We start from the raw sequence: 68,780 nt of genomic DNA, 5'->3' as shown, positions 1-68,780 counted from the left end.
CCGTCTAGTTCAAAAAAAAGTATTTCTGGTCTAAAGTGATACCAGAAACCTACAGCCCTCACCCATGATCTCTAGTGCAATGAACATATTAGTGGCCCACAAAACCAATGTAGGGTGCAACAATATTTCAAAAGTAGAGTGCATCAAGTCAGTATAAGACAAAGTTAATAATAAAGTTGAGGTTAGTAATATATATACAGTGTATATATATATATATATATATGTAGGGGCGCACGGAGGATTGTCGGGGGGGGGGGGGTTTTCTCCCCGCCGACCGAAAAATAAAAAAACACGAGAGAGAGCTGCTGCGCATGCGCCCACGCTGTCCTATACAGCAGCCGCGGCGCTGTCTAAGAGGCATCTGCGGCGGTGCTGTATACAATACAGCACCGCCGCGGACACTTCTTTGACAGCGCCGCAGCTGCTGTATAGGACAGTGGCCACTTAGTTAGCGCAGGGGGGTTTCTAGAGACTCAGAAACCCCCCCTGCGTGCACCACTGATATGCATGTATGTATGTATGTATATATTTCATAATTATTATTTATTTATTTTCTTTCCTTTTTTTTAACAGTAAATGGTTTTTATTAAAATTTACAAATTTTACTGGCACAAAATGCAAAAAACATAAGGCTGGGTACACACTACAGGAAAATTCTAATGATGCGATACTTTTAGCGATTTTACCAATGATGGGGGGGGGGGGTTAATTCATAGTCAGCATGCGATTCATGTGTACACACTATACACAATTTACCTTCAAATCTGTGCTACGAGTATCTGTCATCTGTCATAGCCATCGGCTGAAAAGTTTGGGACTCTGTTAATACCAACAGGTGGAAAATAATTGTAAGAAATTAAGAACCCACCAACCATTCATTAAAGTGCTAAATGTTTTTTTTTTAGGGGGATGGAATACTTGGCTGTTCTGAGAAGCAGAACCCATTATTGCTGCAGTACTCCATTCTCCTCATAAAGATGAAAGCTCTGCTGTGTGGCTAATGTTGGCTAGCTCTGGGTTACTGGAAAGCTGCTGCCTGAGATCTTGCGGTTGTGTCATTGCTGAGCTGTCTCCAGGAACCGTTATGTGAGACAGAGTTTTGTGCCCTTCTCCATTCCCACTTGAAGGGAGGGAATAAGCTGAGAAGAAGAGACCTGCTTCCCTGGCACTTACTCTGATATCCCCAACTCTCCACAAAGACACACAAGAGGCGTACGGCCAGGCACCCTCTCCAAGGCACATGGGGAAGGGGTTTCTCCGCAGTCCTTACCATTTTCCTCCTTGGGGCCCTCCGCCATGATTGCCTGCTTCATTGATAAGAGTGGATCAGACGCCACTTCCTATGGACTAGACAGTGTATCAGCAGCACGCAGACTCTAACAACCAAACACAGCACAGTGTGGACATTGGTAGATCCCATTCAAAAATGGGGTGTCAAATAATGCCCCAAATATTCCACAGTCCCCTCTCTTCCCATTCCTGGCTTGTTTTCTTTGCTAGAGTCCAAGTGATCTGCCTGTCACTTTTCTATCAGCTGCCTGCAGTTTGTATGCAAGACATTCATGGGTGGATACATGCTGCAGCATTGGAACAACATCGTTCCATCGTTGAATGAGATTTTTAGTTCAGTTTAAAAATCTCATCCAATGATACAATGTGCTTGGAACAATCATTGTTCCTCGTTGCAGGGTACACACTACTGTGATATTGGGCCAACCTGTAGTGTGTACCCAGCCTAAGTTCAACAAACGGGGAAGAAGGTAGGGAGGGAAGCAAATAACACTGTATTAGTTAAATATAACAAGAATACAAAAAGTAGACAGTATAAAATAATATATAATCCTTTATTTCTGTCAGACAATTATTATTATTAATCTTTATAAAGCACCACAAGGTTTCTGTAGCGCTGAACATATTACAAACAATAGACCGCACAGGATAAACAGCACAGAACAATAAACAAGTACTACTAAGACTCCAAAGGCTCCAAGCAAGAACCAGTATCAGTGTAGCTGGAGCAAAGGTAATAAGTATTGAGACAGGGGGAAAGAGGGTCCTGCTCCTAAGAGCTTACATACTAAATGGAGGGGAAACAGACACCAGGCACACGAGGGAGTCAGTGGAGGGGACCAGGTGCAAGAGGGGCGCGTACAGGGGAAGAAGGAGGTGAGAAGAACAAGCATGGAGAAGGTTAGGTGGATAGCTGGTAGGCTTTGAAGAACAGATGAGTTTTAAGTGTTTGAATGTGCACAGGCTAAAGGACAGTTGGAGAGAGCGAGGGAGGTCATTCCAGTGAAGGGGAGCAGCCCAGGAGAAATCTTGAATTCTGGTGTGGGAGGAGGTGATCAGAGTGGGAGAGTGGCAATGGTCATTGGCCGATTACAGGGAACAGACAGGAGTGTGAATGGAGAGGAGAGTGGAGATATAAGGGGCAGTGGAGTGGGAGAGGGCCTTGTAGACCAGGGTGAGGAGTTTGAAAAGGATTCTGTAGGGTAAAGGAAGCCAGTGTAAGGCAAGGCAGAGAGGGGAGGCAGAGTAAAAGCTTTGTGAAAGGTAGATAAGTCTCACAGCCACATTGAGTATAGAACGAGGGGGGTGAGGTGGAAGCAGGGAAGGCCAGTGAGGAGGCGGTTACAATATTCAAGAGGGGAAATGATGAGTGCATGGATAATGGTTTTGTAGACAAGACAAAGAACCAGGAATACAATAGCACAGTTGCACCACAGGAGTGGAAATGGACCATTTTACAACAAAATCAGTGGAACTTAGTAATATAGCAAAAGTGCAGTCTCTGTAGCTCCCCAGATGAGATAGAAGAGAGGAGTTCCTAACAGATGGATATATTGGAAAATAAAGGATTTAGGTTGATGGGAGAGACTGAAGGGAATGGGTTATTGTGATGAGTCAGGGTGGCGGATGAAGAGGAATAGGATTGGGACTAGGGTGCCTTTATGGCTGCAGTTTCTCAGTCATGTGAGGCAATAGGTAATATCCTACTGAGTTGCACCATTGTACAGTATCACCTATAGTACATCTTGTGTAATGTCTTCTTAATCCTGGTTGAAATGGGGGTTTTAGCAGTCCCCCCCCCCCCTCTCATGTCCACACAAGCCTCCTCATCTGGAGGGGGTCCAAGGTCCCTCTCCCATTCCACTTCATGATAGTTCTGTGTAGGTAGGAGAAACTTAGGCAAAATGCCATATACTGTATATTTGAAAGCAAAGTTAATAATATATTTCATTTGTTCTATGTGAAATTAGGATCACATTTGTCTATCCAAGCAAATAATTTGAAAGTGTATATGCCCCTCTTTGAAACATGGACTCTCTTGTGTTAACACAAATAAAAAGACAACAGAATAGCACCCATAAGTCCTCAATTTTCTATCTAGTTTCGCTGACACTGTCCTTTTTTGCCACTCATTCTGATTGTTTTGCTTTTTGTCAATCTTTTGGCTAACTTGTTAAATTAGATTTTGTAATATCTTACAATAAATGATAGGTGTATAAAAATAAAATTACAACATGATCTACTTCGTTATACCTACATAACTACTGTAAAAGTTTGGATTCTGCTTGAATATACTCTATATATTTCTCATGGTTGTATATTTATTCCCCTGGACTGTCCTCCTAGGTCTCCCCATTTTGAGTTTCTGGTGGTTTATTTATTTAGTACATTATGCGAAATGATATCTGATTGGTTGCTATAGGCAACATCTCTGCTTTTAAAACTCACCGGATACTCACACTTTGATAAACTTACCCCTTGGTGTCAGTTCCTAACCTTTTTCTACATCCCTCAAGTTTTACAGCCACATATTTTTAATTTATTCAGTCTCACTGCTCTTCCAAGTTCCTTTGTAGCATTGTATAAGTTCCGTAAAATCAAGATAATATAGAAATAATACACATTGTTTGCACTGTGTTAAACTGTTTTTTAATTTGTTTGCATTGACTTGAAATATAAGTATTGTTAAAAAATTATGCACTTTAGTTATAAATGTTTACGTTGATGCAATATACTTCTCACTTTCTTCATGAATTAGCACAATAAGTACTAGTTAAATATTCCCTTTGCCTCGCAAGTTTATTTTACAAAAATCCTCTTAGAATAGATTAATGCTTTCTAAAGACTGTCTGAACAGCTGTTCTAGCCAAGCCTAATTTCCCTGTGTCTAGAAAATTGTGCGACACTTGTGCTAGATAAAACATCATCAAACACATTTTAAGGGTCATAGCTTAAAGATCATCTGTAGCCTATATGCAGCGGGGGGAGACCATTTTGTTGGCTCCACAAATATTTCTCAGAAAGCAGTCTTATACATTCACTAGACACCAATTACATCATATACTTTAAGGCTAACTTTAAAAAGCCATGATCAGTATTTATGAGTCCTAATTATTAGTAATTCTGCATGGTTTTATCATGATATTTAATATAAATAATATTTATTTATTCAGCCCTTTATACAGCTCCCCGATGATGTATGCACTAAAAGTCCACTAATATGCAGACAAAGCGTATATGCACTCTTCAGTAGTTTATGTAAAAGGGAAGCAGACATGTTTGCTAAAATAAGTATATAAACAAAATGGCCGCTACAAATACTACTCAAGTAAATAGTGTTATATCTGTACTGCAGCTCTCAATACGGGGGTCTGATACCTGCAAGCAGGGACGCACACAGGGGGGGTTTCTGGGTCCGCTAACGAAGTGCCCACATAGCGGCACTGTACTATAAAGCAGCCACGGTGCTGCCAAAGAAGCGTCCGCGGCGGTGCTGTATTGTATACAGCACCGCCGCGGACGCTTCTTTGATAGCGCCGCAGCTGCTATACAGTACAGTGCTGCCAAAACGGACTTGCTGCGCATTCGTAGCAGCTTTCTCGCTGTGTTTTTTTGGGGGGGGGGTTTTGGGTGGGGGGGAACCCCTAAAAATCCTGCGTGCGCCCCTGGCAAGATTCATAACAAATCATTAGAAAGAACAGAGAACAGTGAGAATCATTTCTCCTAGATGGTTCCATACAGTTTGTTTTGAATTTGTGATATTTATAACAATATATCTATTTTATTTTTTAATAAATTTGAGATACATATCTGTATACAGCTCTCTCTATTATTTCTCATGTTTGCTTAAACACAGCAAACAACAAATTTGCAGCCAGAAGTGCATCCAGTATGTAGCATTACTGTCATTACAGATAACCTCCAGACACCCTCTGGCTGGTTGAAAGAGAAATTTTGAAAAAGGGGCATGGACACGGGATGCTTTTATCCATGACAAAGGTCGAACATATTACGGGTTCTTATGATTTGTGTAACTGGATACTGGAAAAGCTGCATGTAAACATCACATATTATTCATAGTAACTATTCCTGGGATTACAAACACTCATTCTGCAAATAGAAGCTACAGGCTTCCTAAATACTGAACATAACAAGTACATTGTCTCATAACGACCCGCATCAGTCAGAAGATGAATGGACACAGAAGAGAAACAAAAACATTGTATAATAAAAAATCATCTGTAAGTGTTCTTTGGTAGTACAGTACAAACACAAGTCTTCCTGACTCCATGATTTATCCTCTAAAATTCAAGAATGACCAATGTAGCATTCTGTGAGAGCAGACAATAGAGGATTGTGAATATTTGGAACTAAGCAAGGACAGACCTCTATATGAAATTTCTTGAACTATTTGTCTACATTATTGCATAAATAAATCAAGTGTCTTTGGGAGATCCAGTCCAGTGAGTTCATCCTTGAGTCGATTAAACTTTCCAAAAAACTGCTGCTACAAATGCCTCATTATTCAAGCTGTTTTGAAGGCTAAGGTGTGGAAAGGAATGAGATATTGACTGAAAGTACAATTACACTGCTCGGAGGCCAGGAGAGTCTGAGGATATTCTTCCAGATTCATCAAAAACATTTCTGAATCAACAATAAAAGTATTGGACATGAGATGATGTCTTCCCAAAGTGGTCAAGCCCTAGGAAATGCTCAGAAATGAACTGATGTATTTGGTCTGAATAGCATCCTTTTGGCAGCCTGGTTTCACATAAACTGATCTGATACTCTTTCACTTCTTGTTTTTCAACTTACAGGGTTAGATCTTGCTGAGCAAAGGTTAACAGAGGAATGTCAGTGGGTTTAGGACAATATATAAAGATCCAAGTGAGGAAATGGACCCTTTGTGCAATTGGCAGTTGATAGTCTCTTTTATGCTTAGAACATAAAGCCCTTTGCATCTCTTTTTTTTTTTTTTTGAAGGTCAGCAACTAAGAAATGGGTAGGGGGGAACGATGTGGCTAGATTATTAAAGAACCAGGAGGGGTGAATAAAATTGAGCCAGAAGGACTAGTTCTTTGGAAGGGAGTTCATTCAAATGGAGATCATGATTGAATGAGGAACAACCACCCCATGATTGATCATGATTAAAAGAGAAACAACCACCCCATATCTTATCAAAGGATTTGGCAGATGACTGCCGATATAATCTGTCTTTTTAGTTAATTTTAATGATAAGTTGCTGTTGGCACTCCGAGGGGGAGAGGAAGAACTTGGATACCTGAGGGATATTTATTTGGAGAATATCAACGATTAGGTTCTTAATATCTACCCAGAGACTTGAGAGTTTTGGATAACACTGTTACGGCTAGCGGCTATTATAAGCTTGCAGAACTGGGAATAGAGATCTTCGCCTGTAGCAGCCATCTTTCCCATAGAGCTTATTGCGGTTACAGGTACTCAGATGCCCCACAGTCTTAATAGTGTAAGCTTATAAGTAATACCACAGCAAGAAATAGGAGGTGTTGACAGAATGGTAGCGGTAGTCAGGAGCAGGCCAAGGTTAGGCATCAGTAGGGGACAGCATGGTCAGGAGAAAAGGGTCACAGCTGGCAGCGAGCAGGGATGGCCAAGTAACAAGCCAGAGGTCAGGGCAATCGGCAATCAGACGAAGTCCAGATCAGGCCAAGAGTCAGAAACAGTGAGATAATCAGAAGTCAGCAGACTAAACAGCAGCAGGTCAGCAAACACAGAAATGAACGCTATAACCGGCAGGGAAGCTAAGCCTAAGCCTTATGTACAGAAAGGGACCAATCAGAGTGTAGGCAATCTATGACAGAAAACAGCCTCATCAGGCTGATAATTAACTATGCACTACAGTACACGCGTGACCGGCCATCTGACAGCTTACTAGACGAGACTTCAGGGCAGAGAGAACATCCCGGCCGTTGCCTGGGTGACTGGGACGCTCTGAGTGGAAGTGACATGACCCGATCAGAGAGGCAAGCCGAGCCATTGCAAGTAGAGCGGCAGCTCGTGACAAACACCACCAGATGTGAAGGACCCTTTACAGAACTCACAAGATTACCTGGTATCTGCAGCGATATGGCTACAGACTGAAACCAACTGGTAGTGATCTTGTTGGATGTTGCTAACAACTTTAGTGTGCTACAATACAGTATTTGACGGGCAACAACCTAATCCAAATACAATCCAAAAGATGCATGTTCGCTTAAGGAAATTTACAGTGTATAAAATGGGAGACTGCATCCTTCTGAATAGCTGCACAGCTTCCAAATAAGCAGATATGGGTCCAAAAGTGCAGCCGGTATTACTATTATATTATAATAATAATGACAACTTTTTCTACAGTGCTACGAAAGCTGATTTTTTTTATCTGTGTAAATCAAGCTTACAACAAACAAACCAAGGGCAATTTATTCAGTCATGTAATAGATTGCTAGTCACTCATTATGTTAACTAGGTGGCTAATTTTGGCAGCACCAGCTTAATATCTCATTATAGAAGATAGTCCAAAAATTGTCTGTTCCGCTTATATGTTTTTATTATTATTATTATTATTTATTTAAATGGTGGAACAATGTTTTGCAGCACCGTACAGTGAGGAAGTAGAGGAAATATTATATATTACAAGGACATAGAGAACTCACAAACAAAATACAGAACATGCAAAAGCATAAATACGTCAATATCAAGAAACTAGGTAAGGTAACATACAAGGACTCACAGGTGGACAAGGTGGGAGCAGAAAAGAAAACAGAGGGAGAGAGGGCCCTGTTTTTGGGAGCTTTTAATCTAATTTTACAAATTTTCTATTGTATAACTTTTATACTATAATATATACTATAAAAAAGATGTGTGCTAATATAATTATGTATTTAAAATATTAATAAACAGTGAAGTGATGACTGCAGATGTCACTTTTTGTTAATGATGACCATATCCTTCCCCTACTTTACTCCCATTGCCCATGTTTGGTGTGAAGCCTCTTGTTATGAGCCGCCATGCTAAATTGGACAGCTCACGCTAACTCTTCCTGTCCAGCTGACAGTCCATTTTTCTGCTCAGTAGGAGAACCCCAGAACTACCCAAGCTCCCAGAAGTCCAGTGGTGGAGCCTAAATTGAACCTCACTGACTGTTTTCTTCTGGATCTGAACAACAAAAAGTGTGAATTGTTATGTAACACCCTATAAGAACGCACAGCTTCGCCCTTTCCAGCAATCTTTGTCGGTGGCTGGCAGAGAAGTGTACCGAAAGAAACAGACAGGTCCCACACAAAGTAAACAACAACAGCATATGGGGCAATATCCTACCTGCTGTGATCACCTCACCAATGATCACAGGTTAACGCCACCTGGGCTGCACCTACTGTACGGACCACCTGTATCTGCCGAGACTCAGCTGCTCAGCAGGCCTACACCCACCACCTGAACCCTGAATGTTAAGCCCGCCTATCTTGGGGTTAAAGACTTTAGGTGCCCTTCCAGACAGCTAGAGGGGCCTTGTATCCCACTCTCTACAACTTCACCTACTTACTTGGGCCTAATGCCCTCTTACACTCATCAGAGTCTAGCACCCTTCTACCCAACTATAAGGGCCCACTGCTCAGCTATCAACAGGGTCCTAATATCCCCCTAAACACTATTGTCTAATTCCCTCTAAAAACCTAGCAGGGACCTGGCACCCCACTACACAATGGGCCTAATGCCCTACTACCTTATGAGCCTGGTGCTCTCTAAACAAACTAAGGGCCTGGTGCCCTCTCTAACTAAGGGCCTTGCGCTGTCGACACCCTAACTGCACCTGGGTCTTGTGCCCGCTACTTGCTCCACGGGCCTAGTGCATGAATTCCCCACAGGCCTTGTGCCCGAATGGTGAACAAATAAATAGACAGAGGTGTGGGCTGAGGCCCGGGAGAGGTACCAGAAGGGCCTTACCTGCTTCCGTCATCTTCATGGCTTTCTTCCTGTGTTTCCCCCTCCTGTCCTTTTGCTGGTCTGTCTTCTTTTCTTGATCCCGTCGGGTCTTCATGGGGCAGAGTAGCTCTCAGCCCTGACAATGGCTCTCTGCCTTCGTCATCTCCTCTCGCCGATCCGCCATCTTCATTCCTCCCTTCTTGATTGCGGCATCTTCTCTTCCTCGTCTTCTCTTCATTCCTGTTGACCACATCATCTTCTTTTTCCTATCTCATGCCATCTGTTCCCCGGCGTCTTCTCTCGTCAAGCACTGCTGTCAAACTGCCAAGATGACAGTGCACGTGCAGGCTTATATGGCCTGTATTGTACTCACGTGGTGAACCCAGATTGGTCACCTCACCTACCCGGTCCAATAGGGACACCGACGTGGTGAAGCTCACCGGACGCCGGAGCTTCCCATTGGGCTCTTTACATTTATCTCCCAACTCCAAGGAGACCTGCAAACATAGGTTTTTGGTCTCAGCCCTAACCATCCAGAACTACTTTCTGTTTATGCAATTTTTGAAGGACATGGTTTTTTATATGAAGATCCCAACAGGGTAGCCTCCACTGAAAGTCATCTGCGTTCTCTAAAACAAGGTCGCAGGACAGCAGAGAAATATTGTGTAGAATTCAAACGCTGGTCTACAGACAGGACATAGAATCATCCAGCTTTGCACTGTCAATTCCTTTCAGGACTATCGGAACAGCTTAAAAATTCCCTGGTCCAAGACCCAGTTTCAAATACTTTGCCAAAATAAATGCAATTAGCGATTTAAATCAACAGATGCATTAAAAAAAGAAAAATAGAGAAGAAGTCATTATCCTTTTTCCGCCACCAATATCTTCATCTACCGTGGCTATGCAAATTGGGGCCTACAGACTTTCTCTGGAGGAGAAGATCTTTGGGAAACACTTTCTCTAGAGGAGACTATCTTTCTGACTTTGTATTGTGGTGCCAAACGTCACATGGCCCGCGCCTGCCCCAATAACTCAGGAAAAACAAGCCTAGTGGATTTGGAAGAGGTCCACCTAGGCTTGCAATTAATCTCTTCTAAAAACTCTCTTCTTATTTCTGCTCATATCTCTTTTGACGTCTCTGCCTTCCTGGATAGTGGATCTTCTGGAAACTTCTTGGATATTGGGTTCGCTGAAACCATAAAAATACCTTTCTGCAATATGGTCCCTCTCATTACTGTATGTGGTCTTGCTGGTAATCCCCTAGTCAGGGCTAAAAAAATTGTACAAAAGTCCACTTATACATTTATCCATTGGGGTTCTCCATTCGGAACAATTATCGCTGCATTTGATTAGTTGTCCCACGGTTCCTATCATTGTGGGCCACCCGATTATTGGTGAGATTATTTGTTGGGGCTCTTCTTGCACCACTTCTTGTTTGACCTTACCCTTACAGATGCTCCAGTCTGTTCCTCCAAGTCTACCTCACCCTTACCATGAATTGCTTGATGTCTTCTCAAGGATAAGAGCTGATACATTAACCGCATCAGAGTTATGACTTCATTATTTAATTATTTCCGGAGCCAGATTGTCTAAAGGGAGACTCTATCCTTTATCTTGTCCTGGAACTAAGGCCATGGATGAGTATATCGAGGAGAACCTTAGTAAAAGCTTCATATGTCCTTCCAAGTCACTGGCTGAAGCAGGATTATTTTTTGTTTCTAAAAATGGTGGGAGTCTTACTTACCTGTTACTATAGAATGGAAGACCGCATTCAATACTCAATCTGCAAATTATGAATATCTTGTCATGCTATTTGTTTTTTGCAATGCTCCTGCAGTCTTCCAAGAATTAATAAATGATGTGTTTCATGAGTTCCTGGGCAAAGTTGTTGTATATCTGGACAATAAACTTGTTTTCCCCATCATTAGATTTGCATTGGCTTCAGGTTAAGAAAGTTCTTCAGAGAATCCTGGGAACTTCAGCTGTTTGCTAAATTAGAAAAAGGAGAATTTGAAGTTGCTAAGGTTTCCTCCCTTGGATACATTATCTTTTTCTGATTTCTGATTATCTGATTTTTCCATGGATCCCAATAAACTTCAAGCCATCTTAAATTGGATTTAGCCCACCAACCTTAAAGCCATCCAAAGACTCCTAGGATTTGCCAACTACTATAGAAGATTTCTTTGCTAATTTTCTGTGTTGGCTGCTCCCATTATTGGTCTTAGCAAAAAGGGGTCTGACACAGCAGTTTGGTCTGGAAGTTTTCGCTTCCTTGAAAAAAGCATTTATCTCTGCTCCAGTACTGCGTCATCCTGGAATCGCCTTTCATCATCTAAGTTGACTCTTCTGATATTGGTGCTGGAGTTATCCTCTCTCAGGTGGATCCGACTAACAAGAGATTACATCCCTCTGCCTTTCTTTCCAGCAAGTTTTCTTCAGTTAAATCCAACTATGACATTGGCATTTGTGAACTCCTTGCTATCAAATGGTCCTTTCAAGACCGGAGACATTAGCTAGAAGGAGACAACCATACTATTACTGTATTTATTGACCATTAAAATCTGTTACATATTGAGTCTAGAAATCATTAAATTCCAGACAGGAACGATGGGCATAGTTCTTTACTTAATTTTATTTTTACCTTCAGTTACCTGCCCCTGCCTGCTCCTGGATTATCCTAGTCTGGCTTTGTTATCGCACCTTTCTTGCTTGCTGCCCACCCTGATCTTCTGGCTTGATCCTGATATTCCTGTTCGCTGCCTGCCTACGATTATTTGCATCGTTACTGGTTATTCTGTGTATTGTGTGTCACGGCTCTGAGGGTGTTTTGCAGATCCCTTGCCTCTATTATAGAGGATGGTGGAGGCAGAACACAATAATATTCTTAGGATAAGTTCACGGCTTACAAGCATCAATAATAACACAGGAGAAAGTAGTAGTGCTGCAACGTATTATATTGAATGTTGGTACAACAGGAATGGAAGGAATTAGATATATATATTGGCAAAGATGAATACACGGCAATTCATTGTAATGCAGACATTAATCACATATGCTACTTCATAGTCGGTAACCCTTGCCAACAACATGAGATGAGATGATATACAGTTCAACGCAGTGATGATAAACAAGAACACTAGGATCCACACAGCAGATGAATGTGAATCTCTGGTACAGCTTACAGTCCAAACAGAGTAGCATAAAGAACTAGCTGATCCGAGAGTAGAGATGACTCAATATAGCAGGTGGTACTGGAAACACTGTGATTCTTATTAAGTAGAACAGCAAGCGTTAAACATCAAGGACTTGGATGAACACTGACACGTGCAGTAGAATGTTGCCTAGAAGTAGCAGAGACGTGAGTAGTATCTGAACCCTGCGTGGAACTACAGGTAACAGGATTCGTTGTAACTGCAATGGTAAGTTCGCTGTAGTATGAAGCATATGAACAGAGACACTTAACTTGAGCCCAAGTACTAGCCACCGGCACAACAAGTAGTTCACAATAACAGTCCAGTAAACAGGTAACAGCAGAGTATTGATAGTAGCTCTTACAGCGAGATGCAGCGATCTTAGCCAGCCAGACGTAAAGGCGAACCAATAGATAAGGCACAGGTTTAGCAACAACTCACGATACACGTTCAGCATGCAGATGAATAGCGGAGAGGAGTTCCAGCTTGCAGGTGAACAGCAGTGAGGAGTTTGCAGCTTGCAGGTGACCAGCAGTGAGGAGTTTGCAGCTTGCAGGTGAACAGCAGTGAGGAGTTCAGTCCAGCGAGCAGGTAACGGACACATGGAAGGAGAGGTATACAGCCAAATCCAAATGCAACCAGAGTAACACGAAGAACAGGCAATGAGTCCAAAACCTTGGGAGGTTAATATAGTGCTCCAGGACCAATGAGGTTCAGGAGGAGGTCCAGATCACAGTAGCCAGGAACACCTGTGAAAGTAATGTCTCTGAGGCAGAAGCAAGCAGAATCATGGTTCTTAAAGGGAAAGTCACAGTGCAAGCACCTAACTATGGGACCGGCGTGTGACATTGTGCCTGGTGTACTACTACTCCCAGCCTTCATAATCCATCGCTACTTGGTTACTAAGGTAAGATCTTACTAGTACAAGACCTGGGAGGCACCCGAGTAACTGTGAGAATATTGCTCTCCATGGGAAAGGTGGCTTGCTATAGGTGAAGACCTCTTATTGCCTTGTTCTAAGAGGTTCTTGTTTCCATTGGGAGCTGTACCACCTCTAAACTATAATGAATCTGACCTGACCTCCCATCCTGCCACCTACAAAAGTTAGCACCCAAATACATGTAGTTTCTAAACTAACACCTATGTAGGCACTCCATGACTAGTGACCACTTCTGAATGAGGACTGGCTGCAATTTCTCTTTTGCCAGTTCCTCTTTGTAGCCCATAGACAAATAAAAGTCTCCTGCTGAATTTAAATTTCCCCCCAAATGTATTACTCTATAAAACTCAATTTCAACTACCACTGACAATGTAAAAAAAAAAATACTTGGCCATACATTTAACCAAATCTTATAACAATTGTACACTGCAAATTTTCCCAGATTAGTAGCATGGAATAAACTCACTATATCTTGGTTCAGCCGCATTGAGGATATCAAGATAAAAGACTTTCCTAGACTGCTACGCCTATGGTAGACCCAATATGTATCTCAACCAAAATCTATAAAGATTGTCAACAAACCTCAAAATTTATCTGGGCAGGCAGGAAACCCAGGGTGAGAATATGGGTCCTATACAAAAATCACAAACAAAAGGGATGTCATGGGTTTGCTTGAACTGATGGCTATTTGCCGGTTTTGACACAGCTAAACAAGGATGCACAAGGAGTCTAATGCGTGGTCTTCACCACGGACCCCTGCAAAGGGGTTTGGACTTTGCTGCAAGAGGCACGCTTGTCGCGGTTCTCCATGCAAGCTACCAGGGTAGTAGCAGACGAAAAGGCGTAGTCGTACTTTCTGGATTAAAGACATGCGGTATGAGAGGTACCAAAGGTCAAATCAGAAGAATAATCAGGAAGCCAGTGGTCAAACCAGGAGATACTATGCAGTCAAAGGGAGATTCCAAGATCAGGGTCAGGTGAAGCTGAGTCAGAAGCCAGGAGGTCAATCAGGTAGCAGGAGCAGACACAAGAGCTCTAATGGTGCCAGAACCCTCCTTAAATAGTGTGTGGAAGAATGATTTGTTGTTCAGGATGCCGCTGACCATTGACAGGGAAGCTCAATAGCGTCCCGTTGCTTAGCAACGGAGATGTGGACACAGTGCGCATACTCCTGCAAGACGTCGGCAGGAAGAAGAGGAGGCACGGAGAGAGAAGGCGACCGTCCCTGGCACTGAATGAAAGTGCGGAGATGGCGCCTGACAGGTGCCTATTAACAAATTAGCATGCAGAATATATGGCCCAATGTAACATTTGGCATTGTACCACCCCTCCCTCCCAATCACAGAGAGCCTGACCTATTAAACCTATTTTCACCATATTCACTACTATGAAATAAACCTCAAAATCGCCCCACAGACTCTAATACAATCCCAACAGTAACGTTCTAACTCTCACTTTGGGGCCCTTATTTAATCATATCAAATGTGATCCTATTATCCTCTAATGGTCCCTCTATAGAATTACACAGATTTTTCACCTGGTTTGAACCACAAAGGGTTTTGCAGAAGGATGCAACATTTTGTATCATTTCCTCTAGATCTTGCACATCTACAATTTTTTCCTGAATTTGCAGAACTCAGCACTCAGTTCTCATCTCACAGTGACTTCTTTCAATACAAATCAGACATTTATATCAATTGTTACGAAAACAAGACACATTCAAACAATGCTCTCTCTGCTTTGGCATTCTAAGCCATCATCCAAGGACCTAATTTCTATGTTATAGTAATTAATGTTGGGGCATAATTAACAACATGGGAGTGTAACTGTTACGCATCGGACCCACCAACCCCGCGGTTGTGGTTCGGCACTTCTACCTCTCCCCTCCTGCAGCCGCTCTCCTCCCTGTAACAGCGCTTCACTCCTGCTGGCAGGCGCCATCTTGCCGGCGGTTCTGTGCATGCGCGGACCCAGCTGTTATCATTTTCCTCTATTCAAACCATTGGCTGATTATGTGCTAGCTCTCTCTATAAAAGGCACCTTCTACCTCTCCTAAGTACCAGATCATCAAGTCTCCTTACCCGTTAGAACGCTAACAGCTGCAAACTGTACCCCTACCACCTGAAGATAGGTGGCCAGGCAAGAGGATGTGTTTTCCCCAGCTCCTTGACGTTTACCCAGAGTCAGTGGCCTTAGGACTCGGCAAATAGGCTATAGCCAAAATGTTGGCGACCTGTAACTAAGGGGCACATTTAACAAATGACGGTATTGCACTATCGTGCACTTACAGTGAAAATAGGTGAAGGAAGTCTGCAATTGATATTTATGACAGCTCCGTTCGACTGTTCAATCTTCCAAACCACTAATTTTCGCTGCAGTTCGTTTTTTCTAACAGTCACCATTCAACAGAATGGTGACTGCTCCTGGCCGCAATCTAACAAGTCCCGAAAAAAACATTTTTTTCGGGAACTTGTCATGTTAATGTACGCCAGCTTCAGCTGGCGTACATGAGGAAATCTAATGCTGTCAGCTCTGCTCCGGAGAGCAGAGCTGGACAGCGCATGTGTGGAGGGATCACATGATCCCTCCCTGTCACTCACAGCTCTCTCTCTGCAACGATAGTTGCAGAGACAGAGAGGGGATCTGTGTACTGGACATGCGCACTTGAAGAGTGAGGAGAAGACCCGGAGACAGCGCTTCCGAAGAGGCAGGTAAGTATGTTTTTTTTTATCACTGAAACAGCAGTTTTTCGGAACTGCTGTTTCTCTGCACGGCTGTACATAAATGTGAGAAGTAGTTCAATCCTTATCATTGCGATAAGGATTAAAAAATACTTTTCACTTTATGTGAATAATGATAAATGTGCCCCTAAAACACCAACACATAGCAAATTCATAATGAGAGTTGATTAGCAAGTATAGCAGCCTTTAAAATATCGCTAAAATCCCTTGTGCTACCTAAGTATTCCATCAGGTTGTTGGTGGACTCAGCAGCGTTGACTAGATACTTTGAGGTTGATAGGTGCCATTGCAGTGGGAGGCACAGCAGGAAAAGTCAGCTGAATCCCTCAGACCAACCCTCCAACTAAAATCAATACAGGTCGTAGGTACAATAGCAGGGGACAGATTATTTTTGCACAGTAATAACAGTCCCTCCTCCTGCCCCAGATAAAAGCTTCCATTCAAGTTGTACTGCACCCAGATCCACACACTTCCTAAGTTCACCTCCTTTACACCTTGCTACAAGCAATGCAGACCAGGGGATAGAGAAAAGATAAAAAAAAAATGTAAGCATCACACCCCATATGCTTCAATCCCTCAGAGACAAGTAATATCTACAGGTGGAAGAAGGGGAAACTAATTCTCCAGCAGAAAAACTACCTTGTACTTTTCATTTTACTAAGGAATACTGGATTTACAGCAATAGCCTAGCAAAGCAAGGGTTCATGATGCAAAACCATATAAAACCATTGGAGGGCAGCAACACCTTCGTATTAAACTACTATTTCTAGTCAAAGCCTCTTAGGTCTACCTATTTCTCAACACAGCAGAGTTTTACAATGCCTCAAGGTACAGTAGACAGAATTGCATTCCATGTTTTACAAGTTGGTTTATAGCATCAATGGAAAAAAATGATCTATTACCTACATGGAAATTTAGATAGATTCATCCAGATCTGGGACCAGGGCCGGATTAACCGGGCTACAGCCCAGGGGCCTATGGCATCCAGGGGGCCCTTGAAAGTGCTCAGCAGCAGTATTGATCGATCGGGGGCGGGGGCGCCCCCAGCCCGATCAGTGCTGCTGAGCAATTTCACTGCAGTACTTCCCCGGCGCGCTGTATTCTCCTTACTGAGGAGATCTCGTGAGTCTCACTCTCACGAGATCTCCTCAGTAAAGAACGTACAGCGCGCCGGAGAAGGAGGCAAGTGCCGGGGGAAGGGGTGCCGGCAGTTCGGATCACGGGGGGGGGGGGCCTCATGGGGAAATGGAGGCCCTCTTAGCCCAGGGGCCTCCATTCCCTTAATCCGGCACTGTCTGGGACTCGTGGTTTTCAGAGGGTACAACCTTGTCATGATGTAAACTTTTTGTAGAATAGGTTAGTCCATAGATTGTAAGCTTGTGAGCAGGGTTCTCTTACCTCTCTGTCTGTATATATTACCCAGTATTGTTTTATTAATGTTTGTTCCCAATTGTAAAGCGCTACGGAATTTGCTGGCGCTATATAAATAAATGTTGATGATGATGATGATGATGAAGGTTTCGTTTCCCTTTCTTTTTAGGACATCTGGCAAAACTGATTAAATTATGTCCCTTTTTTTTCAAACTAGTCCCTTGGATTACTACATATCTTAAAATAGACAATCAAGTCTGACTGGCTTTTATTTGCATCAAGACCAGAGGTTGAAGTGGAAATTTAGAAGTAGCGGTATAGAAATTTAAAAATGGTAGTATGAAAAATATAATCGTAATGTAAATGGAAATTAATAGTTTCATAATGAAGTCATACCACCGTATATACCCATACTTTGATCACTGTGCTTTCTGGGCTGTGAGCAGTCAAACAATAACATAAAACAAAATCATGTTCATCTGAAGTCTAATAGCAAAAAGTCCCTAGGATTACTACATATCATGACTGTCTCCCACTACCCTTTCTATTTATTTTCATGTTCCCCACTAGGTGGCAGTTGTGCGTTATCTTTTGTAGTTGAAAATTTGTCAGCAGTTTTTGTTCATTTCATAGTGTTTCATCACATTATAGTTACTGAAGCATGTGGTATAAGGAGTATAAGTTACACAGGACTGCATCAGCCAGTTGTGTCAGACTGTGTGCACCTTTAGCCTATAGTCAGTTTGTTGCTACATCTTTGGTCATTGTCTCTCACAACAGATACAGCCAAACAATTTAACACATTTGGTGAAATTTACAAAAGGCTATTAGGATTTACAGACAGATTTACAAAATATTGAAAACAACTGTTGTGAATTTGAAGTTATTCAATTTAATTGCAATCTTCAACTTCAATTGAAATATCCAGACTTTATAATTGCAGGTCCGCAGTGCAAATTACAGTTTGTGAATTCATGCTTCTGTATTTGTGCAACTGCACCCATTTTGCAGGAAGTGCATGGCTCTGTACTCAAGATGAATCTGTAGGCAGTGCAACATTTTGCATCTCCAAAAGGGAGGTGCTAAGCAGACTGAAGTGCTTTCACTTGACGCCACCAGAACTCTCATTCACTATCTAATCATGTCTTTTCTCGACTGTTGTAACCTCCTCTTGTTCATCTTCACACCTGCTTCTCTCCTCTTCAATCTCTCCTTAATGCTGCGGCAAGATTGATCTTCCTCTACCAACGCTCTTTTTCTGCCTCTTCCTATCCCAATCCCCACACTGGATCCATATCCCCTACCGATTCCAATTCAAACTTGGGCAGCACGGTGGCTAAGTGGTTAGCACTTCTGCCTCACAGCGCTGGGGTCATGAGTTTAATTCCCGACCATGGCCTTATCTGTGTGGAGTTTGTATGTTCTTCCTGTGTTTGCGTGGGTTTCCTCCGGGTGCTCCGGTTTCCTCCCACACTCCAAAAAAAACATACTAGTAGGTTAATTGGCTGCTATCAAAAATTGACCCTAGTCTGCGTGTGTGTGTGTGTGTGTGTTAGGGAATTTAGACTGTAAGCTCCAATGGGGCAGGGACTGATGTGAATGAGTTCTCTGTACAGCGCTGCGGAATCAGTGGCGCTATATAAATAAATGGTGATGATGATGATGAAACTTCTCACCCTCATCTACAAAGCTCTAAGCCTTATATCTCCAACCTCAACTCCCTTCACACTTTCCACAGACCTCTCTGCTTGGCCAATGTCCATCGCCTAACCTCTCCTATGGTAACTACATCCCACTCCCACATCCCACTCCCTTGTGCTGCTCTACACCTCTGGGACGCCCTTGTTCTATCAGACTGTAATCCAGACTCCAATCCTTCAAACACTCCTTAAAAATTCACCTGTTCATCATATACTACCACCTGTCCACCACGTAACCCCTCCCCACCAACACCCTCCATCAACCACAGCCCCTCCCCTTTTAGAGTGTAACGAGCAGAGCCCTCCTTCATCTTGTCCCCTCCTTCATCTTGTCCCCCTATCCTGCTTTATCCTCCAGATTCGTCCTCTCTATCCTATTATCCAGTTTTGTTGTTTTATGCCCCTTTAATTTCCTCCACTATATTATGCTCAAAAATGCTACCTGGTTTAGCTATTTGATAAAAATGTGATATTGGTCGCACTAGTGATAGACTTGGCAGACTATAAACTCATTAATATTATAATTAATGTTTATTGGTTTATTCCAGGTACAACAAGGTATGCCTGTTTGTTAATCTCAATAGAGGATTCAGAACAAGTAACAAAGAAAAAAAAAAGAAGGCTGAAGACATTGGTGCACAATATAGTCTTGCTGCATGATAGTTAATTTGTACATCCTGATATCAATAAATTAAAAAATACATTTTATTAGTAACAATGTTATAATGGGTTGGGTACAGCATATCGATGCTGAGTACCCGACAACACTTACCCCGACATCTTCACGACGGACGTCTCCTTCCCAACGCACTATCAATGATGACTTTTGTCAGATGTGATTTCAACTAATCGTGATGTAGGAAGAAGCCGGTGGCACTAAATGGCGTCACTGAGAAACGCAACGGTATTATCGCTGCTGTTAAGGGGGTAATGTAAGTATGCGGCGATATAGTTTACAAAGGCTTCTACATTGTACATGGCCGTATACTTACATTACCCTCTTAACAGCAGTGATAATACCTTTGCATTTCTCAGTTACATCATTAAGTGTCGCCAGCTTTTTCCTACATCGCGATTGGTTGAAGTCTCATTTGAAAACAGTCGTCATTGATAGTGCGTCGGGAAGGAGGCGTTTGTCGTGAAGATGGCGGGGTAAGTGTTGTCGGGGTAGTCAGCATCGATGTGCTGGCTACCACCGGTTAAAATGTTGAATCAATAAAAGCAGTGAAATTTGTGAATAATGTGTGACAATAAAGTGATTTTAAAATACTGCGTGACTCCAAAATCTCTTCTATTCAATTATGGAGGAAGCAAGTTGGATATTCTCCTTAGTATTTAGTTGGCTGATCTCTAGTAAGAGTAGTTATATCTGCAATTAGGCAAAAAGTTATTATAGCAGTTGCTGATTGAAACACACACGGTTAAACTGCCTATTATTACTAGGATCATAGGTGCCCACTGATAGCAAAAATTATGTATCCGCCTACACAAATGAAATATGAACCTCATTCAGTTGCAGCAGCTAGTATGCTAACTCATACAGCTCGTAATTAGATAAGTTGGTGACGGGGGTGATTTGCTATCTTCCTACTGGAATCTGGCATACCAACGTATACACCTTCACTGCGACCACTGATCAAGACAAAGTCCACAGTGCTTTCTGGGCTGTGTGTAGTCAAACAACAACATAAAAACAAAATCCTGCTTCTCTGAACTCTAACTAACAGCAAAAATCCTTAAGGGGCTCACTGTGTATGTTCCCATAAACTTCTCAACCACCTTAAAACTCTTAAACATTTGTATTCAAATAAACACACGAAGTCACGTATAATTTGTTAAAAATGGAAGGACTTTTATTATTATTTTAGTAATAAACTAAACCTATGGTGGCGGAGAAAGGGCACTGCGAAACAGCTCCCAAGCTGATACAACTAGATAACGTGGGAACTAGCGCAAACCGCCGTACATCCACTAACCATTGGGAACACATCCCAAACTATCATGCGCTGAATTGGCGTCAGAGTGACTGCCCCTTTTTAACTCACACTGACCTCCCTCACCGAGCCGGACAGGGACCCTCCTCACCGAAGGACCAAAAAGGAATTACTGGTGCCTCTAAGGGGACAGTGACCTGCGGCCAACTACCTGTGCGCCCACTAATCAGCTGCTGAACGCAGTGCCTTCCTACCGCAAAAACCTTAACACACAAAATACGTAACTAAGGAGTGGGTGGGTGGGATCTCGTGTTGCAGAGTGAGACAAACCAGGAAGTACAGCCTGCTATATTCAATCCAGGACCCTCCCACAGGAACTAACATTGGTCGAGCCCCACCCGATGTTAACCCCTTCAGGTAAGTGTTCAGTCTGTTACAAACACTGTCGCCCTTTAAGTGCGTTCATCCTATAAAGCCTCACTTGTCAAACTATCCAGTGTATCCTATCAACACTGGTCACAAAACAGAGCCACTGATCAGTTCACATATCCTCACCAAACAGTATCACAGACACCCTTCTTATAAGAGATCAGCCCCCAGATGAGCTCTACCATAATTAACCCCTTATGTTAGAACACATAGCACAAAGTCCTGACAGAAAATGACATCCCTATCTAGACTCTACCAGTCACCTTCACACAACTTGTACTATATTACCATCATTCTATATTGGCCACTAATGCTATGTAATGCTATTGTGTCATGTTTACCTTTGCTGTTCTACCACTATGCATGGCACAGTAGAATTTTGTGGCACCCTACAAATAAATGTTAATGATAATAATAATAATGTAGGCTGAGTGTACTAATGTGCCTTGTATTGTTCCCACATGCAAAGATTATTCTTTCTATCAATGTTTTAAAACATCCAAATGTAGTGACATGTAATAAAGACAGTCTTGAAGTTCCATCACTCATGATTAGTTTAAAACATAAAAAGGTCAAGCAAGCAGTATTTTAGGGGTGGAAATGAAAATTGGAATTCATGAAAGAGCTGGTCGTAAAGTGACAGGATTTGGAAGTGATGTTTTAATTCGTCCACCATGAGTATTTCCAGCTGGCCCACCAATATTGTAAAAGTAATGGCAGAGTCATTTTCAGTGGGCAGTTTCAGAGACCAGAATGTAGGTGTTCAATTATGTATGTGCAGCGCCGGTGCTAGGGTCCTTGGCGCCCTAGGCACAGTGTGAAAATCGCCGCACCCCCCTTTAAAAATCGCGGCTGCGCTTCCCTCCCCTCAGCAGAAGACAGAGCAGAGAGGAGTAGCTTCATGCAGGTAAGATTCAATAGCCCCTTCCCTCCTCTCCTCCCCGTGGATTTCCGTTTTTTTTTAATTTCGAGGCGCCCGGCGCCCTAGGCAATTGCCTAACCTTGCCTAATGGGAGCGCCGGGCCTGTGTATGTGGGACCTGACAAACATATGCATTGTTCCTCTTCATAAATTAGTACTACACTCTGTTTAATGTATGTAATACAAAGTCAAGTTTTAAACAGAGTATTTACACCAGCTCCATTGCCATTGACCCCAAGAGGTATATATATTAAACTGTGGGTATAAAAAAGGGGAGATGTTGCCTATAGCAACCAATCAGATTCTAGCTGTCATTTTGTAGAATGCACTAAATAAATGAAAGCTAGAACCTGATTGGTTGCTATAGGCAACATCTCCACTTTTACAAACACGCATTTGAGTAAATATACCCCCAAATCTAGGTTTCTAAACAGGGTTTTGGGAAATATTTTGCGATGACATTTGAATCCCAGATCTAAACATTTTAGATATATCTTGTCCAATAGGTGGAGGTGGCCGTTAACAAAAAACAAATATTACAATTACTTATTTGACTTTAACATTCTAAAGCGTAATCTACTAATCTTAGAGTTAAATCGGGTGGTAAATCTTGTCACTACGAAGTGAAGGATCATGTTTGTTACATTGATTCTAGTTGTCTTAAAATCCCTTTAGATTTGTGAATAAGTATTAAGATGTTTCTGACAGAAAGTGATTTTCAGTTAAAGAAAATGTATTTAATTCCATTTTTGTGAAAGCAGCAATTCCATTAAAAATATAGATGTGTTTCTGTAACATAAATCAATGTGGGAGGCTATAAGAAGAATGTTGGTAGTTAACATTTTCCTGAATTTGCTTCTTTAGATTCAGAATGATTTGTAATTATGCATAGTGTCATGTGCTACCATGGCAACCACAGTCACATGACACATGATATAGTGAGCAGACAGGTATTGGAACGTCCCTCTGAGTTCTGCCTGCTATGTGTAATGTAAAATCCTCTATATTGTATAATATATTGTGTAGTTAGAAAACCAATTACACAATATGTAACATTAAATAAAGCCAAATATCTTCTATAGTCTCCAGCATCCCATGTGACAAAACGTTTTGAAAGCTAGTCACCTGCACGCATACTTGATTTCATTCTTTTCTAGCAGAAATGTTGGTCTAAAACTTTAGTGAGACACTTAGGTTCACAGGAATCAAAATGAGAGATTTATATCTCAGAGTTTTCTGGCAGCTTTAACTGTGCCAACTAAGGTGTAGCTGCTGGCTCAACATTTGATTCTTGGACTTAGATCAAGATCTTTTCAACAGCACAAGAGCTCAGCACAATATAAAGCAGCATCGCAGCGAGGGCCATGAATGATAATATTACATCTATGTCAGCTGGTGTGTAATCATTTCTCCTTGTTAGTGGCTCCTTCACACATGGATCTCTTCCTTTCATAGCTTGTTTAGGTTCTCTGTCCTTGGGTCACGAGTACAACTTTTCATAATGTCTGGTAATTGCAGCAGGAAAGGTTGCAGACATCACCGAACTGCAGTTAAAATCGCATACACTTTCCTCTCAAGTAAGGAGGCTGAAATGTAACAAAAGGTTGTTTCTTAAACCACACCAAAATAATTTTTACCAACCAATACCTCTTGTTTTCATGTTAACTTAATGCTGTCCATCCAGTTTATTGAAGGTTATTTGGTGTATTCATTTTTCAGACTCTTCTAGCTCAGAAATATTCTCTGCATGTTTGAGATCTCCCCATAGATTTTCTTTAATATTCTGGCCTGGGGAATGTGAGACCATTCTAAAACCTTCATCTCTCGTTCCTGTAAGTTCTTTCTGATTGATTTTAATGTGAGTTTTGGATTGTTGTCTTGCTGAAATATCCAATTTCTATTCATCTTCAATCTCTTCACTGACTCTGAGACATTAACTTCTAGGTTTTGTTGATGTTAAGTTGAATCCATTTTTACTTCCATCTACACAATATTTCCTGCCACTGACTGCCCCCCAAACCATAATAGATCCGCCATCATGCTTAATACTGGCAAGGTGTTTTGTCCCTTAATGCACCTGTTTTTCTCCAAAATGTTTTGTGGTTATAGCTAAACGGTTACCCGTTTGTTTCATCAGTCCATAGCACTGTGACCCAAAGGGACATATTTAAATTGTTGAATATGCCCGCGGCGTGAAAAGTATTAATACTAAGCTGGATTTCAGCTCACAGCTCCCAAAGCCGCGAGCTAAAATCCAGCGAGAAAAGTATCGTAATAACGGTATTTACGCTCACTATTACTGTAATGACGGTAATAGTGTGTGCGCCGCATTGCTTTAGGCAGTAACGCCAACAATTGAATATGCCCCAAATGTTTTGGCTTATCTAAGTAATGTTTACATACTTCAAATGTTGACTTTTGTGATGCGGTCATAGGAAACCTTTCCTGCATCCTCAACACAAAACCCAATGTGACAACTCTTCAATGCAGATCATTTTTGTGTAAGTAATACTGTGCTGTGGACCACTACAGAGAAAGCTAAACCTCTTCACTTGTCATTAATAATAATATGTGTTCAGCTTGGCTTATATGACCAGTTTCCAAACAGTTCTATCAGATTTTTCTAGTTTTTCCAGATTTTGCCTTGACTTGAACAGTCCCCCTTACCTTCCATTTCTTAGTGATGTTTCTGACGGTGGAAATTCCATGTGGAACTTATCATGTAACAGTCAATTATCATTCTTTTCAAGTACTCAGTCACGTGCTTAGAGGAGTCCATGGTTGTTGAGTGTTGGCACAATATCTTGAGAGGTTACATGGATCAGAATATTTGCAAAGTTTTAAATTATCTTCACTTGGCTTTAAGTCAATCACGTTTTGAGACATTAAAAAAGAAGGGTGCCCAAAGTTTTGCACATGCCATAGTCACAGTTATATTTTATTTTTTTATGTTATATTAATAGTACTGTACTATGTACCATCATGTTTTTCTCTATTTTTCACCATGTTTATGGCTCATTCATACCTGAAATTCACTTTAAAGATAGAACGCAGCAAGACCTATTTCTCATGCATTAATGCCACAAGTAAAATAGATTGTGTAATAGAATGGAAAGCACATGGTGAAGGCTTCAGTAAAGCACACGTTAGTGTTCATATGTCTTACAGTTGTCACAGTTATGATTTCTATTTCACAATAAAATGTCTTTATAGGGCTTGTCTGTGGGTGAAAGGTCTGTCTATGGAATGGTGTGAGTTTATAGACAACAGGTAATGATGCAATAAGAGCTCAACATATTACTTTTATCTAACCTCACAATGACTAAACTGTCCTGATAATCCACAACCAGCAATGCAAGCAAATAAGAACGACAGAATGTAGTTCCTTTATGAAATTATTCACAACATGAAGAAATAGAATTGGACAAACTAAGAGATGTTATGGAACCCTAAAGACTGATCGTTCGACCCGTCTTCACTGCAAAATTGCCCCCAATTGGGTTTGATGTACAGACCTGTATGGATAAACTACCATATTGTCTGCATGCCTGTGTATATTATTATGTATCATTACGTGTATTATGTGATATGTATTTGTAGCTGTTTATGGTAAGACGTCTTTTATAATTATTTTAATCCATGATTCTTCTATCTTTGAACACATCTTTTGATAAAAGTGTCCTTCTCTGGCCATCAGATATTTTTGGAACAGAGGATCTGTGTTGTACCCATTGTCAGAGCACTCCCATTTTCACTAGAGATGGTCACTGACCCCCGTGTTTTGGTTTTGTATTCGGTTTTGGATCTGGATTACCTTCGTGTTTTGGTTTTGGTTTTGCAAAACTGCCATTGCGTGTTTTGGTTTTGGGTTTGTTTGGTTTTGTTTTGCTATTTTTGAAAAAAAAAATTTTTTTTTGGTCTAAAATAACCTAATTTAGTGCTCCACCAGTTTCTTAGATAAGTGAGGTAATTCTAAAGATAATAAATTATGAAAAAAACAGTTTAATCCCTGGTAGGCTGTCCTTAATTCAAACACTTGCAGGGGCAAATGCAGGATTTGTAGAGGGGAGTTTCCACACCACACCACCAGTGGGCATGACCGGCATGCATGGGGGCGTGGCTATAATATTAGACAGTGCTTGGCTGCTTTCCAACTCTTCCTATCCCCATAATATACATGGGCAATGCTGCGTGCACTACTGTTAAGTACACGCAGCTGTCCCTTTTCAAGCAGAGCCGTGTGAAGCGGGGGCAGGGTCCAGCCACCTCAATTATACAGTGCCCCAGGCTTGGAGGGGGGTTTCCAGGCACTAGGAACCCCCCCCCCCTCGGTTTGCCTATGACTTGTCTGCAAATTATACAGACAAACCTGGTTGTCTACCTCCTCCATCTTTGATTACTGGCAATGTAGCCATCGTCTTTGGGTGTATATTACACCCTACACTTGCAGTTGAATATTAAAAAAAGCAGCCTGCACAGACTGTGGAACTAGAAAGTAAAATTAAATGGACCACAGTAGTTTGGCGGCTATCTATGCCCCCCCCCCCCGCCCTCCACTAGTAGTTGATTATAAAAAAAGCAGCCTGCACGAACTGTGGAACTAGAAAGTAAAATTAAATGGACCATTGTAGTTTGGTGGCTATCTATGCCCCCCGCCCTCCACTTGTAGTTGAATATAAAAAAAGCATCCTGCACAGGAACTAGAAATTCGAATACACAAAGAAATGGACAAAGGCAGTTTGGTATCTGTCTGCATCAGACTTCCCCCACCCCCATCCACTTGTAGTGAAATAGAAAAAAAAGCAGCCTGCATAGACTGTAGAACTAGAAATTTGAATATACAAAGAAATGGACAAAGGCAGTTTGGTATCTGTCTGCATCAGATCCACTCACCACTAGGAGTAAAATAGAAAACTATTCAGCCGTTATATAATCTAGAATATAAATAGAAATTGAGAAAGGCAATTTGGTATCTGTCTGCATCATAATCATCAACATGCTCACCTCCACAAATCTCCCCCTCATCCACTTCTATTTCCAAAGTGGCATCCTCAATTTGTGTATTACCGGCTACACTCGGGCTGTTCAGGTACACATCAGCAGAACTGCTGAAAGGGCCCTTCTTTATGGGTACACTAACAGAATGTTCACGATTAGACATACCACTGTTGGATGGACTCTCCACAGGGATTGGTGTAATTTGTGAATCAGAGCAAACATTATCCTTTAATGCCTTACTGTTATCTTGCAGCTCGGCTTTGACGCGTAACAGTAGTTGTGCACCAATTGTAGGCTCGGTAATTTTGTGGGATCTGCCACTAATAGCCAAAGGTGAAGGCCTCATTCTCTCTTTGCCACTGCGTGTGTAGAATGGCATGTTGGCAATTTTTTTTTTATCGGCAGTTAACTTTTGCTCAGTAACACATCTTTTTCGCTTCAACTTCGCTTCAACTTTCAATTTTTGGGGGGGTTTTTGGACTGATTTCGAAAAACACTGTGTAGCTTGACATCGTCTTGCCCAGATGACATACTGGGAACACTAACATCAGGACTGGTGACAGAACCTGGTTGCTCATTCTGATCATATGTGGACTGCTTTGAATCCATTCTGAGCCCAAAGCACTGGGGAGTGCTAAAAATTATTTGGTAGATACTGCTGACAGATAGTAATTTTGACAGCCAGAAATATTTATGCACAATTATGGGGGACACCCCAAAAGCACTGGGTAGTGCCAAATATTGAAAAGAAAAAAATCCTCTATCCTCCTCTCTTTAGCGATTTTTGTTACAACAATTGGAATAAGAATATTGTATTCTCTGTCCCTGCTCTAATCAGCCTGTGACTACACCCTGCTCTCTCCCTCTGTCAAATGGCGATGGATTGCTGTGGAGGCGTGTATTTATAATCTTCAAGTATCGTGAGAACCGAGCCCCGAGATCCGACGACATCACAATGACGTTCGGCCTCGATTTGGATTCGGAGCGGGCGGGAGAGTACCGAGCCTACTCAGCTCGGTACTCGGATACCCAAAGTTCAGGTGGGTTCGGTTCTCATGGAACCGGACCCGCCCATCTCTAATTTTCACACACACTGACAGAAGCAGTCTATCCATGTGGAATGGATTCAATGATCCATCAGTTCTCCCCCATGTATAACACCATACTTGCCATACTTGTCTCCTCTCCGGGAGGTCAAGTAACAAGTGGGGAGGGGGCGTAGTGACGTGGTCACATCACCATAGCCCCGCCCCCTGCTCTTCAATGCCGCTATTAGCAGAATTGGTATGGCGGTGGAAGGCTTATGGACACAAATTGCATGATTAAAACCCACCTCCACTCGGGTTCTGGGAGGGTGTCTGCTCTCCTGGATGTCGGGGAGGACTCCTCGAAATTCAGTAGCCTCCTGGACATTCTGGAAGTGTAGGTAAGTATCTATAACACTGAGGTCAGAGCTAATATCTTCTAGGTGGAAGTAAATTAATCCATTAAGCCAAGCATCTGCAGTATAAGTTCTACAATATATGGAAATCTGTCTATGGACATTGGTGAAGGTAGTATAATGTTTGGATTACATGCACTAAAGAACTGATCCAACTGTGGTACAAGTATTTCCTTTCACAATAAAGCACCATGTTGCTTCTAAACACAATGTTTGGTTTTCTACAGTATATACATCTTTAAAAGAAGTTTGTAGTACTTATTGCAGCTCTAACTATAGAGGCCTAAGGCATTAATTTACATGTGTTTACTATAAATGATAACATTAGTATAATGCATGTAAACGGGTCTAACAATGCAGCCCACTGCGTCCAATGACAGCAAACTACACAAGTCTTGCATCTGGGTGTGTTGTGTTAGTATTGCAAAACTGTTGCATCATGGTTTTATGAACGACTCTTGCTTCATTTAAGTTAAGGCCATTGAGGTAATTGAGTGATCTCCTGAGTGCTAGTAGGGTTGAATGATAGGCTATAGTGAAGAGCTGGGTTTTGAGAGAGCTCTGGAAAGATTGAAGGTTGGGGGGAGAGTCTGGTCAGGTAGAGTAGGGAGTACCATACATGGGGAGCAGCACGGAAGAAGTCTTGTAGGTGAGAATGAGAGGTGGTTACCATGGTGGAGAGGTGTAGGTCAGAGTGGCAGATCACAGAGGGCGAATCGAAGAGGAAGATCAGTCTCGCCACAACATTTAGAACGGATTGTAGAATGGAAATGTGGGTGAGGGAATGGCCAGATAGTAGGAGGCTGCAGTAATCAAGATGAACAATAATTAGAGAATGTGTAAGGTTTTTCATAACGTACTGGGAAAGGGGCATATTCTAGAAATGTTTTGAAGGAGGAGTCGACAAGACAGCTCAAGGGACTTAGCGCTAGATTTACTAAGCTGCGGGTTTGAAAAAGTGGGGATGTTGCCTATAGCAACCAATCAGATTCTATCTTTCATTTATTTAGTACCTTCTACAAAATGACAGCTAGAATCTGATTGGTTGCTATAGGCAACATCCCCACTTTTTCAAACCCGCAGCTTAGTAAATCTAGCCCTTAATGTGTGGCGTGAAGCTGAGGGCGGAGTCAAGGATGACACCAAGGCAAGCTTGGGGAACAGGAGAGATAGTGATATTGTCAGCCGTGAGGGAGACTAGAGGAGAGGAGAATGTAGCTTGTCCATTAGTTTAGGTATTAGTGATAAATCTGAGGCACACATTGGAGTCTTCATGTCTTAGAGATGTATCACTACCTTCTAATTAATTGATAAGCAACATTCTCATGAATATTGGTTCAACAAAATGACTGTATTACCCTGTGTAGGTGACAATCAGTATACTGTGTAGGTGACAACCAGTATGGCAACTCAGTGATAATAATAATAATATTAGCAATAATTAAAGTGAATATGTTTTGATAAACATTTATATGAAATCAAAGCATAGCCAAATATTGCTACTTATAAACAAGGTATTTTTCTACTATTTCACTGCTGACTTGTAGTTGTCTCCAGCAGACTGTCACAGTTACATTTATGCTAGCAGGCAAGTGAACTATAAGCAGGATTGGACAGCAGCAATGTCTGTTTCTGTCATTGTATATGATCTGTAGCCAGCTGTATAGTGCTTCATAGTAAGCTGGTACTTTATAAGTAAAGTATTGTTAAGTATGAAGAGGACCGGTCTACCCCAATATGCTATAATTTCCTGTGCATGATTTGTAGCTCACACTACCCTTGTATACAGTCTTTAGATACATAGTAGAATATGACATTGTACTATGTACTACAGATCCCCGTCTCAGGTTACCAGCGTCATACAGAAGGGAGGGACATCATTATCCACCAGCTCCCCTGATAATACACAGACACCAGCGCTGCACACTCAGACCCAGCGCTGCACACTCAGACGGAGCTAACTACAGCTCAGGGTTGTTTACTCGCAAATAGAAACTTCCTTTATCTGCAACGTTCTACTAGTTTGGGCTCATTTAACACTATGGCTACCGAACCAGAGCAAGTACCAGTACCAGCCCCTGTGCCGCAGAGCTCTACAGTAAGTCAATATTTACTTTGTTGTCACACAGATAATAAGGGCTACAAGGGGTAAATGCTGAAGTGCACGTTTACATTTCCATACACAGACCTGTAGTAACTGTGACAGTTTTACTTAGGGTAGTAAATATTCTGCTGTATTGTTCACTAGTGTTTGTGGCAACATTTAGTGGAAGTTATCATTTGAATCCCATTATCCTTAGGAATTTAGGCATCCAGTTGCTGTCTATAAAATCCACATGCAGCCACCCTTAGCGGCAGATTCAATTCTGCGGTATGTGGCGCTGGAATGGTTGGCAAAGACAGTCCGTGGCAATGTCCTGCCTGAAATTTTGCTTATTTTTGCTCACATAAGAGTGATTATAAGCGATGAGTTCAGTATGGCACTTTGTGGAAAATTTTAACCTGGCCCTTAGATGCTGCTACATTCCTGTAAATCTGTAAATCTCCTTTGCTGTGTTTAAAAACAGTTCCACAGTATATTTGCGCCATTCTCCATTTGGCTGTGGAATTTTGCCCATTTCTCCAGCAGAAATCGGCCTTAAGTTTTCTGTGCACCATTCCTCCTATTATTTTTGTTCTGTCTGGAATTCAAACCCCATCACAGAGTAGAATTAATTTAGCCTTGTTTTCCTAGTTTGTTTATAGACTGCAAATTCCACAAGACAAGAATTTACCAATACAGCGTGTAAGGGTCATTCTGTGGACTGATGAAGTAAAGGCAGAACTGAGAAAGATTCTAATGCGGGAGCTTCATATCTGTTCATTGAAAAGTTGTATTTGGCCAAATTGTGCAACTTTGTTTATGTCTAGTGCTAGACATGTTTACATACCCCTAAATTTATTCCATGAACTCCCTCAGATACCAGCAAGTTGTTAGTAGGATTATGCTGAAATGGAGCGTTAGTAGGAATAGAGGCCTTTTTAAAAGCATGCAACCAAGTAAGCAGACAAAATGCATCCAATTTGAGAACTGTTCCTAAGTGGAACACACTTCTGGTTAATAAGGTAGAGAAATATCTGTCCATCGCCAAAACGAACAGATTTCTGCCTGGACATCGCTACAGAGTCTTGTCACGCAAGGCTTTGGCGGCACTTTGCAAACAAAATATAAATGATAGTAGAAATTAGAACAGGCCGTGTTCTGCAAATATCTAGAGAGGTTAGTTAACTAACATTGTAAATAATTACTGGAAAAAGTAGGGAAGAAAGTTGATCTAGATTATTAGTGTATCCTGTATGTTTTCTCTATGTGATTAACTCTGCTATTCATTGTGCAGTGCCTGTTCTAACCTTTCTCACAGTTATTCTACATCTTATGGTAAGGGTGTGTTCTATCCACACACAGTAGTACAAAGCAAACATTCATTCACACACCTGGAGATAGGGTAACACAATGAATCCGTATTATTGCTAAACACAAGCACCCACGTGCTAGATTAATGTGCAGTGTGTCTATGCATATATATCCTTATGAAGATAAAAGGGCATATGAAATGTATCGCACCGATGTGGTCATACTGAATCTGCCTGTATGTCCACTATAACATCACCCACTTTATATATGTCTATCACAAGATTTGTTCCAATCTGAACATTTAATAGGTTGAAAGGACACGTGGCAGCAAACTAGGGCTCCCATGTAGACGATTTTCATCATGACAGTCACCTATATTCTACCCAGAACCAAATTTAAAAAGACAATCTACAGTAAATTCCTGTAACTGCTCCACTTTATTTGGGACCTAAACAAAAGAGTATTTTATGCATTTTATCACCTGTATGTCACAAGGGTGTCCCAGATTTTTTTATCTTTAAAATTATGGGAGCACTCATAGGGATTTTAAGCAATTAGTGAACATGTGCAGGTCTAGTGCTTGGCCTGCCTCATATATGCATATCTCCCAACATTTGTGAATGAAGAATCAACAGAGGGTGCGTGCCTCTGTGAAGCGGTGGTACGCACGAGAAGTGTGGGCATGATATACTATATGGTGTGGCCATATCACATTGGAGGCATGCCCAGCACTTCAGAAGGGATGGCCCACCTCCAGCACCCTCGCCCTTCCCTCATTAATAACACCTCTTCAATACTGCATGCACATACAGAGGAGTGGATATTGCATAGCGATCTGCTCCTGCAAAACATGCATGTGCTGTATGTCAGCAGTGAACATGTTAATGCTTTTATTTGTTTTTCAGAAGGAGCAGTAAGACACACAAATGATTAATGTGCCAACCTTTGATAGATTAATGTACTAACCTTTGATCTAAGGAGTCTTGTTTACAGCAGTGAGGATGAAGAAACCATGCTTACATGGAAAGAGAAATAGTTATTTACTTGAACACATATCAGATTTGTTCTTGCTCTTATTACTGGCTCCATTCTGTACAGAGACTGTATACAGTCATTGCCTCTAACTGGTAAAAGTAAAAAATGAAAGTCTAAAAGAAATAAAGATAAAAATAGAAATAAGTTCAAACATGTATTGAGCAATCCCCTCCCTGTCAGTTATCATTTGATATGTCAGTATTGGGTTCTTACCCATTGTGCAAGTGATTCCGCAGCGCTGTACAGAGAACTCATTCACATCAGTCCCTGCCCCATTGGAGCTGACAGTCTAAATTCCCTAACACACACACACAGACAGACAGACACACACACAGACTAGGGTCAATTTGTTAGCAGCCGATTAACCTACCAGTATGTTTTTGGGGTGTGGGAGGAAACCGGAGCACCCGGAGAAAAACCCACACAAACACGGGAGAACATACAAACTCCACAGAGATAAGGCCATGGTCAGGAATTGAACTCATGACCCCAGTGCTGTGAGGCAGAAGTGCTAACCACTAAGACACAGTGACATTTCTCATTAGATCGTGCCTTCGCTGCTATGATTATCTGCAATCTGGGTAGAAACAGGGTGTATATAGCCTGTTTTTTATTCCACGAACCCCCCCCCCCCCCCCCCTTAGTTCATCCCCCTCCCTATTGGTTATATTTATTAAATGGAGACTGGCCCAGCGGAGCAGTAAGTTAAACCTTGCCGCTTCTGTCCAGTAATAGTAAACAGCTGAGTGATACGATATTTTATGGTGATTGGAGGATTGCTATCTGTGATAAGCGGATCGCCTGTTTTTGATAAATGGCCACGTGTGCCTCTTTACCCCATGTTCTCCCCATTCACTTACCTTGTTTCTTTGCCCGTCGTTCTTTCTCTTCTGCTCCTTACCTCATTGACGTGATGTTGCAACTCCCAGTCTATCAGAGTTTGGTGGAAGCTGTCTTATCACTGGACATAAGCAGCAGGTGGCGGCACACAACATACCGCAGTATTTTAATAACGTATGGAAAAAGTACAGTACACTGTATTTTACAATGAGAACATTCTGTGTAATAAGCATTGATATGAAACAATGGCTACAAAAATAAGACCAGAAATCGAAAAATATTACATTTTATTTTAAAAAATAAAAACAAAGCATAAAAATCCACTTTAGGAAGTACATTTAAAATAATAGTATTCACAAGTCCATGCTATAGTGAAAAACAGTACAAGGGAATCGCATAACTACTGTAAGCTGCAGGAATTCAACTGAAATAAGTCACTAGTCAAAAAGGCAAAGAATGAGATCCAAATACCGGTCAGTATTGTTTTTAAGCCCCCTGAATTATGCATATATTAAATATGACAAAGCAAAATTTAAATAATAATATAAATATACTGTTAAGATTGCATGATTATGAATGAATATAAAGATGGCTCCATATTGATAAGAATATGTTTAGACTCTTTGAGAAGAGACTTGTGTGTATTTTATCAGCATCTTGTTTAAAATGTATAGGTGTTCAGTGAGCTATGAATGACCTATATGAAATAACCGAGTACTGTTATTTTATTAGATGCACTGCCCAATGTCTCATGCGCACCGGGAAGATTTTGCTAAAATCATGAAGGAATGTAAAGAGGAAAGCTTCTGGTATAGAGGTAATGCAAATACTATACATTACAGCTCATATATAAAAATACATTACTCTAGATGTGGATACATGGATTATATCTCTATCACAGTTGTGTTTTTTTGCAGGATTTTTCTGCTTGTGGTCACACACATGCCTTCAATGCTGGATTACCATGTGTTATGCACATAAATAACAAAAGTGGTTATACAGGATTCTGATTCCTATGGTAACTACAGAAATCTTGTAGTAATTATTTTTAATTTAAAAAAAAAAACGTGTGTTGCTGTGTATTTACTCACCTTTTTCAGGATTCACAACCGCTCTGGTTAATCAGAAAATATATAAAAGTTGCTCACTGAGCTGGTATATTTGTTTCAGAGTCCATACCACATACCTTGTCACAGACTCTAATTAATGCATAGATTTACCGGTGAGCAAGAATATATGCTTTACATTTTTTTACTCGTTTGCCTGTTTACATATCCTGCTGTTACAGAATATCTATACATGTCCATTATTTTATATGTTTCCTTGCTCTCATTATATAAGTAAAATAACCTCTGACCGGAGACCAAGCCTCCAGATTTTTGGAGAGAGTCCCACAGGGAACTCTGGATTGCTCATTAAGGGTATAAGTGGGGATGTCCAATGAACAAACAGAGAGATGCCCGAGTCTTTTCCATCAGTGTAGATTCAAGTGTGGGGTGTTGAACCCTAAGTATTTTTATGATCACGGGGAGAATGGAGGCTGGGGCTGACAGAGGCTTTTCCTCAATAAAAAGCTATTTGAGAGCTTTCTCCTTAACTACTCGTGCAAGGTGGACAGAGTGTTACTAGCTAATGAAACAAAACAAAGTAATTGGAGACCAGGGGCAGGCTTTTTTTCCTTTAAAATATGCTGCCGAGTCAAGTCTTGCCCCCGGGCTGATATTTGCCAGCCTTCCCCTGTTGGAGACCCCCTTTTAACCAGAACATCTTGTTTGAGTATGAATATTTCCCCTTCCCAAAAAAATCCCCCAATGGCCTTCTGGAGCTCCTTGAAAGACATTTTAGATATGGATTCGGAGAGTTTGAAAAAGATAAAGGACTTTTGGCCAAATGTTCATTTTTATGGTGTTTGTTTTCCCCAATTAGAATAATTTCAGAGATAACCATTTCTGAAAGTCTAGTTTAAATTTAGATTAGAACATTGGGAAATGTAGGTTGAATAGTTGTAAGCTTGCGAGCAGAACCCTCTTACCTCTTTGTATGTATTACCCAGTATTGTTTTATTACTGTGTTTGTCACTAATTGTAAAGTGCTATGGAATTTGTTGGCGCTATATAAATAAATGTTGATGATGGATTCAAGTTGTTTCTGGTTAAGGTGACCCCCCCCCCCCCCCCAGGTAGCGGATATGTGAGTGGTGCCACATGACTTGAAAAGCTGATTGGAGCCTCTTGATAGTATCTTCTGGCATAGAAATATTTAAGGCCACTAATTTGGTGAAATTGATCTTAGTTAAACAGGTAACTAAGTCTCTGAAATTCTGTTACCCGCTTGAGCAGAGACCATTGGATTATCTATTGTTGGAAGAAGGTTATCGCGAATGAAACAAGCTTGTGGCCCTTCCGTGCCAAACCATATCCCACTAATATCTTTGTTGGCTCAGATCTCATCAATATGGGCACCCCTGTGTCATTATCAATGTGGAATCAGTCTGAGAGGGCACAGTTTACTCTAATGTTGGCTGAGGGAAAACTATACAGTGCCAAAAACCTATGAAGGCAGTGAGGACACCGTGTTCTCCCCAGAAAAGTTTGCCAGCCGGGTGGCGTAAATTAGTAGCCGGGTGGGGGCAGTTGTAATACTTTGCAATAATAATGAAAAATGTTGGAGGTTATTACCCACACCTGCCAGGACTGGTCAGACTGGTGGTCAGTGGTCTAACACACACTGCTGGCTGTAGTACTCACATAGTGCCTATTGGTTTATTCTATTATAATAGGACTCTGTTGGGGTCTTAAGAGCCGGGTGGCAAGTAGGAATAGCCGGGTGGAGAACCCGGGAAATAGGTGCTGGGGAGAATACTGAGGACACCATTTCATGTGCTCCAGCAAGCCTAAAATAAATTGGCAGTCCATCCCATCAAATGCCCTCTCGGCATCCATTGACAAGAGGACCATGTGGGACTCGTCCTTCTTGGCATGATGAATTAGATCAATCACCCTAGTGGTATTATCTTTAGCTTTCCTACCCAACATGAAGCCCACATGGTCCCTATGAATCAGGTCCAGGAGAAAAGTCTTAAGGCGATTGACAAATAATTTAAGATCTATATTTATAAGGGAGTTAGACCTATAGCTCAAGGACTGAGACTGGTCCTTTCCCTCTTTGGAATTGATCATTATGTGCAACTCCAAAGACTGAGAGAAAAAAGTATCTTCATCGGATCTTTCGTTGCAGGCTTGTAAAACTAATGACATGAGATCTTGAAAAGGTTTATAGTAAATAACTGGGAAACCATCTGGGCCTGGGTTCTTCATATTGGGGGTTGATGCTAAAGCTACATCTCCTTCTTTTGTGAATGGCCTTTCAAGGTGCTCACATACTTCATAAAAAATCTGTGGCTACTTGACTGATTACAAATACTCACTTATTTGGACTTTAAATAAGTTTGCTCAGATGGGGAGATTCTTTTCTTAGATTGTGTTCTACTCCTGAAAAGCCTTTGCGAATTTATTGAATGTAAAGACACTGGTTCTCTTACCGTCTTAATGTAATGCACATAAGCTTGGGCGATTGGGACACCAGAATTTTGCTTGTTTTGAGTCTGACATGAGGATGTGTTAAAGTAAACACACTGGGGTGATCAGATTAAGTATCATTAACCATAATTTCTCACTCTGTAACTCATCATGTGTCTATCAACGCTCATCACACTTGTTTGACTTGACAAATGCTGATATTTAGTTCAATTTTGAGGTTTGACAAATGACAATGTCATAAATAGGACACACATGGGCAGATTCAATTCCCGCATTGTTCTTTACTACGGTAATAGATGCACATTATTACTGTTACTAAGGTAATTTTAACACAGATGTTTGCTTGCGGCTCACAGAGCTGCGAGCAAATATCGGCGCTGAAATTACAGTAGTAACGGTAATAAAGCACATTTGTTACCGTAGTAACGGTAATAGTACCCACCCAGCGTTCTAAAGTATAGCCCGGGGAATTGAACCTGCCCCACTATGTTGTAGGCTTGAAGTACATAAAATGTGGTAACAATGATAACACTTTATCATTTTTGTTTTTTTGCAGCTCTGCCTCTGTCCCTTGGCAGCATGCTTGCCACTCAGGGCCTCATTTTCAAAGGTTAGTAAACAATGTGTAAACCACCCTTGTTTATGTTACTTCCAATGTCATTATACCTCTTTAAAACGTTGCTTGAACAAAATCCATCAGCTAAATTAAAGGAGAAGTCGTATTACCACATTTGGTGGAGCTGTCCCAAGATTGAGATCTCCTGGCAAGAGGTTAATGCTTTAGTAAGAAAAATCACCCAGATACAACTCCCTCTAAATCTATTCTATGATCTTCTCCCTCGTTCAGCACCAGAAGTCCTCCTCCACCCCCCAATAATTTCTGCTCTTATCAATAGTATTTATGATGGGTTCTTGTATATCTGCCAAACATAATCAATGACCGTCCAAGCCAATTCTTATTGATATGGAATGCCTGGTCTGATTAGTGTAGAACCCCCACCCACTCCGAAATTACTAACACATATGCAGCCTGGGAACTCATCCTCTTATTATTCTTCTCTCACTCCTCCCTGTCCCGTTCTTCCCTGTATTAACATCACCATGTGTACCTCCCTTTGTTTAGTGTTGTTTTATTGTCGTCGTCGCCCCCCCCCCCCCCCCCCCCCCCACTGTTCTCATCAATACCCTTTTCCTTTCCCCTTCTATGGTGCAAAAGTTCAACAAACTGTTATTTTGCAAAGGAAAGCTGTATTAATTAGGTTTAGCAGAAAGATGTATGAGCCCATTCCAAAATTGGCCCATTCCATTCCAAAGTTGAGGCCATCAGACTCAACATCTCCTCCTCCCATACCTCTCCATCCTCCCTTTCCCCTTCACCTCCGCCCAGCAACCAACTCTGTTGCTCCTTCTGCCCCACATTGGGGGATGAAGTTCGCTCACTTATTCTATCCTCTCCACCCTCTACCTGTCCTCTCGATCCTATCCCCTCTCACCTCCTTCGCTCTCTCTCTTTCACGGCCTGCTCTTACCTCGCTCACCTATTCAACCTATCACTCTCCTCTGGCGTAGTCCCCTCCTCATACAAACACACTCTTATCTCCCCCATCCTAAAAAACCCAATCTTGACCCCACCTCCCCTGCTAACTATCGACCTATCTCACTTCTCCCCTTTGCCTCTAAACTACTTGAGAGGATTGTCTGCTGCCGCCTCACCAGACACCGCTCGGACCATTCCCTCTTCGACCCTCTCCAATTAGGTTTCCGTCCACTCCACTGATACTGCCCTGGCAAAGTCACCAATGATCTCCTAATAGCCAAATCCAAGGGTCACTTCTCCCTACTCATCTTCCTCGACCTCCCTGTGGCCTTTGACACCGTTGACCATCCCCATCTGCTACAAACTCTTCTCTCTCTTGGCCTATCTGGGTCTGTCCTCGTCTAGTTCACCTCCTACCTTGCGAACCGATCCTTCTCTGTATCCACGCCTGACTCTTCCTCTGACCCCTCCCCTCTCCCTGTTGGAGTCCCTCAGGGCTCTGTTCTCAGCCCTCTACTCTTTTCGCTCTATACCTCCACCCTTGGTGCTCTCATCTCCTTCGGTCTTCAGTATCACCTCTATGCTGACGACATCCAACTGTACATCTCCTCGTCCGATCTTTCCTTCACCCTCCTCTCTCGTGTATCCGACTGTCTCTGCCATCTCCTCCTGAATGTCCTTGCGCTTTCTCATAAATAACATCTCTAAAACTAAACTCATTGTCTTTCCTCCCCCCAGGCTCCACTCCCACTTTGACCTCTCTATCACTGTCAACAACACCACTATCTCCTCTGTCACCCAACTTCGCTGCCTGGGTGTTACCTTCGACTCCTCCCTCTCTTTTACCCCCCCACATTCAATCCCTTGCCCAAGTCTGTCGCTTCCAACTTCGCAACATTGCCCGCATCCGACCCTTCCTCTCTCAGGATGTCACCAAAACTATCATCCACGCACTCATTATCTCCCGCCTCGATTACTGAAACCTCCTCCTTACTGGCCTCCCTCTCTCCCACCTTGCCCCCCTCCGCTCTATTCTCAATGCGGCGGCTAGACTAATCTTCCTTTCTCGCCGCACCTCCTCCGCTTCCCCTCTCTGCCTTGCCCTTCACTGGCTCCCCATCCCCTTCAGAATCCTGTTCAAACTCCTGACCATCACTTACAAGGCTCTCTCCCAGTCTACTGCCCCCTATATCTCTAACCTCCTCTCCATTCACACTCCTGCCCGCTCCCTTCGCTCGGCAAATGACTGTCGCCTCTCCTCCACCCTGGTCACCTCTTCCCACTCCAGAATCCAGGACTTCTCCTGTGCAACCCCCCTTCACTGGAACGACCTCCCCCGCTCCATCCGTCTCTCTCCCAATCTAAGCTCCTTCAAACGGGTACTCAAAACCCACCTGTTCCTTAAAGCCTACCAATCTTCCACCTAACCCGTCCTTCCTGCCCCTATTCTCTCCCTTACACGTCAACTGACTCCCTTTGTGACTGAGTCTTGTTCACCCTCCCTTAGGATGTAAGCTCATTTGAGCAGGGCCCTCTTCCCTCCTGTCTCCATACCTGTTCTTCTGCTCCGTCTGTACTGCATTAGCCTGCCTGGAGCCTCTGAAGTTTTGGCATTTATTGTTTACTGTTCAGTTATGTCTCACCCTGTATAGTCTACTGTTTGTGCTGTGTACGGCGCTGCGGAACTCTTGTGGCGCCTAACAAATAAAGGATGATGATGATAATAATATTAATAATATTTCATGACCAATAAACCCACTTGTGGAATTACCTACCACGTCTGATCACACCCTTCAGATCTGTAAATGCTCTATGAAACCTCTCTTTTGTAGAGTCCACCCCACTCCTGCCTATACACCTCACACTTGTACACCTACAGCGCTGTCCCATCTCCCCCTGAACCAGTCTCGCTTCTCCTATAGTGAACTCTGTCCTTTTCCCACTAGATTGTACTCTCTCATGGGCCATTCCTACGCTTTGTTTACACATCTGCATTTAGATTGTATGTCCCTAGTTTATATTTGCTCTGTCTTACCCACTTTCTGGTGCTGTGGCGCCTTACAAATCAATGATCATATTCTAGACCTCAAAAAGATTGTACACCAATAGGAGCTGCCCCTGTACATTTAATTAATTATGGTGAATGTGGCTAGTTAGCACTAGGTAAAGATGGTAAGACAGCAAATATTGTATGTTACTAAGCGATGTCAACTTGTTTGTGGTTTCAAATGTGTTAATAATAAATGGACACACTAACCAGATTGCTCCCTTCTAGAATTTGAATACTAGAATAACTTGTAGATAACTAGACTGATTATTTCCTCTCCGCAGGATATCTGTCACAAAGCAAAAGGTTTGGTTCCCTGCCAAAAGTTGCCTGTAAGTATGAGAGCTTAACATGTAACCAACAATCATCTGACAACTATAGATAAGCAGGAAAGCACCTTCACACAGAACATGTATGGGTCTCAATTTACTTCATCATTTAGGCTTGATATGTACATGTTAATGTCAAAGTGTTCTGCTCTGTGACTGGATCAGCAAGACTTTATAGTTCATACCCAAAAGAGGGACATTTTGTAAGGACATTGGGGCAGGGTAATGTGGTACAATAGAGGCACTGTGACTCCAGAAGAATAAAATAAGCTGCAGTCAATGAACTGATCAGCAAGACACATATTCTGATCCTTCATGTACCCCTCACCTACATACAGTGGAGGCAGAGCCGTAACGACGGCGGTGCGACCGCCCCGGGCGCAAGTCCAAGGGGGCGCAGCCGCCCGATACCTGCTTCCGTGCCCAGAGGAATCGCCGCTCTAATTCAGCTCCCCTACAAGCAACAATCCATTCCCGGCAATGCAGTGAAACGCATGTGCGTTCCACCGAAAGCAGGAAGTTCGGCATTTGGAACGCTTTTGCGTTTCAAATGCAGAACTTCCTGTTGTTGGAACGCACATGCGTTTCACTGCATTGCCGGGAATGGATTGTTGCTTGTAGGGGAGCTGAATTAGAGCGGCGATTCCTCTGGGCACGGAGGCAGGTATCGGGCGGAACGCAGGACGGTAAAAGGCTGAAGAAAAAATCTGTTGGAACTGGAGAACACAGTGATCGAAGGAACCCAGGATACTACTAGTTGGAGGTAGGGGCGTGATCTACATAAGGACATATATATTTATATAGGCTTACATTGGAACACATAGCGAGGAGTCTTTTACCTTGTTCTAAAAATCACTGAAGGTTTCTCTTCCATTAAACCATAGCAGACAAACCTTCAGCAGTTTTTTTAAAAAGGCTCAGCCACCACCACCTTTACATACAAGGGAAGAGAGCAGCGGCAAACACAGAAAAGTGAGTCTATTTACAACAAAAGTATTTTATGTAAACCTCATCCTGTCTTGAAGCTGAACATGTCCTGTATATAGCCTAGGGAGATAGTAAAATCAGACAGAGAATTTATCATTGCTTAGAAACAGATACAGCAATAAAACAATAATATTTTAAGGGAGTTAAAGAGATATATGTTGAGCTAGTTTTGTTATGGCTTTGTATATTAATAGAAGTATTTTGAATTGATTTGTGTAAAGTACCGGGAAACAATTGGTAGAGCGGAGATGCAGTAGAGGAACATTTCTGGCCTCATTTTTAAAGGTGAAAGCAATATTTCGTCCCAAAGGTACAAAATTGCACTCTTACCTAGTTGTTTTGAGTTGCTCATATCTGAAGATTTATTCTATGAATAAAGCATTTTTTTATGCTTTTGGTCTATTAACAGAACAGGTGTCATGGCATTAGTGTCATAATACTCGTTGAATAGACTTCCCCATGCCAAGGAATAGGGAAGCCTTTGCGAATGATGGGCTGTGAATATCGCTGGTGGTAACTGCTTTATTATCACTTAGTCCTATATTAATACATACTATTGCAATAGGAGTACAAATAAAAATATATTTCTCCCCATAAAGGACAAATTAATAAAGTAAAAATGTTTTGCAAAGAATTAAAAATGCACGTGTGTGTGTGTACATATATATATATATATATATATATATATATATTATATACAAATTCTTTCAGTAAAGTGCTAGCCACACCCACATTAGGTTGGCCACACCCACTTGCCAAATGTCACTCCCACTTAGATGGGGGGCGCCGGTGCCCAGTCTCGCCCAGGGCACCAAATGTCTAGTTACGGCACTGAGTGGAGGTGCTGTTTTGTAGGCTAAAAAAATGTTCCTGAGCGTGCACTTGGATCTTGGGCATTCTTGTCTCTTCTGTGTGTAGACTATGGGTACTTTATCACTGGGAAGTTGGATTGTTTGAAAACTTGCACGTATTCCAGAGCACATTGTAGAAGGATTACTATATTATAAAATAATTATGTTCTTCTCTGTGATACAGTGGCCGGGGTCCTGGGGTTCGTTATTGGAAAGATCTCGTATGTAGGAACGTGCCAGAAGAAGTTTGAGAAGACGGGGATGCAGGACATGTTTGAAGGAGGTTTTATGCCTGGTGTTGCCGGCTGTTATGGTCCAAGATTTTTCAAACGCCAACACAAGTATGTGCCTTATAGTAAAATAATAACGCTGGTATATTCTACAAAGTATTAGTATAGTCTGTGTCAGAGATACTCAGCTGCAAGTGGCTTACAGCTTCCTACAACCTCAATAGACGTCAGTTTTTATTTTTTACCACTATTCATCCCGTGAGTGCATACTTCTAACATTAATGTGGTTTTACACCTCCTATTTAATGATTTATATGTTGTATAGATGCAGGAATGTTTCATACCATTTGGCATTACTGAATGTGTATGCATGACATGGATAAGTACAAGGTCAATACATAATCCTCTAAGTAACTATACTTTTTCTATACATAGGCAATGTCACCACACCTGTGAGGAATGCAAAAAAAAATGTGCTAAAGACAAGGGAGAAAGTGCCCAGCAACCCGCCTCTGCCTCCTGAACTTGGGTAAGTATTATAAGTCGTTGGGGGAGGAAAAAGTATAATGTACAATAAGTGTGGTGCAACCTTCACACATCTTTAATACTGGTAAGCCTGAGGTGCCACCTAGTGGTTACAGAAGATATTGCACCTTTATCCATCCCCCACCTGACCCCATGTAAGATTCCGCTCTGTATATTAGAGCTAGAGGGTAATCCATATTACTGTAATGCAACCTTCACACATCTTTAATACTGGTGAGCCTGAGGTGCCACCTAGTGGTTACAGAAGATGTTGCACCTTTATCCATCCCCCACCTGACCCCATGTAAGATTCCGCTCGGTATATTAGAGCTAGAGGGTAATCCATATTACTGTAATGCAACCTAAAACACATCTTGTTTGCAGCACTCTCACATTAGAACATTTCAGGCTGGGCCTAATTGCTTAGTATATTTGTCTATTCTTGTATTAAGCAATGATTGAATGAATCTAAATTTACAGAAAACGTTTGTTTTATACCAAAATGAGCTCAGGTAGGTTGAGACTGTGCCATATTTCTCCTGTATGAAATGGGTCCGATGGGCATCTATGGTATCTTGGTGTAGCTGGGTAAATTGCGGCAGCCTTTTTTTGTGTGTAAGCAATCCAACTCGTGGTAGTAACCGATAACCAGCTTCTATATAAATAACAAACACAGTTTGGTCCTGAGATGGAAAATGTTCATTATTGCAGCTCCTACTAAACTAGGTGTTCCATCGTCTGCTGACCGAGTATCATGGGACATGTAGTACTGTAAATAGTGAGGCATGGAAGGATAATTCCTTATTTAAATAATATCTGTCATAAAGATAATATATGTCCCATGTCCGAGAAATGTGTCTGTTTTTTATTTTATTATAGATACAGAAATACTTTTCAGGAACTGGTCATTCCTGTACTAATAGCAGCTTTGTATTTCAAAATGTGTTCTTGGTGGGATTAGGCAGCTCGTCCTGACAGCACTGTGTGCAGTGGTGTGGCAATAAACTACAACTCCCATCAACCACTGAGCATGTGCAGCCAGTAGCAGCACTATTTATTGTATGTCTTCCCATCTGTGACATCATCACCAAGCTGCTTGGTTGCATCAGCCAGTATTGGAATCTTACACAGAGCTAAAGGCTGCAGAGGGTAAAAAAAAATTGAGTTTAAAGTTGAGGATGGGGGGCGAGGGGAGCAGTCGGTCATTAAACTCACCCGGGCATTGCTATACCTGTCAAAGTAAAGCTCACAGTTACTGTGATTATTGGCCAATATCTATATTTGGGCCTAATATATTTATAAGAACCTACTTGTTTGACAGTATAGTAATCATATAAATACACACTAGCACTGCATGTATGCCAGAAAATAATTTGTCCGTTGAAATCCAGAAAGTAGAGGATGGTGCAAATCGAAATATTTTTATTGTGGTATTCAATGGATTGTTATATTCCTGTTTTTAAAAACAGATCACTTCATTGAATGAGATCCTCAGCAAAGAACCTATTATTGAGCCCTCCCAACCCCTTTTTTTTTTTTTTTTTTTTTTTAAACCTCTCCCCACAGTCACTGATTTGTGCTTCTCAGCAGTGTGTATGGTAGGGGTGGCATAACCCCTTTTATACTTATAGAAGATGCTGCAGACTGCCAGTTCTCTGGTTTGAGTGGTAGTGAATAGTTGATGAAAGACTGTGTGCAAATGTTATCCATCCACAACGTATGTAAGCCTGGAACATTATGCTGCATCGTACACCACACTCCTATACACAGAGAAAGTAGCAAGAAGCAGTGCAAAAACACACCCTAATCCTACCCAGCATTTGTATGTTACATTCCTATAGGAAGGTTGTTAACTTCAAAGAATATAATATCACACCCTGCCCCCCCCCCCCCTTTTGAAAAACTTACTTTGCTCTGCCCTCTATAAAAATAATGTATTTTCTTTTTACCCCCTAGGCGGCTGTCGGGAATGTGGACACAACGCTTGTCAATAAAACTTGATTATTTTCTGTATTCACTGATACCTGGTTTATAATAAAATTTATTTTTTTCCAATATATACTGTACGTCTCTACAATACCCATTGAATAATGTATCATCAAAGTGATCCATTCACATAGATTATGTTGCAGGATTGTCAGGGTATAATACAATCAATACTCATGAACACTGAGCACTAGTGCACTGAAATAATGTTCATCTTTAGGTTTGAAATGTTCTACAGTGGAGCTAAAGCTATTGGCGTATGGTTACCAGACATCCCAGGTCATCGGGAACAGTCCAGTCCCTGTTTTGGAGGTTATGTCTCGAACTAGGCTATTTTGTCTTATGAGCTGGTGATTATTGTCTTAGAAAATAATGTAACAGTTATGTATTATAATCTCCTCTTAATGTGCTGTATGTACATAGTTCTATTTTTGTTCTGTGCATATACTGTCATTCTCAGGATGCTGGTCAGTGCCTGAGAAATATATGCAGTAATAAATGTGACCTTAAGGTATGGGGCTTAAATTTATCTAAAGCATTGCTGATGTAATTTGTATTAAAATTAATATATTTTCTGTCCCCCCAAATTTATTTTTTAGAATCTGGTAACCTTACATTAGTTGGGTGCAGGCATTGTCGTTTTATGAGATCTGTAGCTGAAGGTGAGAAGGTCACCTGTCCTGGCCACGCCCAGTGGTTTATAGTGTTGAACAGCTAGGAGCTATTAATGGATGGAGTGTAAGATAGGATTTACTAATGATATAAGATACAAGGGCTTTTTCACACTATATATCAATCTAGCAAAATGGACTCCCTTTCAGAGATCCGGCACAATGGCTGCTGCTATTGAGAGAGGCAAGCAACACCTAAGGTGATCAGTAGACCTCTATGGCTGTCATCATCACCATTTATTTATATAGCGCCAGCAAATTCCGTAGCGCTTTACAATTGACAACATTAATAAAACAATATTGTGTAATACATACAGACAGAGAGGTAAGAGAACCCTGCTCGCAAGCTTACAATCTATGGCTATACCAGGAACCTGCTCAATACTGCAAATGCGGTTCCTCCCTGGAGGGATCCTGACCCTAGTACTAAAATTTGGAAGAGATTCAATAAAATGCATATTTTAAGTTTGAACTCCCTTTAAGTACTGTATAAGGAATATGGAATTTAATTGTATGTGTCTATTAATACATGCTGTGTGCATGAGGAATACACATTTTCATTGATACATTTTATACACATGAAAAGAAATCATATACCTGATCCCCGTCTTCCGTTCCACAAGCAATTTGACCCATGCCCCAATTTTAGGTTTATAAGGCCAAAGTGTGAGATTATGCAGCTAACTGATATACTGCTATTTTTGGTTCTTTGTCTTCAAGTATTTTAGATGCTGTTTAATTAAAGTTTTATATTTTTTTGCAACTATGCAAACTTTGTTTCTTCATTCTGAGAATGGAGCTTGTTGCTCTCCATATAAGGGGGTCCCCGGGGGAATGTAGTTAGCCTCTATCCAAGACATGCATCGTTCTGGACAGACTTTACGGACCACTTTTATTCAGGCCCGTAAAGATAATGGGGAACCCCGGATCTGCTTGTTAATATCATATACTCGCTCATCCAACTGAAGCTCATCCAACTGCAATAAGTTTAAAAGTGCATGTTGTTGTATTATTATTTCACTAAAACCTAGTGAGCTAAATCATTGTTTACTCCTCCATGGAACAAAGGAGCAACAGCACACTTTTTTTTTATTCACAAAACTAAGAACAAATAAAGATGGAAAGTAGATAAGTACCCAATATCGGGTGCTCTGTGTGCTTCATCAGTGCACTGGCGGGATGATGTGCCTGTCTTTACAGAACAACATGAATATGTTTTGCATCGGAAGATTCTCAGAGCTTTGTGTGTTACATACGGCTGTGGGATTACAATATTTGCCAGTTGAAATAAAGGCAGCCCGATGTATTGCCATGAATGAGGGTATGGCAGTATATATGATGGTAGGCATTACTTTTTAGTGCAACAACTGCTCACTGGTTGTGGACATAGATTATGACCTTGCTTTATGGGGAAGTACATCTGTTTAGGCAGTGGCCTGTAAAATATGCACAAATTCTCATGCTGTGCCTTATAAATTAAGTAAATGAAGTGCCAGCATAGAGTAAAAGAATGTTGGGAGAATATAGTTATAGGATGACTGCTGAAAAATGATGTTGCATAATTAAAATCATTATGCTAATTAATGCATCATAGAGAGTGTTTCTACATGTTCAAGTCCCAATTCAAATATTTGGAGTTACCGTTTAGTAATACAGTGACACAATCCAAATCCAGAGCATTCAAGAAGATTAAATGTCACAGTAGGAAGACATTAATGTTTATAGGTAATCAGTAAGGTATGGAACAAACAAAGAATAATAAACATACAAGAATACACAGGTGGAGGAGGTAGAAGGGGACAGGAGAGAGGACCCTACTCCTGAGGGCTTACAATCTAATGGAGTTATTCTAGAAGGGTACCCAGCATACTGGTTTAATGAGGCAGCATTATTTTTGAATGAAGTTACCCTTTAAAGGGGATTCCAAACACCTCTGCCAAGTGTTTAAGAATTCCTGAGGCTTCAGTACAAACTTTCCCTGTAAAACACTGGTTTACCTACATTGACAGACGTGCGATTCAATTCTTAAGAGCGAATGATGGAGCAAATAGACAATGTATTATGCATTTAAAAAAAAAACACAAAATGGGTGATCGGTTGGGATCATTCTCAGTTCCCAGGGTCCAAAGTTGAGTATTGAGGACAGGGATCCACATAAACTTTCCACTAACCATACAGATGAGAGCACCACCATGTAAGGTGAAATGGCCAAAGGTAACCCTCACTCTTACAGATATGCTGCTGGGATAGATGTGATATAGATAGCTACTAGAGCTGTGATAATCCTCAGTATGGAGTGTATAGCACAGCATGACTCTGACTGTCCTGTTCAGGAGGAAGGTACAATAAATGAAGATATTACAACCACAATACCTGTATTTGCATTACTTCCTAGAACAGCATGGTCCACAGTGACAGGCTGTAAGCTTATTAAAAACATGAAGGAACTAAGCATTGTTTGGCAAATAATGGTAGAGGCTGAACATACTCTGTATTTCTAATTTTATTCTCACCTCTGCAACCTTTAGTGACCGTGATCTTCATAAGTGCCAATACTAAACCAATAACACCCAAAATGGGGGTCACTCAATCACCTGATGCTCGGAAGGGTTAAAGGGTCGGAAAAAGTTATCTAGAAAATAAACACACACAATCCCCCAGCACACTGCCAGTAAATGAAAGGCTTAACTAAAATTTTCTGTTTAGAAAGAAAATGCAGAAATCTTCGTATTGCACTCTTAATATAATTATATATTCACATGGTGGCGTAGTGGTTAGCACTTCTGCCTTACAGCACTAGGATCATGAGTTAAATTCCCGACCATGGCCTTATCTGTGAGGAGTTTGTATGTTCTCCCCGTGTTTGCGTGGGTTTCCTCCGGGTGCTCCGGTTTCCTCCCACACTCCAAAAACATACTGGTAGGTTAATTGGCTGCTAACAAATTGACCCGTGTGTGTGTGTGTGTGTGTGTGTTAGGGAATTTAGACTGTAAGCCCCAATGTGGCAGGGACTGATGTGAGTGAGTTCTCTGTACAGCGCTGCGGAATTAGTGGCGCTATATAAATAAATGATGATGATGATGATTTCCCCCATCATCTAATACAATAATATTGCCCCTTTAATATAATGAAAAAATAAATTTGCCCCATAAAACAATAAATAATGGATCGAGAAATATCTGTTCCTCTACTTGGCACTACGGCTGTTTTTTTCTCACCGCAAACCCCAACAGCGGGTAGAGGAGAAATCACTGCCCTCCCGAATCATCTTTATCTCGAGCCCACTGCCCCTGGGGCCTCTACCTCCCCCCCAATCCACTGCTCCGCACTTTGGGTGCAAAGTGATCTGGGCACAGTGAGATCGCCGACATTCAGCTCTGCTCACATTGAGAGCTCCCGACCAGCGCTACCCCTAAACGGCTGTGCCGATTAAAAGGAAGATGAGAGGGGGGCTAGTGAAAAGAGAGAGAGGCAGCGATCTCCGCAGCGCCGTCTCCCGCTGCACTATACCCCTCACGGCACCTACCGCTACCAACTTACTCGGCGAGCGGTTCCCCGAAGAAGGTGCAGAGTCCGCTCACAGGTGCCTAACACCTCATCTGCCAGGACACAGAATCCGGTAGTTAGAGTGAGTGTCCGCGTTCGGCTGCGCCTCACCGCGATCCTCATGTGCAGGCAACCTTACTGATACCCCAGGCTGAAACTGCAGGCTGCAGTTTACCGCTGCATCTCCTGGAGACACTGACCCACGTAGGATTTTAATAGTGCAGCGCCTACTCAGCCACCAAAACGAAGATAAATCTCTGAAAACTAACCTTGAGGCCACACTTTAAGAAGAGTGCAAGTAAGTCGCTGAGCACCTATATTCCTGCACCCTTTCACATTAGGCTTCCAGTGCCATTAAAACAAGTGGCTTTGCTGTCTTCATTAAAACAAAGTTTTTGCATCTGTATTAACTCACAGTAAAGAGCCTCAGCATCTATTGGAACATTGCTGCCATCTAGTGGCTGAATTTCATACTGCATTCTTGACAAGTCCTAGCTGGTGCCCTACTACCACCTAGTGGTTAAAGTGTATAGTCCATAACTGGCCATCTCGACTTTTTTCAGCATTGTTTGTTGACCTCTGACACCATCTGGTGACGATATACACTTTACTGCTCACTGATAATTTCTAGTGCTACACTCCTTATACAAGACAACACAAAATCCCAGTGTTCTCTTTTTCTCCTGTCTACTAAAAACCCACTTATAATGGAGTAACCAGACTCCACCCTTGAATCTTGGGGATCTCACGCCAATATTTTGATTCGGGCATATTACTCTGCAGTTGAGTCGGGCCACATTGGTGTTTCATCTGCTTCCTGAGTCATGTCTCACAAACCGAAAAAAGCTGTCCAGCCGGCCATGTTTTCTCGCAAAGACAGAACACAAGCGAGTTCCTCCATACTAGAAACTTCTTCGCCGGCTTCGGACCATGAGGAGTCCCAATCCTCAAATGTAATTTGCTCCACACCAGAGCTGTTGAAAATAATTCAATCCACCATACAAACTGAGATGAGGGCAGTCATTCAGGACATTAAAGCTGAGGTCCTTGCCCTTGGCAACCGCACAGATTCAGTAGAACGCAAAGTAGATGATATCTGCTCCCATCAAGAATCGGTTGACCAACAACTCGCAGAAATGCGCCAATCTATCTCAGATATGCAAGATCACAACGAGGATGTGGAGAATCGTACAACGTCCGCCTTAAAAATATTCCGGAGCTCATTGACGCCGACGCTCTACCTAAATACTTAGAGGGTCTTCTCCGCCAATGCCTCCCTGACACTCCTTCCTCCGACTTTCTACTGGACCGCGCTCAAAGAGCTCTACGTACCAAACCCCCTTCGGACCAACCACCCAGGGACGTGGTGATGAGATTCCATTACTACACTATCAAAGAACAATTTATAGCTGCGACACACAATACTCCAGCTGTTTCCTATTCTGGTCATAACATCCAGATTTTTCAGGATTTAGCGCCCTCAACTCTAAGAAAACGCCGCAACCTGATCACCATCACAAAAGCCCTCAGGAACCATCACATTCGATATCGATGGGGCTTTCCCTTTGCTCTCCAAGTTACTCATAATGGCTCCTCCCATAGGATTAAGACTCATGAAGAAGGTCTTACTATGCTGGAGAAACTGGGCGTCCCGGTTACTTCTCCAACCCTGCCCGCAGACAGCTCTTCCGTTCCGCGAAGAGCCCCTTCACCTACTTGGTCTACAGCCTAATACGCTTTTTTGTTGTCAGGCGCCGTCCGCACGGCCGCCTGTCTGCCTGACAGCGCGTCTGGTATGCAACCAGACGCATCACTTCCGGATCCCCCTGCATCTGACACCTCGCTGTGATGACGCGCCCCGTTGCTAGGCAACGGGACGCTATGAAGGATTCCCGGCGGCAGGTATGACAGCGCTGCAGCGCTGATTCTGATTGGGTTACCACATTATTTGAAACCTCTTCCTGCCCTCTCACCAGTGCTAGAGTATCAGGTCTTCCTGTCTCCAGCGTTTGTGTATACCAGTTGCTGTATTCGTTCCTGACTATCCTCGTGCTGCTTGTGACCCTTTTGACCCAGACCGTTTGACCACCCCTATCTGGATTCTGCCTTTGTACTGTGCTCCCTGAAAGTTACCGACCCGGCTTGCCTCACCATTCTTCTGGATTTCCCTTTGTACCTCTTCTACCTGAACGTTGCTGACCCGGCCTGTCTGACACCTCCTTGTATCTCGCTGTGGACTCTAGGAAGGACCGCGACCTGCGTGTCCCTGCAGCGGAGTCCATACTTCCTTGCGGGGGTTCCTGGTGAATACCAGGGGCACGTTAGACTCCGCGCCTTCCTCTGAGTTGCGCCAACAACAGCAGGTACCCACTATCAGTCATACACCCACTATCAGTCGTGACATTTGTCTCCTCGCCGGGCTTCTACCCGTCATCAGCAAGTTATGTTTGTGTGTTATCCTTCTGTTGCTTTTTCTTTTTTCTCTCCTTCTCTCTCTGCTTTCCAGCACAGGTTCTCCGGACCCCCGTCTCAGCGCTGATCTAGAACCCCGATTCTCCTCAGGGGACTCGACTTAATAGTACTCATCTGTGAAACTGTTTTTTTTTATTATTTAATATATGTTTGTTGTTCCTTGTCACTTCCAGACAGTGGTTATCTTTCTACTTAATAGTTCTAGAGGGTGGTGTACTCTGTGACTGACCTATGCATTTCAGCTGGGTCCATCCCAACTTACACTACTTTGACAAGGTTATGACTCTGTTAGTTAACATACCCTGATATTACTGTTTCCAATAACTCATGTTTGATGTTTCACATAATGTTTTCTCTTTTGTAAAATTTCTGCTTAATGGCCCTTCACAATGGTGTTATTTGGAGATCATGTGTACACAGTGAGTCCTCCCTAATTTACACTATTTTGACAAGGGTACCCTAGATAGGTTATTGTTACCCAATAACTACCTTCAGATATGTTCACTATTCTAGAGGCGTTGTTAGTCCTCTTAGACGCTGTTGATTTAAAACATGTTACTGTCGCTGTGTCCACTCGATTCTCAGATTTCCCCCTATACAAACCCTGAACCTCTAAAACACACACATTTCATTTCTTCCTGACCCGAAGGGAGACCCTCCCCAGTTGTATATAGTCGTTAATCCACTTTTGCGATGTTGCCCGCTTCTCTGGATGTCCCCCCCATACTTTACTTTATTATATCAGATATGCTTTTATGCCAGTTTAAATGATATGCCATTGTCTGGATGGAGTCTCGGGATTTAGGTCTTGGGCCTCCCCCTGGACATGACATCACCCTCAAAATGCCCCCTCTGATCACGATCCCTTCCCCAAGGTTCACCATACTCTCCCCCCTTCTAACTTGACAATTTTGTTAGCTTGTTCTAGTCCTTGACTGTCACTTGGTCTGCCAGTCACGACCCCCTCGAACCCCATTGACACACAGGATGTGTCTTCCACATTGGTTTAAACCGGAGTCTGGGACCCCCATCTCCGGTCCCTTCCCTTCCCCTTCCTCCCCCTTCATACTAACATCTCTTCTGCTTCCCCCTCTTTGCCTAGTTTGCAGACTTGCCTCATTAAGCTTTCCTTCTCTACACCCACCATGACTATCAAGATAATATCTTTAAATGTTAACAGTCTCAATGCCCCACAGAAACGCACCATGGCGCTCCAAGAATTAAAACGCCTGAAGGCTCACATAGTCCTCTTGCAGGAAACGCATTTCACACACTCGCATCCAAGCCTTACAAATAGAACCTTCCCGCACGCATTTTATTCCACCTCCCCTCGCAAAACTAGCGGTACTGCTATCCTAGTTAATCAGTCAGTTTCATTAACTGTACATTTTAAAATAACAGATGACCAAGGCAGATATACAATACTGATTGGCTCTATTTCCCAAACGCCAGTAACCATAGCGACTCTCTATGCTCCTAATGTGGGACAGGGATCCTTCTTTTCAGATTTCTTCGCTAAACTTTTTCAGTCAGCTAAGGGACATGTCATTCTGGGTGGGGACTTCAATGTCACGCTGGATGCCAAGCTAGACCGCTCTCCGCCGTCACCCTCCTCCTTGCGGACCTCTAGATACTCTCGTCATCTTTGCTCCCTAATCAAGCTGTATGATCTCTATGACTCTTGGCGGGTCTTGAACTCTTCTGCTCGCGCATACACACACTTCTCCGTCCCTCACAACGTCCATACACGCATTGACATGATTTTCACAGATAAATCCTCCACCTCCTCCCTGCGCTCTTCGGATATAATCCCAGTTACCTGGTCAGATCACACGGCGGTTTCTCTTAATGTTGATATCCTTCCCGAAGTCCGCCCTCATCTGTCCTGGCGCATGCATGACACCCTTGTCACCAAACCGGAAAATTTACAGAAAGTGTCACAGGCAATCGAGGAGTTCAAGAACTTCAACTCCTCCCCAGATATCTCGCACTCTGTTTTATGGGAGGCTCATGAAGCCACTATCCGAGGCCTCTTAATTAGCATGTCATCAGCCCAGAAAAAAGTCCATTTAGCTCGGATTCAAGATTTCGAATATGAGCTTTTCTCCCTCATCAAGAAGCATCAACGCTACCCAAAACGCAGAACTTATCTCAGAATCCTGGCTGTAAAAGCTCAGTTACAGCAGCTTTTGTCTACTAAACCAGCCAACACCCTGAAATGGCTCCGCCAAAGATTCTACGAGAAAGGAAATAAAGCCGACGCCCTCTTGGCTCGTAGTTTACGTACCAAACGGACCCGCAACAGAATTATTCATATCCTAGATGCCTCCTCCTGTAAGCAATTTGACCCACAGAAAATAGCTAACCGGTTCCAGGAATTTTACTCCAAACTGTACGACCTTCAATCTGACTCACTCCCCCCTCGAGACCTCAGACTTCGTATTAAAGCATTCTTAAATACTTGTTGTCTACCCGTGCTAAGTGTATCGCAATCTTCCTCACTTAGTCAGGATATATCTGCTGACGAATTGAAACATACGGTTAAATCTTTGAGAAATACCTCTGCCCCAGGCCCGGACGGCCTCACGGCCATATATTACAAAAAGTTGCTCCCTGTCCTCTCACCCATGCTTCTAGATCTTTTCAACTCTATCCTCAAGGGCCAAAAGTTTGAAAGCGCCACCACCAGAGCCAATATAGTGGTGATCCCGAAGGAGGGTAAGGATCCTAGTCTGTGTGTTATCGGCCAATATCATTACTAAACACAGATTTAAAACTCTTCGCTAAGATTTTAGCAAATCGCTTGGTCGGTGTGATCCCCTCCTTGGTCCACCCTGACCAGGTGGGGTTCATTCTCAACCGCCAGGCAGCCGATAATACGAGGAAAATCATTAACTTAATCCATGCTTCAAATAAGTTTAAAACCCCGGCTCTGGTGCTCGCGCTTGACGCTGAAAAAGCCTTTGACCGAGTTTCATGGCCCTTCATGCGCGAGGTTCTCAAAGCATCAAACATTCAAGGTCCCTTTCTCAATGGAATCGCCTCTCTCTATTTCAACCCCTCAGCAACGGTCCTGGCTAACGGATGTGCTTCTGCGGCGTTCTCAATTCGGAATGGCACCAGACAGGGATGCCCCCTCTCCCCCCTCCTCTTTGCCCTAATGATGGAACCTCTGGCCTCCAGAATTCGCCTCAACCCCAATATCTCTGGTATATCCACAGGTTTAAGATCGGCGAAACTAGCCCTATACGCAGACGACATCCTTCTAACCCTAACAAACACTCATGTCTCTGTCCCGTCTGTTTTTGCTGAAATTAACGAGTACGGTCTCCTTTCAAATTTTAAAATCAACTCCGATAAGACTGAAGCTCTAGCCCTTAATCTCCCTTCGAACACCCAAACTCACTTGCAAGACACCTTCAAATTTCACTGGCAGCCACATCACATTAAATACTTAGGTGTCAATCTCACCAAAACATATGATCGTCTGTTTTCGGCCAACTTTCTCCCATTAGTATCCGCCCTGAAGCGTGATCTCAAGTCCTGGTCCCCAAGGTATATTTCTTGGATTGGTAGAGTGGCCTCAGTTAAGATGAATATTATTCCAAGGATTCTTTACCTTTTCCAGACTCTCCCTGTACGAGTCCCATCACTCTTTCTGAAAGATCTTCAGACAAGCATCTCACAATTTATATGGTCCGGCCAACGTCCTAGAGTTCGCCTCAAAGTTCTCTTTCGTCACGCCCGTAATGGTGGGTTGGGGCTACCGTGCATCCATAAATACTACCTGGCGTCACACCTCTTCCAAGCCCTTCTCTCTCATTCTCCCCCCCTAACTAGGCTTTGGGTCGACACAGAGGCTAACCTCCTCCAGATGCTATCTCCCAGTATTTTGTTCTGGCTAGATCCTAAGGACCTTCCCCCTCTGCTCTCCCTCCCCCCTACAGTTCGTTTCTCTATTGAAATATGGAGATGTAGCACCCGCACTTTTAAACTCTTGTCTAATCCCAAACGGATGTTCCTTCTGTGGCATAACCCCTCTTTCCCTCTAGGGGTCAACCCGAAATCTTTCTCCCAATGGACAAAACGGAATATTTTGTTTCTTTCCGATATTGTCCCAATGGGTTTTTTTCCGACCTTTGCTGATCTCCATAAGCGTTTCGATCTCTCGTCCTCCGTGTTTTATCAATATCTTCAAATTCGTCACATTTTCTCCACCTGAATAGACCCTCGTGCTCCTCACAATCGCTGCCCCATAGAAACCTTCTGTAAAAACAAAACGTCTTCTAAAGGTTTAATATCTACTTTCTATTCTCTACTATTGAATCATAATCTGCCTGACAAAGAGGCTCATGAGCTCCGCTGGGAGGAGGAGATGGCTGAATCTTTGGATCCTGAGGAATGGACAGAGATACGCGAGGCAGTCTCCAAATCCTCCATCTGTACACAGATAAAAGAAAACTCCTACAAACTCTTGTTCTGGTGGTATTTAGTCCCATCCAGACTGAAAACAAACTATCCGGCAACTTCTGATCTCTGCTGGCGCAACTGTGGCCAGCGTGGCTCCCTGTCCCACATCTGCCCGAAAATCATCCCCTTCTGGAAGGAGCTAGCTGACCTTATTTATAAAGTGTCTAATCTAAGATCTCCATTCCATCTTTCGTACTTTCTCCTCCCTCGACTACCCCCTGACACCCACAAAATTATGTGGTTACTCCCGGGCCATATCCTGACCGCAGCCAGATGCTTAATAGCCAAGAAATGGAAACAATCAGAGAGCCCTTCTGTTTCGGAACTAATTCAAAGTGTTTGGCAAATACATAACCTAGAGCACATGACTAGTGTAGTTAATGATCGCCCTTACAAATTTCTCTCCACATGGCACAGATGGCAAGATTACTTCTCTGCTACACATTCCCCACCTTGAAGAATGAAAACAACGATACCTTAGTAATTGTTTGTGCTGAGTCTTGCTAGGTCCTGCTTCACCTTCCTTCTTCTTCTTTGTTCTTCCCCTTACTAACATACCCTCCTCCCCCCCCCCCCCCCCAAACTGTCTCCTCTCTGTTTTCCACTTCTACTATTTCCTCTACCTCTCCCCCTCTCCATTTTCCCCTTATGGTACTCCGGATATCTCATAACCATATCTCTTTTGACTCTCGCTTAACTGCACATTACTAATCTTGAGGACCACTACGTTGATGGTGGTTCTGAGTTCAATACCTCACCTGTTTTGTAAACTCTTGTTGTTAATACTGTTATGAATTGTTTGAGCATAACATATGCTGTACTGTTTATTTTTATCAAAAATCTGAATAAAAATATATTTAAAAAAAACCCAAAACAATAAATAATGATTGCCCCCATTAGTCAGTGGTGCCTTCTCTTTTTTTGTTCTGAAGATAGCTCAAACAGCATGCAGTTTGAGCTATCTCGCTTATCACTATTAGCAGAACCTTAAGTGAAGGGGTCGGCAACACCTGGCACGTGTGTCAGACGGGGTACACCGACTACTTCTGTGTTTCACGCCGAGCTCCGCAGCCGTCAAACTAAAGAAGCTGCTTTAGTGAAGCAGGTCCTGTGGATGAAAGATGCGGACTCCAGAGGTGAGTAAGAGGCATAGGAGGAACTGGTGGTACAACTATGAGGCTTAACATGAACTGGGGGCACTACTGTGTGGCATAACATGAACGTTAATTTGAAGGTCCCATTTATATTATAATGATATTAGCGTGATAAACTAAGAAGCAATTAAATAATATATAAATACACTATATGGACAAAAGTATTTTGACACTTGACCATTACACCAACAGGGATTGTAATGACATTGTATTCAAATACATATACTTTAATTTGGAGTTTGTCCCCCTTTTGCAGCGATAACAGTTTCCACTCTTCTTGGAAGGCCACAAGATGGTAGAGTGTTTCTGTGGGAAATTGTGTCCATTCATTCTGTAGAGCATTTATGAGGTCAGACACTGATGTTGGACAAGAAGGCCTGGCTCAGCCATGGAAACCCATTCCATTAAGCTCCCGCCGCAATTTTTGTGCTTACATTAATGCCAGTGGAAGTTCAGAACTCTCTAGCTATGGAATCAGCAGAGCGTTGGCGACTTTTATGCACCAAGCGCCTTAGCAGTCAATGACCCAGCTCTGTGATTTTATGTGGTCTTCTGCTTCATGGCTGAGTTGCTGCTTCCACTCTTCTTGGAAGGTTTACCACAAGATGGAGTGTTTCTGTGGGAATTTGTGTCCATTCATTCTGTAGAGCATTTATGAGGTCAGACACTGATGTTGGACAAGAAGGCCTGGCTCACGATCTCCATTCCAGTTTATCCCAAAGGTGATCAATGGGTTTGAAGTCAGGGCTCTGTGCAGGCCAGTCAAGTACTTACACACCGAACTCATCAAACCATGTCTTTGTAGGCTTTGTGCACTGAGGCATAGTCATGTTGGAATAGAAAAGGGCCTTCCCCAAACTATTCCCACAAAGTTTGAAACATAGCATTGATTGCCCTTCACTGGAGATAAGGGGCCCAGCTCAAACCCTGAAAAACAGCCCCATACCATTATCCCTCCTCCACCAAACTTCACAGTTGGCATAATACAGTCAGGCAGGAAACGTTCTCCCGTCATTCGCCAAAACCAGACTCACCCATCTGACTGCCAAACAGAGAAGCGTGAATTGTCACTCCACGTTTCCACTGCTCCACAGTCCAGTGTCGGTGTGCTTTTCACCACTCCATCAGACACTTGGCATTGGTCTTGGTGATGTGAGACTTGCAAGCAGCTGCTCGACCATGGAAACCCATTCCATTAAGCTCCCACCGTAGTTTTTGTGCTTATAATAATGCCAATGGAAGTTTGGAACTCTTCAGCTATGGAATCAGCAGAGCATTGGCAACTTTTACGCACCATGCCCCTAGCAGTCGTTGACCCCGCTCTATGATTTTATGTTGTCTTCCGTTTCACGGCTGAGTTGCTGTTGTTCCTAAACTCTTCCACTTTCTAATAATATCACTTAGTTGACTGTGGAATATCCAGCAGGGATGAAATTTTGGGAACAGTCTTATTGCAAAGGTGGCAACCTTTCACAGTACCACGGTTGAAGTCACCGAGCTCTTCAGAACGACCCATTTTGTATCACAAATGTTTGCAAATGGAGGCTGCATTGCTAGGTGCTTGATTTTATACATCCCTGGCAATGGGTCTGATTGAAACGCTTCAATTCAATAATTAACAAATGTGGCCAAATACTTTTTCCCATATAGTGTATATATACACACAATAGTCAAAGAGGATATTTTAGTCATTTTATTGATCAAAACAGTAAAAGAAGCGGCGTATGGCATACCAACGTACATGAGCACAGTTCGACACGTGTGTGTGTGTGTGTGTGTAGGGTGTCAGCAGATTTGATACAGATGTTAGTCCACACAGCATTAAACTTAACCAAGTGGTTGGTTTATTTGAGAACAGGAACAACAGGAGTGACACAAAAGGCTAATAGCTGCAGCAGTTGTAACAGTTATAGAATGCAGTTAGTGTCATAAAGCAGCAGGATGCTGATGTAAATAATTACGTCCCCCTGCACCAGATGGCACTAGACGACCAACAGAGAGCAGATGGAGCGCTCTCCAATAATCACAAATGCCTCTTTATTCTGGCTGTTTATCTGACAGTTTAACAAACTGCAACTTAGTAATTGTCTATTTTTTTTATCATGTTAAAAACAGAGATGGGGATTTGTAAAGTGGCATATTGTTAAACTGTGTTTTTCAGGCGGTTTACAGGGTTTAATAGACATTTTGAAACAACTGGAAAATGAGTACAAAAAAGGCAGTTTAGTAAATCTAGTCCCAAGTGTTAGAAAAATGGAATGAGAGAAGGTATAACCGGATATTGATTGGAAGAACACCTGCAAATTTATACTCTTAGTTTTACCCCCTTATAGTAGAAATAATTACAGACCTCTAGCACTTTAGACATTTATCCTGATCAGAATTTTCAATATCTCTTGAGAAAACCCTGCTAGATCCATGGTGCTTAGTAGAATTATTGCATAGCAGGGTAATGCATTTTCCTGAGATCAAAATATAACCTGTTACTGAGAGGCAACATAGCTGTTTGTAGGGCGTTATAGAAAACAGTAGAAGTTACCTTATATTGGCACCCTGCATTCTCCACTAGTATGCTAAATAATAGTCTAAGATCATGATATTATGATTCAGCTAGGTCAGGGGTCGGCAACCCACGGCTCCAGAGCCGGAAGAGTGGAAGTTTGCACAGGTCAAACTGAGAAGTTGGACAGAGAGAAGGGTGTCCCTTGCTAAGTATGAAGTGGACACACTGGTATCCCCCTCTTTTGCAGTACAGAAACAAGATTTCATTATACAAAGCAAGATTATTGGAACAAAATACAGGGATGAAAAGTGCACATTTTTAGGGATATCCCTTACTGTGGAGATGAACATCTGAGAGAGGACATAGGCAGCAGCTCAGAGGTGGCGGTCAATGGGGTCTCATTGTATACCTTTAACAGAATCCATAGGGTACTTTCTCAGACAATTGTTTTTCACAGCACTCTCAGAAGAACTTAACAAAAAAGTAACACGCACATAATTGTCATACAAATTAGGCAAAACCAAACACTATTTTAGCATTAAAAACAGACAAGTTTTATTTAAAACTGCACGTACACCTTTATGATAAATTTTACTACACTTTTCCTCCCCCTAGCCAGAGCCCCATGGTTCCATGCATCTGTGCTTCCTGGGGCTCCTCCAGCTCTCCTCACAGTGATGGCTCAGATCTACTACTTCCTGCATGATGGCAGCTCCACCGAGTCAGCTGAGGAGTTTAGAATTCTAACCGTCATTGTGACATATCTGTGACATCATCTGTTCTCCTATTGTCAGTGGTCAGGTGACAGTGGTCAGGTAAAGAAGCAGTTTGACACTGTACGTGACTGATCTGACTGTTGAGACTTTGTGTCTTAGTTAGGATCACTAATGCCACGACGCACCAAGAGGATGGCGAAACAACCTCTGCGTTCGCTTGCTGTAGCAGACAAAGGCGGTGATGCCTCTAATAAAAGAGCCGAGGAGAAGGCTCCAAAAAGGTAACTTTCATTCATCTTCAATAAATAGATCTTAATAGATATACTCAAAACAGCTTGCGAGCAACGTCCACCTGAAAGGTTTTATACAGAATGTTTCTCCTATTTTATATAAATATTGTTTTTTTCTTACTTTGATCTGTATTAAAAACCAGTGATATAAATTCAAAATAGAATAGAATGTGTATGAAGAATTAAAGGAGTATATTTACTATACTGCTGGTTTGAAAAAGTGGAAATGTTGCATAAAGCAACCAGATTCTAGCTGTCAATTTGTAGAATGTACTAAATAAATGATTACTAGAATCTGATTGGTTGCTATAGGCAACATCTCCACTTTTTCTAGCCCGCAGTTTAGTAAATATACCCCAAAGTGTATTAAAAAATGCTATATACTTATAATCCCCTTTATTTATGATTTTGCTGTATTGATTAATGTATTTCTGATGTTTGTATAGCAGTTTTCTGCACTCTATATATCTATAAACCTTATTCATATTGAGCCAATGCTATAGTTTGTATGTCAATATTAAGTTATAATTAAAATATGATGTATTCTGAGATATTGAGGTGATGGGGAGTGTATTGATTCTCCATTGATTCAATATGGCTTTATAATATGGTTTTATATCTTCATTTTATCCACTCTGGGGAGATATAAAAGTGGATATTTTACAAACAAGTTAATATACAGTATATTGTGTGATCTCAATATAAGTGGAGGTCTTATATCTTAATATTGTCAGATAATAGATATATGAACTATCTATGCCAGTTTCTTAAAAATTCTATTTTAAATGTATTACAAAAACAAAAATCAAACATACAAATCATAAATACAATTACATAACTTTACAAAATAGAACAATGACACCTGAGAGTAATATTGTCCAAGTTAAGAACTTAATGGCGCACATATCAAAACTTGTACAGACTTCTCAAAATGTAGCTTCAGAGGATCATTACTTAAATTGTAGTAAGACTTATTATTGCGTAAATCTTTGTCTTTAACTGTAACCTGTGCAGTTAGTTGTTCACCACCTTATACCTAATAACCACTATCCGGAGCAATAATCAGCAAGCTCCATGGTAAATACATAAACCACTTGTAGCAGTTCTTTTGTTCTCCTAGTGGTGTTGTACTGTGGTTTTAACCACAGTCTGGCAGAAATAGTTGTCAATAAAAGTGTATCTGCTGGACAAAATCCTTGACTCACAATCTCCATTCTCCGCAATCGGTCCGTACTGTTAAACTTGCCGGCAGTAAGAGAGAGCTGTCGGCTTTGCCTGCTCTTGCTTGGTGCTGCTGCACATCCACATATAGATATTTTGCTGGTTTAATGAAGATATGATCCTAAAAAATCAAATAAAATCAAATAAAATTATTATATATATATATATATATATATATATATATATATATATATATATATACACACATACATATATATATATATATATATATATATATATATATATATATGTCACATTAATAATCTGCATGTCTTTTAAAGCACTCCATCTCTCTCCTCTTAACTGAATGGAGACTTGTTGAATGCATGAAAAATGTATATGCAGTTTCTATGCACTTTTACTGCACTGAGTAGGACATTCAGTTGAACTGATTCCTCCTAAATGCATGAAAACAGCATTGTATAGAATTAAACTGGCCTTCAAATGTATACAATAGACACTGACACCATAGTGTAACTTTCCTACAACAAGTTCTCACTAGTTTCCTGTTATATTTTGCTTTATTTTTCAGCATCATGAAGATTAACAACTATAAGAATTCTGGCAATTGTACAGGTGAGACCGCACTTTACAGCAGAACGTAAAACATTCATATAGTTAGTCCAACTACTCATGTTTTTAGTCAGATGGCTGAAAACACATTACATTAAGCACATTAAACACATTACAGTCATACATTAAGCACATTAAACACATTACAGTCACACATTAAACACATTGCAGTCATACATTAAACACAGTACAGTCATACATTAAGTACATTAAACACATTACAGTCATACATTACAGTCACACATTAAACACATTACAGGCATTCAAAGTTTGCATTAGATTGTAAAAAATCTTGCTGCTTGCAAAATAATAATCATATCTAAAATCAATATTTTACATATAATTATTTCAATAACCAAATAGGTTATCTTTTTGCTAGAAAGTTATCCAACCCCTTTTTAAAAAAAAAAATAATCAAAAATTACATTTTCATACAAAGAAAACAATACATAAATGGCAGATGGGTTAATTGATGTAACGTAATACATATAGGGCCTGAGTCATAAAGGAAAGTAAGGGATAAAAAATGAGTAAATGTTCTCTGGCACAAACCATGTTACAATGCAAGGGGTACAAAGTAGCTTATTATTCTGCACATAAGTTAAATACTGGCTGTTTTTTCATCTAGCACAGAAATTCTTGATAGCTTTATTTTTACATTCAAATTTAAAGTTGATCTAGGACATGCCCTACCCCAACTATAAATCTGTCCCCACATTTTAAATTTACCTCCTCCACCAATGCAACATGGTTTTGCCCAGGTGCAAAGTTACTCCTTTTTATGCTTTGCTCTCCTTAATGAATCAGGCCCATAGTGTATATGGTAATGGCTACAAAATTGGAACAACAGATAGAGGAACATAACATTATGGTAGGATTTCAGTAAATGTATTTAAGAATTGGTTATGATACCATAAATCATTAGGAGAAAAAATAGAATCTTACTATCATTATTCCTGAACATTTTTTAATAATATAAATCTCAAAAAACGAAGATGGGAAAAAGGGAAGCCTTAAAAAACAAAAACACAAAACAGGTTGATCACTCAGTGCAGTAGCGTATTCTAAGAGAAGAGTGTAAGCTCCTACAGAACATGAGAGGTGTTTATGAGTAGGAGGAAGGGAGGAGAGAGGGAGCCAGAGTTACTAGTAAAAGCACAAATAGCTTCATTACCTAAGTTCTGTTACATCAACCCATTCATGTATCTTCCCCAGAAGTGGAGCTGCTGATTTATATAAAAACCTATTCGTGGATTCAAACATTTTCATTATATTACTTTGAATTGAACCATCTACACTTTCTATGTGCGGGCCCCATATAAGATAAAACTTGGACACTCCTTTCTCAGTACAAGAGAGAGTCGTCTGTCTGTTGAAGTAGAGGATTTCCATCAGTTCCTTTTATTTCAGTTAGAAAAGGAGATGTAGGTACGGCCCAATTATGTAAGATCACCTTATGGGTAAGTGATACCAACCCAATTTTAAAGCTATCTTTACAGCAAGTATACGTTGCCCAACTTTCAATTGTAAACTGACTTTAAAATAGAGGTAACACACGTGCAAAGAAAAGCTACTGTGATAACAAAAACAGCTCTATAACAACATAAAAGTGTAGACTCTGAGAGAGTACAATCTAATATCATGAAAGTATTTGAATAAACTTAATGTTTCTTAACAAAGCTATTAAAGGCAAAGTTCTTCTTTCTCACTACTTACTCAAATACAAGACCACCAATCTGTATGGTTCAATGTCATATTCTTCTCCCCTAATCCTCTTTCTGCCTCTGCCCCTCTCATCTCCCTCCCTAGTCTGAACCCCAACACTTTAAGAAACAGAAATCTATGGTTCACCAAACACCTTCTCTCTAGAATTAAGAGAACATAAGTGGCTGTTCACAAACAATAAGTTTTGGGAGATAACATCAAAGACATTTGCAATACATTGTTTAGATTTAGTTGAAGTTGAAAGTTAAATGTGTTATAAATAATTAATAGGAGATGTTTTCTATCCTAAAATTATGAAAAATGTTATGTACATTATGATGAATGTACTTTTTGAATTTTCACCAATGTGTAAGAAAACATGAGAGGGACAGCGAAAATAAGAAAACACTGTAGACCAGGTCTGAGAGACAGAAGATTGGATCTTAGAGTATAAATATGGGTCAGCGGAGATCAAATGCCAGTGTTGAAGGACCATTTTGTGACACAATAGTATATAGGTTGAACAGAAATTGATGATTCTTCCAACTTCTCACCCAGATACTGGGTTACGTGGCTTTTACCTCCATCGTAACTAATAATTCATGTAATAGAATCGCTCCTCTCCACCTGATGCATTCATTTATTTTCAGTTACCAGCACTGATCGTTTAGGCTATTGTCAGCTTTCTGGCTGTTTTCATAGACAACCAGCAATAGGTCAACAGGTCATGTACTAGAGAAGCCCAAACACGAGATCATATTTGACGTCAGACAAGGCAGCTGTCAATGTGTATCTTACATCTGCACCTACCTCTTGTTCTGGTTTTACTTAGACTAGTTCAGTTGTCTTTTCTCATTTCTCAGGCTTTTAGAGGTTTGAAGTTTAAGGGCCCTTGTACATGCAAGTGTAATAGCCAGCTCAGTAATTGGGATCAAGAATGGGCGTCAGACCATCTCCTCCAGCACTTCACTTAGTTGAAAGCAATAAATTAAGATGACCGTGGTTCACAGGTTTACATCAGAGATGTCACTTTTTCCTCTTGGGGACTGTTACTCTGCATCTAGACCCTTTACACTGTCTCCCTCAACCACCTGTTTTCTCTATGTTCAGACGGGTATTTTCCCCAGGTATCTGGTCTCTTGTCGCTTGACTTGGGTAACCTTTTTTGCGCTCTCAGTAAGTTAAATCTACAGTGTCGGACTTGGCACACTGTCTTTCCCAGCATGTCCATTACTACTCTCTGTCTCTTCTCAGTTCAGCACTGAAACCCAAATTCTCAGATCTCAGGGTAGCTTATCTCTTGGATACTGCTCACAGCCACTAAACTCACAGTGTAGGTCGGTATTCTCTCTCCATTTTACTATTGTCCACGGTCAAGACTTTCTATAGTGCCTTGAACTTGAATACTTGACTCAAGACATTAGTACTCGAAGGGAAGGGAACAGCTAACTGAGTGAGAACTAGAACCAGGCCAAAGACCATATCTCACTCTCAAGGGCAGAAATGTCAATTAAGCCAACAACAGGTGCCCCTGTCTACTAAACAGTGGTCACTAAAGCTGGAGCTGCAATTATATTTCTATTAGTCCCACAAAGAACCATCTCAAAAACAGCAGTTTAGCAGTAGAGCATATGGGGAAGGTGTCATCACCAGATTGTTTGGCAGCATCCAGAAAATACTGTGTCATCTAGAAACCTGCTGTTATTTCAAGAGACACTATAAATAATAATAATAATAATAATAATAATAATAGTTATTATAATAAAAATAGAGAGACAGGCAGGCAATATACGTAGTGTGAGCCCAATTCCTGATCTGCAATGGTACACATCAAAATAGTCATTTAAACATCTCTACACCCCAATTTCTAATTATAACTATGACTTGTATTTGTTGTGTTAGGTATTATGTGAATATATCTTCTGGATAGATTCTGTACAATGATATTTATAGCTTTCTTTACATATAACCCCTTCAAAAATATTTTAGCCCACTGTGCCATGTATGTAACATGTGTTTTCTCCCCTCAGACCTGAAGCTTATAGACAAGGACAGATTGAGCCTCATGCATGCAGTTACACACATACATGCTTTAGAGAGGTAAGTGTTTATCTGAATTTGAATCCATTGTTAGCTGAGGTACTAGGATTTGGAATCTGCTCTGTGTAGAGTGGTTCAGACTTTTTCAGTTGATTAGTTACTTGTAGAAATAGTTCCTCATTCAACTGAAATTCATAATCATATTATACAATCTTCCAGCTGCTGATATACTTGTCTATGGTGTATGATCATTATTATTTGTAAACTCAGTGATCTGGAAAAGAAAATGATAACAACAATCTCATGTGTGTGGTTGTACTAATCAGCAGTTTCTGAATGCAGCCCTTCAGGACATTATGGACCTCATTTAGAGTCGGACGCAAAGTCTGTTTTAGGCGCAAGTGTCCAAATTGCAGGCGGATATGGTGCTTTCTGCACATGCATGATAGTGTTTTTTTGTTGGATGCGACTAAAACGGACTTTGCGTCCGACTCTAAATGAGGTCCTAAATGTATTATTATATATCATTATATGCATTATATATCATTATATGCATTATTATATGCATTATATATCATTATATGCATTATTATATGCATTATGTATCATTATATGCATTATATGCATTATGTATCATTATATGCATTATATGCCCTTCAGGGTGATATAGTCTAAAATCTTTAGATTCAAGTTTAACTCTTAAATTTCAAGATTGTTGTTATATGAAGTCCAAAATATTAAGGATGGCAGAGGTGCTCTCCCCCATCAGAGGTAACATCCTCTTTCGAATATTGGGCCCCCAGCCCACCCACTGCCTCAGGAGTTAGGGGGCGGCATCTGCTGTTCCTCAGACTGGGATGTGGCGTTGGGCTGTGACATCATAGTCCAGCATCACACTCTCATCGTATCACAGACATGGAGCTACCATCACATTCACAGTTAAGCCGCCATCTGCAGATCCTCCATGTAAGCAGCTGGCCCTCAGTGTGGGGGATCACAGGGACTGAATGAGTCACATTGCGCTGCAGAACCTATAATACATTGCCATCTTTCCTTTTTAATGTGTGTCTGACTAGGGTCAAAGAACATTATTCATTCAGTGCCTGATTTATTAAGGACTTAAATGCTGACATGTGCAGTATTTTGTGTAAAATCACTTTGCGCATGCCCAGAAATGAACCATATAAGAGGAGGTAAGAGGTTATCTGGCCACTCACTGACCTGTC

At 41.6% G+C, this 68,780-nt stretch overlaps 1 protein-coding gene across 1 annotated transcript; it reads left to right on the top strand.

Annotated features, from left to right (window-relative positions):
* The first annotated feature begins 30,791 nt into the window (after positions 1-30,791).
* On the top strand, positions 30,792-46,265 carry OCIAD2 (OCIA domain containing 2). Its single transcript, XM_075195496.1, has 7 exons — positions 30,792-30,992; positions 34,896-34,980; positions 38,259-38,312; positions 41,571-41,618; positions 43,638-43,794; positions 44,119-44,212; positions 46,165-46,265. Exons 1-6 carry the CDS (start codon positions 30,936-30,938, stop codon positions 44,204-44,206), a joined length of 489 nt encoding a protein of 162 aa, XP_075051597.1. The 5' UTR covers positions 30,792-30,935; the 3' UTR covers positions 44,207-44,212; positions 46,165-46,265.
* Positions 46,266-68,780: the final 22,515 nt, after the last annotated feature.

Source organism: Mixophyes fleayi, chromosome 1 (assembly GCF_038048845.1).
Source record: "Mixophyes fleayi isolate aMixFle1 chromosome 1, aMixFle1.hap1, whole genome shotgun sequence".
NCBI lineage: Eukaryota > Metazoa > Chordata > Amphibia > Anura > Limnodynastidae > Mixophyes > Mixophyes fleayi.
The sequence above is the reverse complement of the archived record's forward strand: the minus strand, read 5'-3'. Positions and strand labels throughout refer to the sequence as shown.

Excerpts from the sequence above, each read along its gene's own strand:
- OCIAD2 (XM_075195496.1), top strand. The coding sequence starts at position 30,936 with ATGGCTACCGAACCAGAGCAAGTACCAGTACCAGCCCCTGTGCCGCAG. Across the intron at positions 34,981-38,258 it reads GGAAAGCTTCTGGTATAGAG|CTCTGCCTCTGTCCCTTGGC; the intron begins GTAATGCAAATA and ends GTTTTTTTGCAG. Across the intron at positions 41,619-43,637 it reads TTCCCTGCCAAAAGTTGCCT|TGGCCGGGGTCCTGGGGTTC; the intron begins GTAAGTATGAGA and ends TCTGTGATACAG.